The sequence below is a fragment of the Phoenix dactylifera genome, chromosome 15, assembly GCF_009389715.1.
Source record: "Phoenix dactylifera cultivar Barhee BC4 chromosome 15, palm_55x_up_171113_PBpolish2nd_filt_p, whole genome shotgun sequence".
NCBI classification, from domain to species: Eukaryota; Viridiplantae; Streptophyta; class Magnoliopsida; order Arecales; family Arecaceae; genus Phoenix; species Phoenix dactylifera.
This window is the reverse complement of record NC_052406.1, coordinates 1,375,131-1,447,219: the sequence shown is the minus strand read 5'-3', so window position 1 is coordinate 1,447,219 and position 72,089 is coordinate 1,375,131. Positions and strand designations below refer to the sequence as shown.

At 39.1% G+C, this 72,089-nt stretch overlaps 1 protein-coding gene across 2 annotated transcripts; it reads right to left on the bottom strand.

The window, feature by feature from the left end:
- Nucleotides 1–18,649: 18,649 nt before the first annotated feature.
- On the bottom strand, nt 18,650–54,610 carry LOC103696553 (QWRF motif-containing protein 2). Of its 2 annotated transcripts, XM_039134041.1 has the most exons (7): nt 54,435–54,610; nt 36,951–38,479; nt 34,503–34,622; nt 23,613–23,729; nt 23,429–23,518; nt 19,600–19,707; nt 18,650–19,228 (listed from the first exon to the last, which is right to left on the bottom strand). In XM_039134041.1, the coding sequence occupies exons 2-7, from the start codon at nt 38,313–38,315 to the stop codon at nt 19,172–19,174; spliced, it is 1,857 nt and encodes a 618-aa protein (XP_038989969.1). In that variant the 5' UTR covers nt 38,316–38,479; nt 54,435–54,610; the 3' UTR covers nt 18,650–19,171. The 2 variants fall into 2 exon arrangements, with proteins under 2 accessions (XP_038989969.1, XP_038989968.1); XM_039134040.1 differs by lacking the exon at nt 54,435–54,610 and having other exon boundaries at nt 36,951–38,689.
- Between the last annotated feature and the right edge of the window lie 17,479 nt (nt 54,611–72,089).

Below are 72,089 nucleotides of genomic sequence, written 5' to 3'. Positions count from 1 at the left end.
CGTACTAAAATTCAACATTAAATACAAAGATTCTGAAAATACTCTAATATGTTTGAAATATGTATTTTCAATCATAATGATTTAAGATGAGCTACAATGTAGAAGATACACATCTCAAATTACAACTTTGAAAGTCTTCTTGAAAATCTTTATGAAGTTCAGAACTGATTTTGTATAAAAGCTTAAACTCAATATGATTTCTAGATAAAAACTACAGTTTAAGAAAAATAGAATAATTTTGATGCCTTGTTTATTTGCCTCGATACGCATATGAAACATATCATTTCTTATCTTTAAAGTGTACTAATATTGGTCTAAATGATGTGTCTTTCGATGATCTTGATTGCAAACAAATATTTTTAAAAATATGATTTTATTTTAATATTGAAAAGATTTATTGTGCTTCATGTATACATTGCTGAAAAACTATGATTAAGAAATTGAGTTCTATAAATATACATACTTCAATGATCATCTATATGTTTTTTCTCTCCTACATTCTTAAAGACTTCCATCAAAAAATATATATTTTTTAAAAAAAAGTGAATGATCTTAAGTCTCGAAACATTTCAGCTCACTCAAATGATTCTTAAAAGAAAGAAAATATAAATATTTTTTAAAAAAATTGAGCTTCAAATGAATCATTTTCTGATTAATATTTCTATATATTTTTCAAATATTTAGAGGAAGCATAACTTGTTCTTGAAGAATTAAAAAGAGTGATTGCTATAAATTTTGAATAAATCTAGATCACTCTACATTCTTGATATCATAGAATTTCTGTTTTTATTTACGCTTATCATTAAAATCTGAAATTCAACAAAAAGAAAAGAATGATTAAAGAAGAATGCATCTTTTGAGGGGAAGCTTAGACATATCAAGATTTTACATCTTATTCAAAAGCCACCATCATATGATGCATATCTTTTATATTTTATGAATTGATTTTGATGAACCTCCTTATATTGCATAACTTACTTTAGTTATATAACAAGCTTATACCTTGAGATGAGTTCTATAAAGGTTATCTTATCTCAAACCTTGAGTCTTATGAAAATATGCTGAAACTTATAGAACATATACTTTTCAGATTGACGACTTGAATGTTTTATTGAACATTATCTTTAAATTCTAAACTCTTAAGTGGAATGATCAATTAAGGGGAAGAAAGAAAATTTCAGAATGAGAGATCATATGGAACTTAATCGCATAAATCCATAACTAAAGAAGAGAGAAAGAATACTAAATGAGAAGTGATCCTAATATCCTCCAATAGGTATCATCTGAAATTTAAATATAAAAATCTTTATGATATACCTTGAGGCTTGTTATTTGGTTAATATATCTAATGCATAAATCATGAACCAAATTGCAATTCAAACAGTTGATCTTAAGAGCCTCTAGCTTAATGAAAAAGGGGAAGAATAATGTGTTGAATTTTCTTGAGTATCTCTCAGAAAATCTATTTTGGAATTCACTAATGAGTCCTAATTGGCTTGCTCTTTAGAACCTCAATTTTGTGTCAATTCATATTTTTATGTATCAAATTGTACTTATTTTTTAAGGAATAAAAGAAAGTCTTTAAAAGAACTCTAAAAGAACTTTCAAAGCTTTGAATTTTATGTATGCTCTAAGATATATCATAAATTTCATGAATTCATATTTTGATATGTATGCCACAATATTTTTTTTTAATGAAAGAACTTTGAAGCCATTAAAAATTAATGATCCAACATGATGTTATATATATATTTTTAAAAAAAGTTTTGTTCTTATACTCTGAAAATTAGTTCAATTGCTCTCATGTTGCGAAAATACTTAATATATTGGGCAAAAGATCTTAAATGAACAAACTTTCATACTTATTATTAAAGAAGGGTTAGATTTTCATTCGTGCTTTCTTTGAATATCATTCTTGGTACTTCTTGAATTAACTTGAGAAAGATTTCACCTACACTTGATTTGAAAACTATCTTTGGAACCACATTCGATGTGTTCTTATTATAATTGGCTCTGATCTATGCTCATTAATCTTTTTCTAACATTATTGCCTTGAGTTATATGATTCATATTCTTGCAATAATTTGACATGCAAATCAGAGTACAATAAGGAAAAGAAATATTTGAGTACCATTATCTTTGTGCTTAATGTTTCATTATCTTGCAACCTTTTTGATGTTGTCAAAAAGGGGGAGAAATATCTGAGTATATGTTCATGATGCTTTATGTGTTGATTATATTAAGATTAAATCTAAAGCATTATCATGAAGTATATTTTAAAGATATATATTTTTCTACTTCATGCAACTTAGCTATGCATTACTTCCAGGCAATATATTTTATATTGCATATACTCCAAGTTTTGTCATCATCAAAAAGGGGGAGACTGATGACCCAAAGATTGATTTAAAGATTGATTTTGATGATCACAAAATCTTGAAGTATAAATACTAATGTTTGTGTTGCAAGAAGAAAGATAATTTGTTTTGCAAGGAACATAGCAACTTGGAAAAATACAAGAAGGCCTCAAAAGCTCTCAAGAAAAGTTGGAAGAAAGCTACACTTTATTGGCCCAAGTTTCAAGTTCAAAGGATTCAAGTTGGAGGAGCAAATTCAAAGAAAGATTCAAAAGAATAGTCCTCGAGTCGACTCCTGGAAGTTCAGAGTCGACTCTGGCACTCTGGAGTTTCAAGGAACAGTGCTCGAGTCGACTCCGAAACTTTACGAGTCGACTCCGACTGAGAACAGACAAAAAAACAGAGAGTTGATTTTCAGTGCTACAGTGCTCGAGTCGACTCCGAGATCGACTCCGAGACTGCAGGTCGACTCCAGGACTGCAAACAGACAAAAAACAGAGAGTTGATTTTCAGTGCTACAGTGCTCGAGTCGACTCCGAGATCGACTCTGAGACTGCAGGTCGACTCCAGGACTGCAAACAGACAAAAAACAGAGAGTTGATTTTCAGTGCTACAGTGCTCGAGTCGACTCCTACTTCAGCCGAGTCGACTCCAGCACGCTGGGAGGCGTAACAGCTAGTTTTTTTCTTGACTCCAACGGCTCTATTTTTGTCTCTAACGGCTAGATTTTTGTTCCCAAGCCATCCAAAGCTATAAAATCAAGAGGAGAGCTAGGGAAGAAGTTATGGAAGTGGTAGAGAACACTTAGGAAAGAGATCTCAAAGAAAAATCTCCCAAAAGCACAAAAGGGCCATTCAAAGCAAAATAGAGAGAAGAAGAGCATCCGAGTGAATCCCAAAGCTTCCTCTCCAACTGTGTGCTGCCTCAGTGATCCTCTACCTCGTGCCAAATCAGAAGAAGGTCAAGTAAAGAAGAAGCCGAGTTCCTTCATCTTCAAAACTTGTTTGAGGGCTTCTCTTTACTCTACTTGTTTACAGTGCTATATTTGCTTGTTTAAGAAGCTTGTATTTGTTTTAAATTCTTTGTCTAATATCTTGTAACTTGATTCAATCAAGGGATTGAATCAAGGGGTTAAGGTTTGTTGGTGAGCCAAAGAAAAAACCAACGGTGTTAAGGTTTGTTGGTGAGCCAAAAGAAAAACCAACAGTGTTAAGGTTTGTTGGTGAGCCAAAGGGAAAACCAACGGTGTAAGGTTGTGGTTGGTGAACCGGAAAAAACCAACTGGGTTGGATTGTGAGCCTGTGAAAACAATCGGATTGGTTTTAGTCGGTGAGCCTGTGAAAACCGACCGAGTTCGTTGTGATCTCGCGAAAACAACAAGTTGGATTGTGAGCTTGTAAAACAACCGGCTGTAATCTAAGGAATTATAGTGAAATTTCCAAGAGGTCTTGGGGAGTGGATGTAGGTGCTGGGGTGCACCGAACCACTATACATCTTTGTGTTTGTGATGCCTTATTTCTTGCGTTTCATGCCTTACATACATACTAGACTGTGTAATATCTCTAGCGTTATTTCCTAATTGATTATAAGAGATTGTTTAGAACTTGCTTAGCTTTCACTCTATTCTTACCATTCACATAGATTAAATTGATCATACAACTATAAGTTAATTTAGGATCAATTGTGCCCTAAAGCCATAGTATAATTGCTCTAGCTTAATTTATCACTACATAACTTGTAATTGCCTAGAGCTTAAGTAAGTAACATCTTATCATTCCGCTGCATTCAATTTAAAGTAAAAATTTAGGGAACATAATTTTTAGAAAACCCAATTCACCCCCCTCTTGGGTTGTCATCTTGGGCAACAGAATTTAGTTCATCTTACTATGGACTTGCGTAGATCCCATCCAAGGATCTTAGCCCCATCTAATTTACCCAATTTGAAGCCTTAAGGTTCAATTAAAGCCAAATTGGGTCCACATGGATTAGTTGGGCTATTAATAAAAGGGTTGGGCCTGATTTATGATTAAGTCCAGCCTTTTCTAGCTAATTTGGCTTTTTGATTTGGTCAATAGACTTAGTCCCAAGCTTAATTGGGCTTAAATTTTGGTTTAGGGTCAATGTGGCTCATTTGGACCACGGCAAGATCAATTTGGCCTTCTGTCAGTTTAATTGGACTTAAACTGGACCTGATTTAAAATTAATTGGGTCCGCTGAGACCAACGTAACATGAAGAGGATTCAGACCTAGCTCAATTGGATTTAATTGGGTTCGGATTTAACCCAATTTGCTCAATTGGATTCGTTCATACTAAGTTAGGTTCAGACCCGACGTCATTTGGGCTTGAATTTAACCCATTTTATTCAATTGGGTTAGGCTCAATTCTTATTGGGTTTACTAAACCCATTTTCTATTATTTGGGCCTAACGGATTTCGGACCCGAACCCGGATCCAACCCGTTAGGCAGACCCGCTTAAGGGGTCTTTCTCGGGTCTTCCAGAGGCTTTGCCTCTTCATCTCCTACTCCCCTCTCTCTCTTTCGGTCTCTCCCACTCTCTTTGCCACTCTCTTTCTCTCCTTCGTCTCCACCGAAACCCTAGCCACTCCGGCCGAAACCCCCGACCTTCTCCTCCTCCAGCCTCTTTCCCCGTAGCCCTCCGGCTCCTCCCCTTCCTCTTGCTGGCAACCGGGGGAGGGGTGAGACTCCGTCGACCCAACGGCCGAGGCAGTGCTTCCACCCCGGAGCAGCAGCGGACGGAAAGCCGACCCTTCCTCTTCTCCAAAGTGATGCCGGAGAAGAGGAGGGTCGGGAGGTGGGGCCGAAGCCCAGTCTCCTCCGGGAGATCCTCACCTACTCCGACGACGGCGAGGTAAAGTCGCCATCCGAGGATGAAGCCTCAAGCATCCGGTAAGCCCCTTCTCTCTTTTTCTCTCTATTTTTTTATTTACCTTCTTCTGTTTTCTTTTCCCCTTTTTCTTCTCTTTTTTTTTATAGCGGCGCCACCACCTCTTCATCGGAGAAGAGGTGGGGGCTCAGCTGGGGTTGGCGGCCCTATGGCCCTATCTGTTGCTGGCTCAGCCAGACTTGGCGGCCCGTGGCCGCCCCTGTGCCCTGTTCACCAGCCGGCCGAGTCCGGTTGGGCTCGGCCCGGATGAACACCGAGCCTGGGCCTAGGCCGGACCTGGGCCATTCTCAGGCCGGCCTGCGGCCTGTGAGTCCGGCCCGCGGCCTGTAAGTCTGGCCCGTGTTGAAGTCCAGCGGCCTTCCTCCCATCTCCTCCGTGCCGGTCTTCTCCTCTCTGATTCACTGTTGAAACAGAGAGGAGAACACTCCACAGAGGAGTTTTCACCTTTTTTTTTTGTTTAAACCCTATTTACTTAAGTACAGCAGCTCTTACCTTGCTTCGATTGGTTGCAGCCGAGCAGTATAACCCTCTCGAAATCCCTCCTTCCTCTCCTATGGCTTCAGAGCTCCTTTATCCTCCAGCTCCAGGGGTTCAGCTTCTCTGGTGCAGTCCTCTAGAGGGCTAGGAATTAAGAGGATAGAGTAAATCGTGGGTTAGCAAACTAAAGATTTTTATAATATAGCCTAAGAAATGACCCCTTGGAGAGGTGGCATCCTCTCCTTCCCCCTTGCTCCGGGAGCCTCCAACTTCCCCCCTTCCTCAGGCCAGCTAAGTCCTCCATTAACCGAGGATGAGAGGTGGCGGGCTCCTAATTTGCATGGTTAAGTGCCAATAGCTGGCCTTCCCTTTACTGGCCAGCTGGGGTCCTGTCATTTCTACCCTCAAGCGTGAGGTGGCAACCCTCCTTAGGCTGCCATCCATGGGTCCAATACGACCCACAATACCTGGCCCAAATACCCTCAAACTGGGCCTCAAAAGTATTGGGCCCAGTTAGTATTGAGCCCGGACATTACATTCTTTCCTCCTTAAATAAATTTCGTTCTTGAAATTAAACATACCTCAATTCTCGAAGAGCTGGGGGTAACTTTGACGCATCTCTTCTTCCAGTTCCCAGGTAGCTTCTCTTTCAGTGTGATTGGTCCACTGGACTTTAACGTAGGGAACCTCTTCATATGGCAAATCTTCATTTATTTGCAGAGGTTCATATGCACCACATGACTAGGATCCGGAATATACCTTCGTAGTAGAGAGACATGAAGGACATTGTGTATGCCTGATAGCTCTGGAGGCAAGGCCAACTTGTAGGCAACCTTGCCTACTCTAGCAAGAACCTCGAATGGACCGATGTAGCGAAGACTTAACTTGTCGTGTCTCCCAAATCGGGTAACACCCTTCGAAGAAACTTTTAGGAAGATAAAGTTCCTCTCCGAAAATTTCAATGCCCTTCTCCCTCTGTCAGCCCATCTTTTATGTCTGTCCTGGGTAGCCTGAAGCCTTCACTTAATTAGAAGCACTTTATCTCTGGTATGCTGAACTAGTTCAAGGCTCAGTAACTTCCGCTCTCCGACATCATCCCAATGTAGAGGAGATCGACATTTTCTTCCATAGAAAGCTTCATATGAGGTCATCTGAATGCTGGAATGGTAACTATTGTTGTAAGCAAACTCTACCAGAGGTATATGACTAGCCCAGTTCCACCTAGATCCATAGTACAAGCTCTCAACATGTCCTCCAGAGTTTGGATTGTCCGCTCTAACTGATCATTAGTCTGGGGGTGATATGCTGTACTGAGTCTCAATTCGGTACCCATAGTGATGTAGCACAACTGCAGAGAAAGAAGAGGAGGAGGAAATAGAAGGGAGGGAGAAGGAAGAAGAGATTATAGAGACACAGGAAGAAGAGATTATAGAGACACAGGAAGAAGAAGAAGAAGAACAAGAAGGAGGCTAGAATTTTTTCATTCAATCATCAATCGCCTCATACATGAGAGGGGTGGTCTTTATATAGACTTTACACATTGATCCAATTACATAAACCCAATTGACTAGTCTAATAATAAAATAATTGACCAAATTGACTTGACTAAGACAAAAGCAAATAATGCAATAAAAGAAAATAACTTGAACTCAAATGGACCCAATCCAGGTCTGACTCAATCCGGAGACTCAGGATCATCTAAATGAAGGGCTCTGATGTCCCCATCAATTCCTTCCGGATGGAAAAAACTCGATCCCGTCGAGTACAGGTCTGGCTGGCTGTCGTACTGCTTCAGGAGATCAGGGTCAAGGCGCTGCAACTGAGCTCTAGAAATCCACGTCATGTCAGACTTTGGTCAACCTTTCCACCGAACAAGGTAACGTTGGTAACCACCGTTCCTAGTTGAAATAACCTGCTTATCTAATATATGTTCTATTTATTCTCTGCGTGCATGAAATTTGGGAGGTGGTGGCTCAACAGCAGGTAATAGTTCAGGGTGTTCAACATGGGCAGGTATATCAATAAAGAGATCAGAAGGCATGAATATTGTTTTTTTGTATGGGACTAAATCTTTAATATTAAATGTTGCACTAATTCCATAATCGTCAGAAAGATCCACAACATATGTATTCAAACTGATTTTCTTTAAGACTTTGAACGGTTCCGCACTACAAGCTTGCAATTTCTTGAACGTTTCTGAAAAAAGTCGTTCAAGCCTAATTCTTATCATAACGTAACCACTTTCACTTAACTCTTTATAACATCTGTGTAAATCAGCAAGAAATTTATATTTTAAGTTAATAAAATGACTACAATTGCTAATTTCTTGATGCAATGAATGTAGATGTGATACAAATAATTGTGCAGACTCAAAGACTCTATACTGATGAGACATGAAAAATAAATCTATGGGTTGCCTAGGTTTGTAATCATGCACCACTTCGAATGAACTCATGCCTATGGACTTATTAACCAAACTATTATATGCAAACTCAACTGTCGGTAACATTAAATTTTAGGTCCTAGCATATGCATTCGATCTAAGCCTATGATATGGAAGGTTGGACAGAGATGCTCCGAAAACTAGATCAATTGTGCGTTGGATATCACGCATTGGAGAAAGTGCATCCGGAAGATCATCAGGAACTACAACATGAAACTCCTCTATAAGAAAAACTATTATAGGAAAATGTTCAAGGTTGGACTCTGCATGGGTATCTTTAGCTACAAGTGCCAACTCAGATGGCTGGCTCTTAATATCTTTCACTACCTCTTCCACAGTAGTGATGTAAAGTGGCTTGGTTGTACTTAGATCAATAGTCTCCCTTTAGGAATCATTTTGGATAAAGTCTAATTTTCTGGGTTCGTCTTCATAGTCTTCTATATTTAGTTCATAGACTTCTTCGACATATTTGACCTCTTGGCTCCTAACTTCTAGTTTAGTAATCAGGTTGGTCTTAATGGAACATTGGGATGCCATGTGGCCGAATTGTTGACACCTAGAGCATTGGGTTTGGTGCCTAAGAAATGGGGAACGATTATAGGTGGTGCGACCAAACCGATTTTAGGTTGGGCTACAATAGGGGTTGGCGGTTTAGGTGTCCTAGAATTTCGCATGAGCTTACGGATCTCTTGTTTGAATTCCTTATGTACAGCCCGCATGGCATCGAGCTGTTCTATGAGAGATCTATAAACGTCGGAATTCATGGTAGCTACAGAGGTTTTAGATTGATTAAAATAGTACTTCCTATCACTATGGGTTGGCATGCAATGACGACACTAGGTGATGATGTGAAATGCAGTGTCACTATTGAGATCCTAATAAATATGATGTGAAATGCAGGACAACCTACTAATGCAATCCATTATGATTTCAGAGATCAACAAGTTTTCATAAGAATAACTTAAAGTTTAAATGTTGCTAATTTTTACTTCGGTTATTCAGAATTAAGAAATTAGATTGCAATCAAGTAGTACAGTTTTTCTAATCCTAAAGTAATCTGATCGAAGAATGTTAAAAAACGTCCAGTTGCTAGGGTGTGCTAATTTAATATCTAGATTTTAAAAGGCGAATAAGATGGGTTTGAAAGTAGGGGTTCTATATTCTGAATTTTGACAGCAAAAGTAAATTTCAAGAATATAGCTATTATGCAAGAGAACTAAAACATAATTAAATGAACAAGCCTAAGAAAATGGAAACCTATCACCTGTCGTGAAGCAGACGAGCAGAGTACGGCACAGCAAGTAGGCTCGGCAAATGACTTCAACCAGACCTGATTCAACAACTTGGCGGGGAGACAAGCAGCGGCACGAGACATGACTGATCTGTGGGCCTGCAGCTATGGGCCTGTAAAATAATGGGCTAATGGATCTTGAGAGAAGGGCTGGGGAAATTGGACCCGAAGGCCTTGGTGGACTGCGGCTTAGATAGGGGGCTGATGGGACTCGGGTGAGGTTTTTGGTGGGGTGTTGGGCTCGAGTGAGTTGCAGTGGCCGCAGAAAAAAGGGTTGAGGGAAAAGAGGGGAGGCGGAAGGTGATGGGGGTTCGGGATGGAGACGGCCGGCAGCGGAGCAGAGGCAGGGGGGTGGATCTCGGCGCCGAGAAGGAAGCACAGGGGTGGGGAGCTCTATAGTTCGGTGGCAGCGTGCTCAGAGGACACGAAGAAGCACTGCGGGCGGTCTGCTCAGGGAAGGCGGCGTTCGGAGGGAAAGCTCGGTGGAGGGCTCGGAGGAGGCGGTGCCTAGCGGAGGCGGTGCTAAAGCAGTGGAGCGGCGCTGCGGTCGGCCGCGGAGAAGGAGGCGCACGGCTTAGCAGCGCTGCAGCGACGGAGGGGTGGCAGGGATGGCTGACCGGTGCGGCGACGCTGCTCGTCGAGTGGGCAACGATTGGGCAGCTGCGGCGCGGTGATGACGTGGCTCGGCAACGGTGGCAGCGTGGTTCACGGCGCACGCGGAGGTTCAAGATGAATAGTTACAGAGGTAAGGCTTTTTTTTTCTTTTTTTTTTTGTCTTTTTTTTTCCACATGCAAAGCACGTGCTGCTCTTTTCTTTTCTTTTTTTTTTTTTGGTTGGAGCCGGACTCGGGCTAGCGGGTAACAGGCTAATGGGTTTGGCTCTTACCCGTTAACGCCGGTCTTCTTCAACCTCCCGATGGATTCGGGAGGGCATGCCGCTCTCCGCAGCGGTGCTTGCGGGCAGAGCGAAGATCCCGGCCGCGACTCTGCGGCGACGGGGGCGGCCGACCACAGGTAGGCGGTCACGGGCACGAACGACATCCGGTCACAGGCACAGGCGGTGATCTCCTCTGAATATCAGCCATGTTGGAGTTTTCGGCGGTTGTGGCGACGGCTCGGGTGCAGTCAATGGCGGTGTGGCGTGCGGCGGAGGGAGTCGTCGTATGGGAGCCGATTAGCCGAACCTTTTTGGGTTCGTGACAGAGAGGGGAAGCGATAGTAGGATGCGGTGGAGGAGGACCTTGGAGGAGGTGCTCGGAGGTCGAGGGCGTACGGTGGCAGCATGAGGAGGAGGCAGGGGTGGGTGAGAGCACAGCGACAAGGAAAGGCAAACCACGAAGGGGCTATTCCTTTTTCTTTTTTTCTTTTTTTTTTTGTCTTGGCGTTCCTGTGAGGTCTGAAACCCCACAACACAGGGAGTAGGGGTGCAAATGGGTCGGATCGAGTCGGGTCCTGGGTGACCCCGATCCGATCCGGTTTTTTGTTTGGGTCCTAATTTTGGACCCACCCGACCCGATTCAACCGGATCGGGTCCGGGTCGGGTTCGGATCCGAATTGGGTTTAATTTTTTTTATGCTTTTGACTTGAAAGGTGCTGGGTGACCCATGACTTGAAAGACTTGCAATTGACCTCCAGTCAGAACAGATGACCCCTGACTTACTAAGTAAGTCGGTCTACAAGCCAAATTTCATATCACATTATTTTTTGTCCATATGACTGATTGGACGGAACTTGGTGTCTCCTAGCTCCCCTCTCAGAGGACAAAAAAAATCCCAGACCTTCTTCCAAAATCCAATTCCATTGCAGAAAACTGGCACATGACCCATATTCAGTTCAGCGTTCCCTCACTTAAAAAAAATAGAAACAAAAAAACAGAATGAAAAAAAAGGCAGCTACCGAGACACCAGCGGTATCAACAGTGTAATAGATCGAGAGATGATCTTGATGGACCAATAGTGCCACGACCCACACAAAAAAAAAACTCTCTTTTGCTCTCTTTTTTTCCCTCTCTCTTTCTCTCTGCGGGTCCATTCGGATCGGATCGGGTCCGTTCGGTAAACCCAGACCCGACCCAAAAAATGATTCGGATCCAATTTTACGACCCGACCCGGACCCGCGGGTCCTAAAATTCAGGTTGGGTCGGATCTACGCGGGTCGGGTCTCGGGTCGACCCGACCCATTTGCAGCTTAATAGGGAGGGGAAGAAAAGGGTTTCTTTCCGTAGCCTGACTCATGGCAGCCTAGAAAAGAAAAAGATTTTGGCAACAGAGGCAAAACCAGAAGCTCTGATACCAAGCTGATGTAGCACAACTGCAGAGAAAGAAGAGAAGGAGGAAGAAGAAGGGAGGGAGAAGGAAGAAGAGGTTATAGAGACATAGGAAGAAGAAGAAGAACAAGAAGGAGGCTAGGGTTTTTCCATTCAATCATCAATCGCCTCATACATGAGAGGGGTGGTTTTTATATAAACCTTACACATTGACCCAATTACATAAACTCAATTGACTAGTCTAATAACAAAATAATTGACCAAATTGACTTGACTCAGACAAAAACAAATAATGCAATAAAAGTAAATGACTCGGACTCAAATAGACCCAATCCGGGTCTGACTCAATCCAGAGACTTAGGATCATCTGAATGAAGGGCTCTAATGACCCCATCACATAGCCCTCTAAAAACTTCCCCAGAATCTGGATACGAATCGGGGGTCGCGATCAGAAATAATGCTCACTGGCACTCCATGCAGGCAATATATATTTGAGCCAGTTTGTCCAATGGGGTACCAATCCTGAAAGGTAGGAAGTGAGCCGATTTTGTGAGGCGATCAACAATCCCCCATACTGCATCATTCTTTCTCACTGTTCTAGGGAGCCCAGTAACAATGTCCATAGTAATATGCTCCCATTTTCACTCTGGGATTTCTATTGGTTCCAGTAATCCAGCCGGCCTCTGATGTTCTACTTTTACCAGCTGACAGGTTAAACATCGGGCCACAAACTCAGCTATCTCTCTCTTCATACCCTTCCACCAGTAATGTTCTCGAAGATCCCTGTACATCTTGGTACTGCCAGGGTAGATAGAGAAACGAGACTGGTGGGCCTCTTCCAAGATTTCCTTCTTCAGGTCAGCATCAGCTGGAACATACAACCGGTGACCAAATCTTAGGGTGCCATCTAGGTGGATCTGGAGTTCGAGTCGCAACCCTTTCTCTACTTCGTCCTTGAGCTGACAGGTGTGCACATCAGACTGTTGAGCGACTTTTATTCTGTCGATCAGTGTTGGTTGTATTCTCAAAGTGGTCAGCAAACTTCTTGCAGTTTGTGTAACCACCTTAACTTGCAACTTGTCAAGATCCCTCTGAATCTGCGGTTGAGTGGTGAGTAATGTAGCGGAGCCTACTGCCAACTTTATGCTCAGAGCATCAGCCACCATATTGGCCTTTCCTGAATGGTACTTAATGCTCAAATCATAATCCTTCAAGAGCTCCAACCACCTTCTTTGCCTCATATTCAATTCTTTCTGGGAGAATATATATTTTAGACTCTTGTGGTCAGTATATACTTCACAGTGTTCGTCGTATAGATAGTGTCTCCAAAGTTTCAAGGTGAAAACCACTGCAGCTAACTCTAGGTCATGAGTCGGGTAATTCTGCTCATAAGGTTTTAGCTGTCTTAAGGCATAGGCTAATACCTTACCATTTTGCATTAGTATGCAGCCTAACCCATTCTTGGAGGCATCACTATAAATAGTAAATTCTCCAGTTGAGGACGGCAAAATTAAAATTGGAGCAGATACTAACCTCTGTTTAAGCTCCTGAAAGAATTTCTCACAATTGTCGTCCCAGATAAACTTGGCCCGTTTCTTAGTCAAACGGGTCAAGGGAGTGGCTATTTTGGAGAATCCTTCCACAAATTGTCGGTAATACCCGGCCAGTCCCAAGAAATTTTCTTTGACGTTGGTGGGACGAGGCCAATCCACCACCACTTCTATCTTCTTAGGGTCTACCGATATTCCATCCTTGGAGATCACATGACCGATAAATGCCACACTGTTCAACCAAAATTTACATTTGCTCAGCTTGGCATATAACCTTTTCTCTCGAAGAGTCTGTAGCATTGCTCTCAAATGATCTTCGTATTCTTCCCTGCTCCTTGAGTAGATTAGTATAGTCAATGAAGACTATCACGACATGATCCAAATGCTGCCTAAAGACTCTGTTCATTAAGTCCATAAACGTAGCCGGAGCATTGGTCAGTCCAAAAGGCATAACCAGAAATTCATAATGCCTGTACCTGGTTCGAAATGCAGTCTTTGGCACATCATTAGCTTTGATCTTTAACTGATGGTAACCGGATCGCAAATCTATCTTGGAGAAGATTTGGGCACCTTGCAGTTGATCAAACAGATCATCGATCCTGGGCAGAGGATATTTGTTCTTTATTGTTATCTTGTTCAATTTTCGGTAATCGATACATAGCCGCATACTCCCATCTTTCTTTTTCATAAACAAGACAGAAGCTCCTCATGGAGACACACTGGGCTGAATAAACATTTTATTTAAGAGTTCTTGTAATTGTATCTTCAATTCCCTTAGCTCAGCAGGAGCCATCCGATAAGGAGCCTTGGAGACGGTTCCCACTCCTGGTGCGAGATCGATAGTAAATTCGATCTCTCGATCAAGGGGTAATCTCGATAATTCATCCGAAAAAACATCCGGGTATTCCCCGACAACTGAAATATCTTCCAATTTGATCTCTTCTCGGGTATCCGTTACACAGGCCAGATAAGCCGTACACCCCTTTCTTAGCGCCTTTCCGGCTTTCAAAGCGAAAATAAAATGCAGTGTTGAATTACCTTGAAGGGGTGTGTCGCCCTAAAACAAGAACTCTTGTTCTCCAGGCATCCGGAATACTACTCTTTTATTGTAACAATTAATATGGGCGTGGTACTGAGACATCCAGTCCATTCCCAAAATGATGTCGAAATCCTGCATGTCAAGTCGTAGAAGATTTGTTTCTAATTCTTTTTTCCTTATCTGAATTATGCAGTTTTTGTATTTAATGTCAAGAACTACTGTTTTCTGAAGGGGTGTAGCAATATGCCATTGTTCTTCTAATTTCTCAAATGTGCAGTGTAATTGTCTGAAAAAACTAACTGATATGAAAGAATGCATAGAATCAGAATTGAATAGAATAGAGGCATGAACCGAGTTGACTGGTAAAGTACCTGTCACCACTCAATCGCAAGTACTAGCATCCTGACGAGTCAGTACAAAAACTTGAGAGTTACTCCTCGGCCTCTGGTCCTCTGGTGCAGAACGTCTGGGCTTATCCCTCTTCCAGCTCGGGCAGTCGCGCGTAATATGTCATGTCTGCCCGCAAGCAAAACAAGCCCCAATTTTCTTCAAGCAGGTCCCACTGTGGTATTTTCTGCAGCTAGGGTAACCTCGATTTTGTCTCTTTTTAGTCGTAGGCCCCTTGCTGCCTCCGGACCCACTGCTCTGCCCTCCAGTCGACCTGGTCCTCTACAGGTCATTTCTCTCTCTATCAGACCTTATCAAATCAGCCTCAACCTTTAAGGCTCGATCCAACACATCTCTGTAGCTTGTGAATAGGTGGGAGGATATTCGGGACCGAATCTCGTATCTCAATCCTTGCTCAAACCGGTTTACCTTGCTTCTTTCCTCCTCTATGAACTAGGGACAAAATCGTCCCAGCTCATTAAATCTATTGGCATACTGCAGAACATACATCTGATCCCACTGGGTCAGCGCCAAAAATTCATTTTGCTTCATCTTGCTGACTGAGTCCGAAAAATACTGAGTATGGAATAACCTCTTAAAGTCCTCCAGGTTATTCTATTGGCAGTATAAGCCGTCCCCATGACCGTTCACCAATATTCGGCATTCCCTTTTAGCATAGGGATTGCCAGTCTGACCATCACTTCATCGAGAAAATGGAGTGCTCCGAACATTTTCTCCATTTTCCTGATCCATGCTTCTGCTGCCATGGAATCGGGTTCACTATCAAATGTTGGTGGGTTCAGTCTGCGAAATCTCTCGTAGTAGGAATCTGCCAATTGTATAGCAACCAACTGCATCTGCTGCTATTGTTGGAGCAGTTGTGCCATCAACTGATATACCCCGGCTAGATCTGCTTGACCTTCTACAGAACGTGGAGAATCCTGAAAAACCACTGATAGCTAGGCTCGGGGGAGGGTGCTCTCGTATCATCATCCATGTCTCTTAATGGTCACCTAGAAGTCAAAAATTTTAGAGTAAGATTACAATAAACTAACATATTATGACAATTTCTATAAGCTATAATATTCTTAACTACCCATTACTCCAGATTTTTACGGTTATTTTCTTGTTTAACCTAGAGCTCTGATACCACAAGATGTCACGCCCCAGACCTGGATCCGTGACACGGCCGTGCTATTGCCGACTACCGCCAACAATAGCACGAAGTCTCATACAAGGGTAACAGGTAGCCAAAAAAAAATCAAACTTTCATATATTAGAGTATTTACGGTACAACTTGCTAGTTGTTACAAAATACAGAGCTCCTATACAGTTCATGTACATAAAAGTATATATGTTTCACCCCAAAAATAAAGAGGCCCTGTTGCAAAAGAAAAGTGCCTCTGACGGCTATCACTGGTGGTGATCTGAAAGAAAATATAAATGAACGGGTATGAGCTACACGGCTCAGTAAGTAATCCTGCATAATCTTATTGGATTATTTATAATGCTAAACATATTTAAACAGGGTTTGAAAAACTGACATGTACATTATCTAATAATTCATTATGATAAAACATTTATACTGAATAAATAAATCAGTATTTTATGTCAACAAGAATTTTTCATAAAATATATACACATATAACGTAAAAACCATACCTCCGATATGCCGTGGTTCATACTCTCGGATGCTACTGCAAAGTCGTTATCGGCCACTGGCAGGGCCAGCTCAGTTTTTTATCAGCCACTGGCGAGGCCGGCTCAGTCATTCTCGGCCACTGGCAAGGCCGATTAAGTTGCATTCAACTCGTAGCATCAAGAGCCTATAGTACCTCTTGCAAGCAATACACTTAGCTAGATGAAATTGCTATATCAACTTGCATGCATGATACTTTAAAATCAGCATAAACGTGATGCATGCATAGCCATAAATTATGAGATAAGGCATGTTACTTACCTTTCATAGTATGCTATACATAAAGTATGTATATGAACAATACTTAGAAAATCTTAATAAACATGATGCTCACATGATCTTTATTAAGATTAAAGAACAGGCTACTTGCATACAAATAACTTATACATTGATAATTCATGTAACATAACATGATCCATAAAAGATTAGGACATGTTACTTACAGTAGTTCGTTATCCAAATTTCTTAAGTCCAGATGACAGATCTTTAATCACCTAAAACCACATCATAAGAATCACGTTATTCTCTATTTATTTATTTTAGAATTTAGTTCATCTTACTATGGACTTGCTTAGATCCCATCCAAGGATCTTAGCCCAATCCAATTTACCCACTTTGAAGCCTTTAGGGTTCAATTAAAGCCTCTCTCTCTCTCTATCTCTCTCTTTCTCTCCTTCGTCTCCACCGAAACCCTAATCGCTCCGGCCGAAACCCCCGGCCTTCTCCTCCTCCAGCCACTTCTTCTTCCCCTGCAACCCTCCGGCTCCTCCCCTTCCTCTTGCTGGCAATCGGGGAAGGGGTGAGACTCCCTCGACCCACCGGCCGAGGTGGTGCTTCCACCCCGGAGCAGCAGCGGATGGGAGGCCGGCCCTTCCTCTTCTCTGAAGTGATGTCGGAGAAGAGATGGAGGGTCGGGAGGTGGGGCCGAAGCCCGGTCTCCTCCGCGAGGTCCTCACATACTTCGACCACAGCGAGGTAAAGCCGTCGTCCGAGGATGAAGCCTCAAGGGTCCGGTAAGCCCCTTCTCTCTTTTTCTCTTTTTTTTTATTTACCTTCTTTTGTTTCCTTTTCCCCGTTTTCTTCTCTCTTTTTTTATATATATAGCGGTGCCACCACCTCTTCACCAGAGAAAATGTGGGGGCTCAGCTGGAGATGGCGGCCCTGTGGCCGCGTCTGTTGCCGGTTCGGCTAGACCTGGCGGCTCGTGGCCGCCCCTGTGCCCTAAGGCAGCCACAGCTGAGGCTGCGGTGCCCTGTTCATCAGCAGGCCGAGTCCGGTTGGGCTCGGCCCGGATGAACACCGAGCTTGGGCCTGGGTCGGACCTTGGTCATTCTCAGGCCGGCCCGCGGCCTGCGAGTCCAGCCCACTGCCTGTAAGTCCGACCCGTGGTGAAGTCCGGCAGCCTTCCTCCCATCTCCTCAGTACCGGTCTTCTCCTCTCTCATTCATTGTTGAAACCGAAAGGAGAACACTGCACAGAGGAGTTTCCACCCATTTTTCTTTTTTTAAACCTTATTTACTTAAGTACAGCAACTCTTACCTTGCTTCGGTTGGTTGCAGCCGAGCAGTATAACCCTCTCGAAATCCCTCCTTCCTCTCCTAGGGCTTCAGAGCTCCTTTATCCTCCAGCTCCAGGGGTCCGGCTTCTCTGGTGCAGTCCTCCAGAGGGCTAGGAATTAAGAGGATAGAGTAAATCGTGGGTTAGCAAACTAAAGATTTTTATAATATAGCCTAAGAAATGACCCCTTGGAGAGGTGGCATCCTCTCCTTCCCCCTTGCTCCGGGAGCCTCCAGCTTCCCCCCTTTCTCAGGCCAGCTAAGTTCTTCATTAACCGAGGATGAGAGGTGGCGGGCTCCTAATTTGCATGGCCAAGGGCCAATAGCTGGCCTTCCCTTTACTGGCCAGCTAGGGCCCTGTCATTTCTACCCTCAGGCATGAGGTGGCAACCCTCCTTAGGCTGCCATCTATGGGTCCAATACGGCCCACAATACCTGGCCCAAATACCCTCAAACTGGGCCTCAAAAGTATTGACCCAGTTAGTATTGAGCCCAGAAATTACACAGTGATCACTGGAAGATAAAATAAGATACCTCAAAAAGGACATGCATCACATACAAGCTACACAAAAATGTTTACATACACTGCATCATTGAAATAGTGGTGGCCTAATAGGGGTACATATAGGAGAAACAAATACGAAAGTAGGTTCAACGAAAAATGAACTCCTTTGTGAATTTTGATTAATTTTGCCACTCATATCGTGACAGAAAGAGGTATCGTTCTTGACAAGTGCAATGCCCACAGTGGAATACCACCAAAGCAACACAAACAATGTTCGCATTTTTTCTGTCTAGGTCTTCGAACAACCATACTATATACCAACGGAGGGATAAGATACAAAAGACATTTTGATAAAGAAAATGTTGATATTTCTTCTTCCTAAACAAAAAAAGATACAAGAAAGCATTACATACATACAAAAGCTTTCCTTTGATCAGCATAAGAGAAAAGTATTCTGTATACAGCTAATGTATATCCTGCAAGGGAAAAGGCCATTCCTGTGGTAATATGCATACAAGAATACATGAATCAACCACCCTAAGTGAGATCAACAGCAGATTTACAGCACTCGCTTCGCACCCAACAAACCACCATGCCTTATTATTATTGGCACAATCTCCAGTTAGAAAAAGAAGAGGGAGCAGTGATGTTAGTGATCACAAAGGCAGAAACAGAATCGGGCTCTACAATTTCATCTAGTTGGGTTTCCGTTTTAGTTGCAATATGTGTCCTTGCAGGCTGCATTGTCTCACCTGTTTTCCAAGCATTTCATATTAACAAATAATATGTGACAGTTGTCAGTTGTTAAGGAAGTAAGGAACTGTTTTAGCTTGCTCTGATGAGACTGCATCAGGAGGCAGATGGGGTTGCATAGGAACTTGAGTTGGCATCCAACAGAACCCCTACCCACCCACTCACCAAGGGAAAAAACAAGAAAAGGAAAAGAAAACCAACCCGATGAATCGTGCCATTGCCCATAATCACATGCAGGGAGGGGCACAATTCATGGGAATGTTGGATTACACTTCCGTTCCTGTGGCTTCCATTTGCCTCCTAAAGTGATCACATCGAGGAACCAGTTAAACTGTTTCCAGAAAATAATAAATCCGGCAGTGTGACTTACGTGCGTAGCTGCAACCATGGACAAGAAATCTCTGGATTGATCCAGTAATGCTTGCTCTTGAGCTGCCATTTTAGCAAGTTCCGATACCAAGGAACTCATCCCTTCTACCTGTACACAATGCTTTAAATTTACATCATGAGAGAGAGAGAGAGGATCATTCACATACTGCAAGCCTGACCATACTCGAAGAAATATAATCAGATCAAATAAAGATTGAAAATAAAGGAGAGAAGCTTTTACCCTTATTTTTTAAAAAGATGCATTACCAATCAAAATTTTAACTTTTGCAGAATGCTACAATGACCATTAAACTTTCCATATCATATGGAAATCTCATTGGGTGTGGTGTCATTGAATTTTTGATGAAAAGTATGCTTTTGGAGAGTAGCTCCAAATTTTCAATTCAGAATGAATTGATCCACATATGTCAATAAATAGGTAACAATGCAATTCTCATATAGCTTCAAACTCTACAATTCCAAATATTGGTTATTAGTTGTTAGACATATTGAGTACCATAAAAAAATGGCTATATTGCAACTTTGGCTGTGATTGACCAAAAGAAACACAAAAAAGTGATATCAACGACATTTTAAGAGTTAGTGCAGGAATCTACAGAAAGAATCTCACCAACATTAGGTAGTCTAGGTTTGCATCTATATGCAGCCAAAATACTGAAGCATACTTTTCAACCATTTTGTACTTCCTGAAACCATTATCTTTTATTGTATTTTTTTTAATGATAGTCTCATGTTTTCTAGAATTAACTAGATTATCAATTCATCATAAATCTTATTAGATCTGTTAGTAGTTTCTTTGATGACAAGTGTGCCCTGTATCACTATGTCACTTGTTACACAAGGTCACTGAATATATGTGACATTATTTTTATGATACTGCATCATTATATTAATTTAGCAAAGCATAACTTTCCATTGATTACCTATCAGCTCACCTGAACTGCAGGTATAGCCATCTAGAACTTCATGTAAAAGTCATTGTAGGCATCCCTAACTGATCTTTTTTAAGGATTGCATCTTAAAGTTACCCATAAATTACATATCAGCTCAAAGTCCTAGTTAGGCATGTCTGCAATTGCTTACGACAAGAAAGCCTTAGAATTACAACTGTATATTTCGCTTATCACCATTCATTTGCTACTTAACATATTTGACTACCTTAACAAAGGGACTGACCCTCTCTCATTAGACCATTGAGGAGTAATTCTGGACCCATTTCCTAGGTTAGTCCCTTGGATTAGAAATCTTGGTGGCTAACCCTAGTGATTCGGCAGCACTGAGTTGTCTACAGCTATTCATTTCCACATTCACTTACAAATAAATTTCTACTCAAAAAAAAAAAAAATCATCACTAATGCCATTCCACAGGAAAATATGCTTGATATATGCATGCACCAAGTTGTCTATAAATATCAGTTTCGACATATTCTTCCAAATTAATTTCTACTTCTTTGAAAAATTTCCATCCGTGAAGCCATTTGACAGGAAAAATTTTTATCTATGTCTACATATTTGGCAATAAGGATGGATGTTTGTTTAAAAACTAGTTGAGATATTATAAAAACATTTGGCTACCACAAAAGTTTAGATGGAATTCTTAGAGTAAATCTATATTATACATGCAATCAGGCATATTCTGGTTGTGGAAGCATATCTAGGCCTTGGTTCCTTCCAATATCTAATAAGTTCGCAGAATATTACCCAAATACCATACCAATACCCAATTATAAGCATTGGATGTCGGCGTTATGGTTGAACAAGCATTTAGGACAAGGGCATACCACACTTACTGCTAGATGCCAAGCCTATTGAGCTTTACCATTTCCTAAGCATTTTAACTTTTGACTGAGTCATCCATAATCTGCTAATGTATAAAACCAAATAAAGGAATAGAAAAGTCTAAAGCCCTGTTTGGGGAGCTGTTAGTAGTAGAGCTTTTGGAAGTAGAGCTGTTGGAAGTAGAGCTGCCTGAAGCAGAACGTTTATAAAAAGCTGTTTGCTGTTTGGTAACTACATTTCTAAAGTGCTGTGGCACTTTAACATGTGTTTGGTAAACAAACTGAGAAACTACTTTTGTGTGACAAAATGACCATAAAGGATATTACCAGTATTATACAACAAAGCATAATAAAATATAATATGTATTAATATATAAATATATGATATAGTATAATATTATATAATATAATATAATATAGTACTATAACATTATGTATTATAGAATAATAATTTAATATAATATTAAATTATTTAACATAACATATCAATGTATTATGATATAATGTAATATAATACTATATTTGTAGTATAATATAATAATAAATATATAAAATATTATAATTATTAGTATAAATTAATTTTTCATCCTTTTAATGACCATTTATCTCTCTAACAAATTTTCTAGCTAGATGATAAAATTGGTTAACAATTACTAATATTTATTTTTATTTATTTATTTAGATCAGATTATTTGCCACTCACTCATTATTTTTTTTATTTATTTATTTATTTATTTATTTTTATTATTATTTTATTTCATTGAAATATAGAGGGGTCGTCGGCCATGGGTGGTGGCCGGCATGGTGGTTGCCACCGTGGGCAGCCACAAGCTCCCAAAACAAAAAAGAAAAAAGAAAAAAGAAAAAAGAAAAAAAAAAGAAGAAGAAGAAGAAGAAACAGAGGCAGCGGCGTTGAGAGGAAGAAGAAGATAGAGAGGGAAAGGGAGAGGATGGGTGAGAGAGGAAGAGGCAGGATGAGGGTTTTGGGAAAAAAATATAATTTAAATGGAGATATTTTGGTCCAAAAAACAGCTTCCCGACAAAGCTGAAAACAACATTTTCGGAAAACTCCAAATTAGAACTTCTCCCCAAAAGCTGTTTTCAGCTTCCCGCAAAAGCTGAAACAACTTTCCAAAAATTTTACCAAACACCATTTTTTATCTAAAAGTACTTTTGGAGGGCCAGAAAGTGCTTTTTGGCCCTCCAAAAGCTCCCCCAAACAGGGCCTAAATCATAATCTTACATCACTAAACTGCATGTTCATGCACTTCAAAACCTCAAGAAGTTCATTTTAATTTTGAAATAAAACAACCAACGGCTTCTCTAAAATGATAGAAATCACACAAGGTCACCTCATCTTATTTCTTGGGCACCATAAAAACCACAAGATGATAGAGTTAAGGTTGATGGTGAATCAAAACCTTTGATCCTTTCACATTTCCAACATAGATCAACACTGTTGAATTTGTGGTAGCTGGAACTAAATATATCAGGAAATTCAACTGAAAAAAAAAAGCCGTTTTATTTGCATTTGCCTCACATTAGAAACATGTTCTGCTATTATTTTTCTGCCCTGACACATCTGTTTATCATACGTAACACATTAAAAGCGGTGAACACAGATTTATATTGAAACAACATTTACGGCAAACAAAGTTAATGATGAACAACAATCATATGATTTCACATTGGAGTGTCAAAAAATTTATGGGACAACTGAAAGTTCAGAAGGCAATCTGTACATGTCATTACGTGGACATGCTATTTATCTACTAATAAAGAACATCGTTGAACAAAAATTTTCGCCAGTTACAAGACAAAGATTAAGACGCCAATTGCGGTTATCTTGTCCTGCCATCAAACTGTGCAACTCTCTACAACACAAGTTTGACTAGAGAAAGACATTTTAAGGGAGGCACTAGCTCCAATATTACCTTAAAATGATATCTAAACACTCATCAAGCAGAAGCCTAAAAGACATATCTAATAGATAATATATATGTAAAAATGAATATTATGAAGGTAAATCACCTTTGACAATAGAGAACATATTGAGGATCCCATTGCCTGCATCATATCAACTGCTGAATCAACAGCATCTTTCACTTCTTGGATGTCTGCCTGTTAAAAAAATAGAAAATAACTACTTAATTTGCAAAGTTCGGATGAAATAGTTACATTGATTTATTACTACTGGATATCTAAAGGTACAAACCTTTGCTCCTCCAACAATAGGAAGACGGAGCGTGCTAGCCTTCAACGCTTCAATAGCTCCTAATAAAGCATTAGAATGATCTCTATCCAAAAGAGACCACTCCTCCAAATAGGTCATCTGCATCAATTAAATATTACATGTTTAGATCTGCACAAATCAAAACACTTCAAATATTGAGCAAGTCCCGTCATCCTGAGAATTTTTCTAGAAAATTTTTCAAGCTAATTGTATTCAGTATTCACTTTATTGGAAATGTATTTTTATCTCTTTGGTTTCTTTCACAAGTTATGAAGCACACGCAACAGCTTTTGAGATTAAGATTTCACAGGAAATTTTCCCATTACAGAAAATTATTCCTTAAGGATACAAGCTGCCTAGACATTTGCAGCCGATCGACGAAATGTTCCCGATTATACTACCATATATCATGTTTCCATTAAACCAATCCATATTTCTGTACATGATACCAAAAAAATCATTCATAAGAAGCAATTAACAGTTGGTTGAAAAAACAGAGCAAACTAAGGATCACATAAATCACCGGGTAAATAACAATAGAACAGCTGAATATCTCAGACATGCTTGACACCAATGTGGAACTTCTAAAAATGGGTGAACATGCTCCCATCTATAGTCAGAAGCTTCCCATAAAAAAGTGGGGAAACGGACTAAATATTGTGGTTAGCATCTTTTTTTTTTCCTGAAAGAAAAGATGCCTTTACAATACAAGGCCAAAATAATACATAAATCCCTGTATTGTGTCAGAAAGTAGAAACACGGTTTGGGGATATCAATTGAAAGAAGATGACTCTTTGGGTATGGCCTCTGTGGGAGGATATCTAGGTTGGGTTTGGGGGGGGGGGGGGGGGGGTGTGGAAGGAAACCTCATACAATGGCTAGCATGAACAACATGAACAGAAAGAAGGGTGTGGTGTTACGAGTTTGAGCTCATGAATAAGGCATTATTAGAAAGAGGCTTTATAATTGGGCAATTAGTATGGATGAGAAAGATTATGATTTCAATAGAAATGAAAGTAAAAATTTGCAGGGCAATAATGGGGCTAGAAGAAGTAAGACATGAACTTTCTCATTAAATTTACCTTGTGGAATAGGGGTTTTTGCATGCTTCCTTCTTTTCTGAAGTATATTTCCAAGTGGTTAAGAAACCTAACTTTGACTACCTTCAGATGGCAAACTCCAATAAAAGACTTCAACATAGCACTAAAGGAAACAATGAAGTCAAGTAGATAAAATAAATATTCTTAAACATTACCATTCATAATAAAGCTGAAACAACTCATGCCTTAATAAGATTTTTGCCGAACAAGCTGGTTCGAGGTGTATCAAATCTGACTGCTCAAGGGCCGGCACGGTTTCCGACTACTAAATCGGTTTGACCCCTCCCCTCACTATTAAACCCTCCTGGGCTTGCTTACCACTCGACTCCGCACCCTCCCTCTTGTGACTCAATTCTCCCACCCCCCCAACCCTCATTACCTGAATCCACCCACCACCCATGTTCGGGTAAGTTCCTCCCTCTCCCTCCCTCCCTCCCCCATCTCTCTTTTGAGGTCGAGTGAGGGCTAAGGTTCCCCTCACCCACCCTCTTTCTCCCTCCCTCCCCCTCTCTCTTCCTCTCTCCCCCTCACCCACCCTCTTTCTCCCTCCCTCCCCCTCTCTCTTCCTCTCTCCATTTCTCCCTCTCCCCCTCCCTCTCCAACTCTCCTCGTGTCAGTATAACCCAGAATAGCATAGTATGGATCTATACCATGCCAAACTGGTCGCTTGCCAGTACCCCTCCATTACCAATTCAACAAACCCTGGGGCATACCATCATTTACTAGGCTTAAGCATAAACCAAACCCTACTTTTCATAATTGTTGAGAAGGGGGTTTGTGTTGGAGATAGAGCTGGTTTGTACCAAAAAAAAAGAGCTGGTTGTTTTGGGTTTCGAAGGCAAGGGTGAGGATTCCAACCTAGCAATCTTAAGTTGAATTTATAAGCATGGAAGTCAAATTCCTTAGACCGGGATTCAACCCCAGTTTTCAATGTTAGACTTGAAGGAGCTTAGAGCCTAAGATGACTCCAATGTAAGATGTCAAAATCAATTGCACGACCTAAAAAGGTGCATATCCAGATTTCTTATAGAATAAGAAAGCCACACAAATTTGGTTCCTGGGTCCAAATTTCATATTTACTATCTATCTGGACTAGACATACTTTGAATCTGCACTAATTGATGAAGCCACTTGAATTTATTGCTTCACTTTTCAAATCTGCATCCAGGAGAGGGCCCTAGAGTTGGTATAGTCCAAATATCATGCGATTTATAAAGATATTTGATTTTATTATTTGAACATCCAAATTTTTGTGTGTATCAAATACATAAACTTCAAATATCTTAAAATTGATATGATGTAATTGTTGATGAATATTGATGAAATCAGGGCTGATATGTTCAGCACAGTTTTCTATCAAAAACAGGTCATTAGTTAAGCCCGAATCAAATCCAGGTTAACCTAGTCAGAGTTTTATGTAAACCGTCCATTTATTGGCACGTTTTGGTCCAACCATCCTAATTTTAAGTGGTTGGCTCATTTTTATGAATAAAGTATTGTTGCGGGGATCTAAGATTGATGCCGTGCGACACCCTTCTCTCCATCTGCTCCTCCACTTCCACCTTTGCTTTTCTTTTCTTCTTTCTCTTATTCCTTCTCTTCTTATCAATCTGTTACTACGCTCTATCTCTCTTGCGTATTGTTTCCCTTATGATAAATGGTTGATCCTGTTATATGGCATCAGAGCAAATCTAGGGCCTTTTTTGGGTCTTTTTATTGACTTTTTTCGGAAGTAATCGTCACAAATATACAAGGAGGAAGGGCTTGATCTCTGAGTTATTTTTCTTTTTCTGTTTTCACTCTCCTAATATGCAGGTTATTGAATCCTATGTGTTGTTGGTACTTGGAACCCTCATTTTAATAGAAGCACATGATACCATGAAAAGAGGGTGGTTCAAGGCTTCGCAGTACTCTGTCCTATATCAAGTGTGATCGTACACTCAAGATAATAATCCAGGACAACTAGATGCTGATAAGGGCTCTGTTTTTAATCCCTTGAACTTATTCTACCATTTGCTGTCAAGAAAAGGTACAGTCACAGAGATCTGCATGTTTGATCTCCCATGCTGAATATTGAAATCTTTCATGCCATGCACTAGTCCCGAAAATCTTTATGGTTGTGTTAGATCTCATTAATCTGTTATTAATATTTCCTTTGCTGCAATCATTCCCTTTATCTGAGCTTTTCTTTTAGAATGGCTGGTTTACACAATGATACAGAGGCAGTGTCTCTATGTGTCATATGTTTGGTGTACAAATAACATCTGCTAAACTGTGTGTAGCCAAGAATTATCTTCAGTGGGCAAAGGCCGTGGACATTTCCTTGAATGCCAAAACAAGCATGAATACCTTGTTGAAAAATCCACCTTCCAGTGGTGAGAAGATGAAGGAATGGAGAAGGAAAATTTTTGAGTCACAACATTATTGTGAAATAGTATGGAACCTACTTCCAACAGCAACTTAATGTTTTATGATACTGCCAAACAGACTTGGGAAATTACTCCTGCTACTCTTCAGAGGAAAACATCTCTCAAATTTATGAAATATATGAGCAGATTTTTCAATTAGAGCAAGGGAACAAGCCACCAACTGAAGGGATTACAGGAGGAACTAAATGTTTATCAACATCTCATAAAGGATGTCTAGAAACAAAGGCAGCAAAGGGAGGAATTCAGAGTGGTTAAATTCCTATCAGGGCTTAGTTCTGGATATAAACATCTAAAAAGTCAACTTATGACCAGTAATGACCATCCTTCTTTAAATAATGTCTATACTCGCCTTTAACGTGTAGCTATTTCCTCTACTAAGCCTTTCGGAGAAAGATCAGCTTCTGTATCTTCCGGTAGAGATGTTGGAGGTTATGATGATAGTAGACGAGGTCATGGAGGTCGTAGTGGACAAGGCAGAGGATGTGAAAGCAACAATATAAAATGTACTAAACATGGTCGCAAAATTCATATAATAGATTGTTGCTGGGGTTGTTGGGAAACCAGTTTGGGCCAACATTACTAGTAGATATCAAGCCTCTGATGCTTCCCTTAATAAGGTTGGTGTATCTCCCAATCTTGACCCTTCAGTTTTGTCTACCTCGAGTAACATGGTTTCCATTCCCAGAGAAGAATACAATCAGCTTCGCAAGCAAAAGAATGCTTCCAAGGCTACTATAGTCCAGTCAAGTACTTTATTAGCAAATCATGCATCCCATTCTTCTCCTTGTATCATTGATTCAGGAGCTTCGGATCACATGACTGGTACTCTTAGCTTCTTTTCCTCTCTTAGTGCCTCTTCTTCTTCCAAGGAGAAGAAAAGGTACATTATCTCCTGTTTCAGGCCAGGGAGAAGTCCAGGCTTCCCCTTAGCATTATCCTCTGTTTTATATGTGCCTAAATTTCCTTGTAACTTACTTTCCATGAGCCAGTTGACTAAAGCGTTGGACTGCAATGCAACATTTTATCCAACTCACTATGAGTTTCAGGATCTCTATACAAGAAAGATGATTGGCGGACGACACGAAGAAGGAGGCCTATATCTTCTTGATCATGGTGGCAGTTCTTAAGCTATGTTAGGTCATAAAGAATCATTAATTAGATGGCATTGTCACTTACGACATTCATCTGTCTCTATTTTACATCCTTTTTTTCCTAGTTGTCCTAATATGTCCGGAACTTTACGTGAGTTGTGTGAATTTGCTAAACATCATAAAACAGTGCTCCATCCCCGCGTTAGCAAACATAGTGGTTATCCTTTTGCACCTGTGCATGGTGATGTCTAGACTTCTCATTCACCGCTCTTAATGGTTTTCTATATTTTGTCACATTTATTGAAGATTTTCTCATATTACATGGCTTTATCTCATGAAAAGAAAAAATGAAGTTTTCTCCATATTTAAAATATTTTATAAAGAAGTGGTTAATCAGTTAAGCACTAATATTAAAGTCAGGGTCGGTGAAACCTTCCCGAAGCAGGCAATTCCGGCCGTTTCGAGCCATACTGGTGGCTTACCGGTTCGCTTCCGACAATGGAAACAAAACCCGTTGCCGAAGCCGAAGAAGGAGAAGAAAAGAGAGCGAGTGGGGGAGGAAGGGAGGGAGAGGGAGAGGGTGGAGGCTGGCAGAGGCCTCGGGAGCGAGGCCGCGGCCGGTTTTCCTACTTCGAGCGAAATAGGAGTCTAACTGCGGGTTAAAAATTTTGCGATTTTTAAGTGAAGTCGGCAAATTTTAAAAATCGTAAAATTTTTAAGCCGCGGCTGGACCCCTGTTTCGTTGGAAATAGGAGAACCAGCCGCGGCCTCCACTAGCCCTCTGTCGGCGTCCGCCACCCTCCACCGGCCTCTCTCCTTCTCTCCCCCTTCTCTCTTTCTTTTTCTCTCTCCTATGGAATGCATGCCGTCTTCTCCATCGGTACAGGCCTAGCACAACCCGTACCGACTCGTGCTGCCGGAGAACCGGTATGGTGCGCAGTACCGATTCCGCCGACCTTAATCAAAGTTCTTAGAATTGATAATCGAGAGATTATATGTCAAAAGAATTTGTTCCTATCTTCAGTATCAAGGAATCTTATCACAAACATCATATGTTGCCACCCCTCAGTAAAATTAAATTGTAGAATGGAAATACCAGCATTTACTTGAGATATCTGGTGCCCTTATTTTTGAAAGAAATGTTCCCAAACGAAATGTTCTAAAAATTTATCGGAGTGATGTGTTAATTGCTTGCTATTTAAAAAATAGAGTACCATCTATTTAGGAAATAAAAGTCGTAGACAAGGTCGGTCGTGTCCTCACGAATCTCTTTTTCCTGTCATTCCTTATATCTTTAGATGTGTTTGTTTTGTTCACAATCTCAATCCATCTTAAGAAAAGTTGCATCCTGTCTTTCCGATGTATTCTTCTAGGATATTCTCATTCTTAGAAGGGTTATAAATCTCAGGATCTTGTTAGACATAAGAGGTATATACGAATGTTACCTTCCATGAAGAAATTTCATATTCGCTGACCGGTCAATTTCTTGAAGACACTTATCTATCTCAAAGAGACAATGCGACTCCATCTCCTATTCTTCCTCTTCCAATTGATGAACCATATCATGTGCCACAAGTTAAAAGAGACATGTCAACTAATCACGTACACTAAACGGAAGAAGCATATGGCCTTTGAAGATATAACCTTCAATCAATCACTTGACTCAAGGAGAGATCCAAGTACAGTTATACACTCTTCCTCTATACCATTCCTAATAATGATTTACCCCTTGCTCTCAAAAAGCCTAAAAGAGCTTGTACTTCAAATCTTATTAGTCATTTTCTTACATTTGACTCACTTTTTCCTAAGTCCTTAGCTCTTGTTGTTTCCTGTGTCTCTACTCCTAAAAATTTTGAGGACGCCCTCTCAAATCCTGGCTGGAGAAAGGCAATGATAGATGAAATGGAAGCACTTCACGAAGATGGTACATGGGAACCGGTACTACTACCTGTTGGAAAATGCACTATTAGATGTCATCGGGTGTATAATATATAATTAAATTTTCAACCGATGGTTCAATTAAAAGATACAAGGTCAGGCTCGTAGCTAAATGCTACAATCAATCATTTGATGTTGACTATTTCTAGACCTTTTATCCAGTAGCCAAGCTTAACTCTATTAGAGTGATTATTTTGTTGCAACGAATCTTAAATGATCCTTATTTCAACTTGAGGTGATGTGCTCTTGCACGGAGGTTTATCTAGAGAGGTCTATGGCCCTATTTGGGGGAGCTTTTGGAGGGCCAGAAAGCACTTTCTGGTCCTCCAAAAGTACTTTTAGATGAAAAACTGTGTTTGGTAAATTTTTCGAAAAGCTGTTTCAGCTTTTGTGGGAAGCTGAAAACAGCTTTTGAGAGGAAGCTCCAATTTGGAGCTTTTGGAAGAAAGCTGTTTCAGCTTTTTCGGAAAGCTGTATTTTTGACAAAAATGCCCATATTAAAATAACATAATTACATAGTTTGTCCCTTTATAAACCTAAAAATCTGCGGGATCCAAGAACCCTAGCCGTCAGACTCCATTCCGTAAGAAAAGGTATTTTTCTTTTCAATTTTTGTATGCATCTCTTGAACCACATTTTAGAAGAAAAAATTTAATCCTTTTACATACCTTCCAAAATCAATCTATTGTTTTTTTTTTTATCATCAACCTCGTGGCCCACGCTGAGGTCCTCCTCGAGCGTGGACCACGAAGAAGAGCCCCTGGACCGCGGAAAATTATTTTATGAAAAATTATGGAAAATTGTTATGAAAAATTATTTTATACTCATAATTATAATATTTTATATCTTTATTTTTGTATTATACTATAAATATAATATCATATTATATTATATCATAATACATTAATATGTTATGTTAAATAATTTAATATTATGTTATATTATGAAAAATTAATTTATACTAATAATTATAATATTTTATACCTTTATTTTTGTATTATACTATAAATATAATATCATATTATATTATATCATAATACATTAATATGTTATGTTAAATAATTTAATATTATGTTATATTATGAAAAATTAATTTATACTAATAATTATAATATTTTATACTTTTATTATTGTATTATACTATAAATATTATATTATACTACATTACATTATAATACATTAATATGTTATTTTAAATAATTTAATATTATGTTATAATATGAAAAATTAATTTATAATAATAATTATAATATTTTATACCTTTATTATTGTATTATACTATAAATGTTGTATTATATTACATTACATTATAATACATTAATATGTTATTTTAAATAATTTAATATTATGTTATATTATGAGAAATTAATTTATACTAATAATTATAATATTTTATACTTTTATTATTGTATTATACTATAAATATAATATATATTACATTATATCATAATACATTAATATGTTATGTTAAATAATTTAATATTATGTTATATTACCAAATATTAATTTACTCTAATAATTATATTACTATTATGCTATATTAACATAATATTATTTTATATTACAATAATATTATACTATATCGTATATTTATGTATTAATTTATGTTATGTTTTATTATATTCTGTTGTATAATACTATGCAATATCCTTTATGGTAATTTTGTCATACAAAAGTGCTTTCTCAGTTTGTTTACCAAACACAAAACAAAGTACCACAACACTTTACAAATGTAGTTACCAAACAGCAAACAGCTTTTTATAACAGCTCTACTTCAGACAGCTCTACTTCCAACAGCTCTACTGCCAACAGCTCCCCCAAACAGGGCCTATATGGATTCAAAACTTGGATTTCTCCAACCAAAGGTGCTGGTCTAGTTTGCCACTTTATATGGTTAGAAGCAGAAGTGAAGCTAGGGCCCAGATTTCATAAATACCATTAACCTCCATTAATTCAGTTATGCTCCCCACCCCCCGAACAAAAAAACCAAGCTAAATTTACAGCCTCCCATTCCTGCAGAAAAAAACAAGCTACAATTGTTACTTCTTGCCCATCTACAATCACCCCAACTTATATTTTCAATCAAGCTGAAATTTTAAATGGATTCCTCATCAAATATCGAATGCCTAAATTAACTAATTTAAATTTTAATCAACTTTAACCCTTTTTTTTTGATACGAAGGTAACTCCACCATACGCGCATGAGTACACTCATGAAAGTCAAAAAGAAGAAGTCATCTGAGGGGGGAGGGAGCAAACTCAGGACTCTCCCCGCTAGGGGTGCAAATGGATCGGGTCGGGTCGGGTCCTGAGTGATCCCGACCCAATCCGATTTTTTGTTCGGGTCCTAATTTTGGACCCAGACCCAACCCGGTTGAAGATCGGGTCGAGACCGAATTGGATCCGGGTCGGGTCCGGGTCCAAGTCAGGTCGGGTTCGGGTCTGAATCGGGTCCATTTTTTTGTGCTTTTGGAAAAGAATTTGGGCAAATCTAATTTCGTCATATCATAATTATGAGGTGCTGGGTGACCCATGACTTGAAAGACTTGCAATTGACCTCTAGTCAGAACAAATGACCAGTGACGTACTGACTAAGTCGGTCTACAAGCCAACATATCACACTATTTTTTATCTATATGACTGATTGGACGGAACTTGGTGTCTCCCAGCTCCCCTCTCACGAGGGCAAAAAAAATCCAAGACCTTCTTCCAAAATCCAATTCCATTGCAGAAAACTGGCACATGACCCATATTCAGTTCAGCATTCCCTCACTTTCTCCCTTCAAAAGTTAAAAGAAACAAAAACCAAAAAACAGAAGGAAAAAAAAAACAGCTACCGAGACACCAAAGGTATCAACAGTGTAATAGATTGAGAGAGAATCCTGACGCCCCGAGGTTCCATTGGATTCTGTGAACCTATGCCTGTTGCTATCCTTCCTACTCCCCTTAGGGCTTTTCCACTTCTTTTTTTTCTCCCCCTCTTCAGGTCCATTCAGGTCGGGTCGGGTCCGTTCGGTAAACCCAGACTCGACCCAGAAAATGATTCGGATCCAATTTTCGGACCCGACCCGGACCCGCGGGTCCTAAAATTCGGGTCGGGTCGGGTCTACGCAAGTCGGGTCGGGTTGGGTCACGGGTCTACGCAGGTCCATTTGCAGCCTTACTCCCAGCGGAACTCTCCTGAATGATGCCTATGTTAATTGTATCAACACCCTATCCCGTTTCTTGCCCAACGTCAATCATTTACATGGATGTATCTAATCTCTTCTCCAACAGTGAGTGACCACTTGTTGGAAGACTCAATGCCCCCTGCTATATTTCTTAGAGGTTTTTCGTATTTTTTATTTATTATCTCTGCTATTTATAAAACATAAGAGATAAAATCTATAACTCTCTCTCTCTCTCTCTCTCTCTCTCTGTGTTAGTATAATTCATTTGTTCCTACAATTTGCCTACAATGTATCATGCAAACATTGGTTTTACATTATCATTTTTTGCAGGCATGTGACAAATATATAAGTCAACAAATATATAATTAGATCAAATTATCATGTCATGACATAAGATTTTTTATTTAAACAAAATTATCAGTCAGATATAGTGTCTGCATTGTGAAATTCTAAAAGTGAATTGTAGGATTTTTGTTTCTTTTTTCAGATTTATAGTCCTAATTCAACATATTTTTAAGACCTTTTCTTTTGTAGAATCATCTTATAATGTCAACCATGTTTGTCTTCATCTATATATAATACTACTAATGTAAATATAAAATAAAAACATAAATCTGAAATCTCAAGTGCATTGGAGTAAAGAATCACACAATGCATTGGCTAAGTTTTCAATCATCAAGTAGGGCAGTAGCAATTCAATATTTGATGCAACCTAAGTTCCACTGAAGCATTATGGATCAAACAGGCCCCCATTCACAATCCTAAATTTAAAAACATGCCTGGAATCATTAGAGGGAAATAGTGTTTGAAATGACATCTTTAAGACAATAGTTCTGTGAAAGCCAGGTTTCTTTCACGGCCCACAAAGGCACAATCCCCCCTCCATCCCTAGAAAGAAGAAGGCTAGTTGTCTAAGATTTTCAAGGAAATACTCAGTAACCATTATACATTAACTTCTAAAACATCCAAATACATAACAAAGAGTGCAGCAATTTTGAGAAATTATAGAAGTTGAGTATTTTACAGATAAGAAGCATGGAAATAATTCAGAATCAAAATTAAAATTGGAAAAGAAACCTTGCAGTGATATCAAAAAGGAAAAAAAAAAAGATAGAAGAGAGAGAGAAGGGGATAAAAGACTTACTTGCCCCTTAAGAATAGAAGTTAGTTTTAGATTTTGTTTCAGAAGCTGTAGCTTGATCCTTTTAATAGTGACAGAATCACGCAACTCTGTTGTAGTTGTCCATGCATTATACAGATTTTTCTGATACAAAATAAATGAAAGAATTTGATGATAGAGCATCATCTATGTTTCTCTAATAAAGATCAGGGAAAGAATTAGGTTATTAATATTCAAGATCTTACATGTAAGCTAAACCAACACATATAGGATGAAGACAGCTAAAAGAGAAATTAAGATGTTTAACGAACTGGCCAGCAGTTGAAATTAGACTATAAACAGCAGAATTCATGCGTAAGTATTATCGAAGGCCATGTTTGCACTTATCAAATAGAAAAAAGGAAAAAGAAAGAAAGATAACTGCCATTGGATGACCTTTAATATGTGTGCAAGCTCTAATTCCATGAAATTGCATATAAAGCCACACCAAATTGCAATACAGCCTGCACGTTATTCACTTGACATTCTGATAAGCACACTTTTGATGAGCACCCTCGATGTGTAGAATGCTGTGCTTCAATGAAAGGGACAATTGCAAGGACCAGCGAAAATTTGATACACAATAATGAGAGGGAATCCTCCGATTGGCTATAGACGTGCATGCATGGGAGTACCAGTGCATATGCATGCAGACACGTACAGATCAAAGAGACAGGATTGAGCTAGGATTGTAGAGCTTCAATTCTATTAGTACAAAATTGATAATCGCATTATCTAAGCTGACGATCCACATTATTTATCAAGTTGTAACAGCACCTAAATTACCTAGAAACAAAATCATACATTTTGAAGGTCTCCTACGTATACATGAATTGGATATGAAAATTTAACAATTTTAATGGAACTACACAATATTTTGAGTATGTTCATCAATTCAGAAGCATTTAAACTCATCAAATTTTGGTTCATACGTGTATCGTGATGTGATCATGATCAACACTATAGATCGCAAATCCTTTGATTTTTTCATCCCATAGTTTGACTACGTTCTTGATTCCCCTGATATTAAAATTAGGAGTCACACCGCAAAATGTAAGTTGATCCAGGTAGTTTTAGACTGTTATTCTTTATTTTTTCCCGTAATTATATTTAATTTTACCCAGCAAACACTAAGTCGTCTGCGAATAAAATGAACTAGCATTCCTCCTCTCCAATTTGCACAACGAGTTCTTCTATAACATGTATAAAAAAGATAAAGGTTTAAAGGTGATAATCGATAAACACCTATTGCCACTAGAAACCCACTATTTGCTTCAGAAGTAGTTTGCGCATGTGGTATTACTCCCATATACATAACCAAAAGTGGCAAGATACCACCAAAAATCTTTTGAGGAAAATAAACATGGTTGAGAACAAACGATTTGCAAAATAGCTGACACGACCCATATTGGTAAAAACACGTGCACTAACATAAATTCAAATGAATTATAAAAAATAAATCATAGATCCAAAAGAACCATATATAGAACAATAAATAGCTAGCTTCTAAAGTTTGATAGGCCAGCAAAGAGCAACTATAAAAATATACATCATGGTTGGCTGTACCTCTCCAAACTATCCGATTCGGAATGTACCGAACCAAACCGATAGGGAACCAAGACGGTTCGCCCTATCGGCTCGGTAAATAGGCCGAACCCCCACCGTTTGATTAAAAAGCCCCCCTCCCTCAGATTGAGAAAAAATTCCCCCCCCCCCCCCACCTTGATTGTTCAATTAAATAGGCACCCTCCCCCCCACCCTGCTCAATCAACATTGCTCGCCCCCTTGGCTTCTGGTAAGCATCCCCCGCCCCCCTCTCTCTCTCTTTCTCGCTCCACTAGGGTTAGGGTAAAGGTTTAACCCTCACCCCCCCTCTTCCTCCCTCCCTTTGACTTTCCCTCTATCTCCCTCTCTTCCTCTATCCTTTTCTCCCTCCCCCCTCCCTCTCCCTATTTTTGTTATGCTTCCAAACGGCACAATACAGACCTGTACTGTACCAACCAAGTTCCATTTTTGAATAAAGCAAATGAGACCCATTTCTGGAGAACCTGCCACAAATATTTCTATTCTAACAGTATTCAGCCACAGAGGCATTATAACAAGGGTCGTGTGGCAAAGGCTCAGAGAAATTATTGTCAAGGAGCATTTGATGGTAGTTCTTATAATGATCGACAATCAGAAAAATTACTTCCAAAATGGCAGATAGCAGGCTTTTGTCAAATGAAGAATTTGATAATTTACTTTTAGGGTAAGAATTGTCCATATCTTGCCACATTAAAAGCAGACTCCCTCCAAATTGATAGGGCATACAACATTCAAGCTCACATATGTAGAAAACACACAGACCAAGAATTCATAACAAGAAGCAGATAATAATTTCAAATGTCGATATATTAAGAAAGCAGACCTCTAAGATTATAATACTGACATTACCTCTGCAGTCAGTCTCTGTACCAGGAGCGCACCATTGGCCCTTGCATTCACCCAACGCCATTGCAAGTGCTGATTATGGAACAGCCTCAGCATGTGTGCTTCCTCAATCCGGTTCTCCCCTTTCTTTGCCCTCCTCACTTCTGCTGCAAAGCTTATAATTGAAGGTGCATTGCCCGGCTGACCAATTGGAGAGGAGCGCACTGATGCATTGTTCCTCGCTTGCAAAGGGCTGGCCATTCCCCTTGATGGAGAAGCTGCAATCTTACTTGGAGAAGATGGCCTCATGGGTCCACGGAGTGGAGAAGAAACCGACCGAGGAGATGACAAAGGGCTGTCCACCAATGACTTCTTCACCAACCCGGGCTTAGGCAGCGACCTTCCAGTCCTCGAGCCTGATGATGATAGTGGTACGCCTGGCTCCGGCAGCCGGCGTAGCCTGCTGTTGGTCTCCTGCCAGAACCTTGCAGGCACACTAATTCCACGGGGAGTGACCTGTGCCCGTGGGGGCACGCTGAGCTCCTGCGCCCCTGAATTGCTCCCGGAGGACACACTATCAGTGTCCGATGATGCTGAGAAATCGCCCCCATCAAAGGATGCACGGCGCGTGCCATCGTCGAACACCATCGACTGCTGTAGCAGATGGACGGTTGCCAAGATAGAACCTTTTCTTTCCAAATTGCAGTCCAAGCTCCTCATCAAGGGATTCGACTGCCGGGTTCTGGCAGCCGGCCAGCGGTGGTGGTTCTCAAAGGTCCGGGAGTTCTCCGACTGGTTGCCAGCCCTGGCCGGTGTAGCGGCGGCTGGGCTGGCCCTCCGGCGCTCCGGGGTGGGCTTGCGGGCGGGGCTGGGGGAGGTGGCCTTGGCGCGGCTGGTCTGGTAGAAGAAGGACTCCCCCTGGAAGGAGACGGAGAGGCTTCGGGTGGTGGTGCAGAGGGCCCGGGCAGCGGCGGAGGGCTCGGCGGAGGCGGGGCGGGGGGTGGAGGGGCGGCTCCGATCGACGGACTGGGATCTCTTCTGGGCGGGCCCCGACACCAATGCCGGAGGCGTGGAGGGCCGGGAGGCCAGCAGCGGCGATGGGAAGCGCCGGGAGCTGGAAGAAGAGCTCGAAGAAGAATAGGAATTGGAAGAAGAATAGGAGGTAGAGGTAGTAGTAAACGAAGAAGAAGAAGAAGAAGAACAATGGGAGGAGAGGTAGCGAGAAGAGATCCCTTTGGTGCGGGGCCGGCGGGCGGCATTGTCCTTCTCGGAGGGGTTGAGAGGGGGGCGGACGGGGTTGTGGGGATCGTCGGGGTGGGAGGGGCTTTTAGGGATATGGGCAGCGGTGGTCGTCGGAGAGGCGGCGGCGGCGCGGATGGCTGCGACCATGATCCCCGGGGAGAGATCTGGGTCTCCGCCTCGGCCCTATCTCGATCTCCGCCTATCTTCTCGAATTCCGCCTCCAGCTAGCCATTTGGTGGAGAGAAAGTGAGGGTCACATTACCTGGCGCAGCAACGGACTCCAGCTTCTGTAAACCTTCTCTTTTGCCCCCCTGGAGAAGAAGAGAGAAGGGAAGAGTGAAGCATAGAAGAGGGGAGAGAGAGAGAGAGAGAGAGAGAGAAGGATTCGGAGTCACTGTAGTCTTTCTCCGTTTCTATGATTTCGTTAGTTATTATTTTAGTCTGTTGTTGCTGTTAAGCTGAGAAAAGCTTGCCGTTTTGCTAAGGAAGCAGTGTCCGTGTGAGGGGGGGGGGGAGAGGGAGAGATGGGTTTGGGAATTGGGACTTGGATATTAAATTAAGTAGCTTAGATTAGATTAGACCAAGGAAGCACAAGAGGCAAAGAGTGTGTTTTTCTTTGGTTACCTAATAACTTCGTTTTCAGACAAAGAGACAGGTCTCTTTTTTTGTTATTGTTTTTGGTGCTATATGGTCCATGTTCTATGCATACTACTCCATATAACATTAAGCAATTCTATCACAGAGAGAGAGAGAGAGAGAGAGAGAGAGAGAGAGCAGGAGGGGAGTGAAGGGAGGGGAATTAATTACCATCCTTTTAGGTTCTTAAAGAGTATTTAAGAGAATTTAGGAGAATTAATAAAGAATTAGATCTTTAATGAATGATAAAAGATGTTTAGACTTGAGAGTGGCCAGTGAAGAGTTTTTTTATTTCAGATGGGCTGTGGCCTGTGGGTCGGTGGTCACCACCAAGTGGGGAAATCCAGGTTATTTAAAAGGCAGACTTTTTGGTTGGAGTACAATGGACCCATGTTTCCACCGAATTGGCTCCTGATCATATATTTGAGTCGAGTTTAATTTTAGATAGATTAGATATAAAATACTTATTTTAAAAAACTAATTTCTACTTAGAAAAAAAATATAAAGCTGACTTCTAATAATTAGAATAAATATTAACAATTATAACTATAATTAGTTATAATTATAATTATGAGAGTCACGATACAAGTAAAAAAATGCGGGAAAGTAAGAAGATGATGAATAAAAGATTGAAGACGAATGTGGACAAAATGTCAAAATTTGCTTTTAATAGTAAATTAGATAAAAAAATTATTTGATTTTTTTTTTCAGAAACAATTGTTTGGTCTAAGGTCAAGCTTGCACACAAAAAAATTAAGATCGAGCTTTGCTAAGGTCACCTTACTAGGTTGAACTTAGGCTTGGAAGCCATGTCAAACCAATGCTTCTAAATCGGTATGCTTACCGCGAGATAATGAAGAGGTAAGCTGAGTAGGTTGTGATTGTATCTATAAACTTAATTTTCTGTGCTTAAATATAACTAGAGGATGACGTTAGGAGAGTGCAATATTTTATTGTATAATGTAGTTATTAAGTAATCAATATGCTATTGGTAAACTAATTAAGGTATTGCTCTAAGTGAGTTGGGATCCAACTGAAAGCATGCAGGTGGGTCATATCTAACGCCTGGTAGGAGACAAAGAAGCAGTCTCAATGGGTCCATTCGTGTGGTGAACCTTAGCAATCTCTTCCTCAGCCCAATTGGTTTGATACCTCTATTAAAGGTGAAAGAAAAACAAAAAGCCATGAAATTTATTTGGCTTTCCCAAAACCTTGACCCTTGGTCACAAGATGTTAGGGGTGTGAAAGGTGATGGAGCTAAGCAGCTGCCAAATATTAGGCAATGCCTATTCCATCAGTTGGGAATTGTGAGGATGCGCCAAAAAATTAGAAATTGGTGAGGAGCAAAATACACCGCATCGGCTGGAACCGGACGATACCATACCGACACTATACTAGTGTGGCACCGGTACGGAGTCTAGTACTGAGACGGCGACTTTTGGTGAGGAGATTTATACAGTTGTATTGCTGCTAACTCCACCCACCTTTCCATCTTGATGATCTTATGCTTGAAGGTCAATGAAGAAAATCTTAGTTATTGTATTCATTTGGGAATGATCCGCTGGATCCCACGAGATCGGGAGGGAAGGAGAGCACTCAAGAGGGAGAGAAGGAGATTGGCAAGTCGCAGATCCTATCCGATCAAGATTTCTTTATTTTTTTTATAAAAAAAAATCTTTCTAAGTTTATCTTTTAATCTAATAGGGATCAAGATCTTTGACCCTTTGCCTTCTCCCTCTACACTCCTACTGCCTCATGTTGTCCCCTTCGACTCTCTTTTCCCCTCCCAATCTAGCAAGATCTAGTGGATCATTCATAAACAAGCCTTAATATGTTCCTTCTCTTACACCGCTCCCTACTCTATAGTCCGCATGACTAGTTAGTAATTAGGAATTTAATGCTGATATATGTAGTTAACATCAATCTTGTTTGCTCACTAGTTTTTTTAGGTAATGCACATGATTAGTTGCACTTTAATGGTTGTTTCAATAGCACTGACAAACTATTTTTTCGCCTTGCAAAAGCAAACAACCATAATAGTCTTGGTTCCTAATAGTGAGAGACCTTATTTAAGAAACAAAATCAGAACCAGCTTTTCTCAAATTCAAAACTTATAAAATTGCTGTAGAAATTTCGTGTTGTTAAAAAAAGAAAAGAGAATAGGAATCTAGTTTTTCATTAGTTACTTAAAATGTATCTTCATAGGCCTCCTACTTGTCTTTTGCAACCTTTTAAATGCAAACCAAAGGGTATCATTCTAAATGTTTCTACTTCTATATGATTCATTTCTGGTCTTCCTTTTTAATGTTTAACAATCAGTAAAGATGGCGAGAATTTCTTTTTTCTAGAAATATGGTAGGCGCATGACCTCTCTATAGGGGTGCCAATCATTTAACACAAATCCTATTGGTAAAAATTTTCAGCAGTTAGACTAGAAACAAGTATAAACAAAGGGTAAAGGTGGGAAAAGTTCATGAGGAAAAAAATCGTTTCTATGTTAACTAACAACTTAAACCTTCAAATTGTGATAAGAGATGGATGGATCAGTAGCGCATCTCACGTACAGCAAAACAAGCAAGTAATGAATGATCTCGGCAATGTATAAATTGAATTTAATCATGTTAATATTTAAACTACTGCATTCTTTTCCCTTCCTAAGGTCCATATCATGTTCCAAAAAAATCCCCACCAGTTAGCATTTTTTGTGCACTTCGATCCACTTGAGCTCAAATGACAGAGTGCCACTTCCAAAATTTGGGCTAGCTCGTACATGCATCAAGCCAAGAATGATGTGGAATTGATGCAATTTTTTATAGTTCTATCCAATACATACATATTTTTTGTTTAAAGAAACAATATTTTGTACTGCATGCTAAGCTACTAGGCCACTACATGCAACCGAAGATCCTACGAGGCCGTCAAGCTGGTTCCGGCCAACTTTCTAATCCTATCACGGGATGGTAGCGGATACAGGAAGACCTATGCAAGCAGTATAGCGAGAGCTGACAACATCCAACTTGAGGAGGACCAGCGATGATAGTTGGCTGGATTTAGAATCTGGCATGAGCAAGTGACGAGCAGCATCCACTATCGCAGGACATCCACAGGCAGATGATATGTTGTAAGAGGTTTTCAAATTTGATACGTTGCTCCTCATTTTGAACGGTTATGAAACCATCCCTCCAATTAAAGTAATATTTGAAGAGCTGTCCGTTGCAGAACTCAATGGACAACTCAATTAAGGTGGCCTTAAAAAGGGAGACGTTGGGATCCAACGTTCCTCTAGGGGAAGGGAGAGGACAGCCTCTTATTCTCAATTTTTTGGCTTTTCTTGGCCATCCTTTAAAAGAAAAACAGAGAGCTTCTGGGTTTCTTCATGGTTTGAAGATATATATATATATATATATATATATATATATCCTTTAAGTCCTCCTTTCTTTTGTTTTCTCGATCTTCTCTTGATCACCCACCAAACTATTGAGTACGAGCATACAAAAAAGGTCCTGCCGAGTTCAAAAAAATTTGTAGTATTATGCACGTCTACAAATTCAACGGTCCGTTGTATCTTGGGGAGGGATCGCCAGAATCCAGTGCATGTAAGGAGGCGAATCTCTTTCAAAGACAGTGATTACACGCCTCGGACCGATCTACAGGTATTATCTATTTTATTTTGGATCTAAAGAAAACGACATCAAAGATGTACGCATCGGAATCAGTTGTTTCAGTGATATTAAATTATTAGTGTTTTATTTGAGTTCTTGAGTTGATTACTCCAACAATTTTGAAAGAGAATTTCACCTCTGAAATACAAAGATGGACAAAGTTAAGAACTCATTAAACGATATCCTGAAACCTGAGTCGTTTGATGGAAAGAATTTTGTTAGATGGCAAACAAAAATGGAGTCTTTGTTAGACACATTAGATTTATTTTATGTGGTTTCAAACAATCCTTCAACTAAGGACCCAATGGATCATGAACCCGGCAGATCAGCTGCTAAATACAAATTTGATAAAGATGATCGTTTATACAAAAGTTTGATACTTAGTGCACTAAATGATAACTTATACGACATCTACTCTAGAGCTGAAGGTACAGCTAAGACATTGTGGGATGAACTTGAGTCGAAATATGGTAAAGAAACCGAATCAGAAGAAAAGTTCATCATAGGAGAATATTTTTCTTACAAAATGGTAGATCAAAAATCAGTAATTGATCAAGCACATGAAGTCCAGAATATAGTGCGAAGATCGTTGCAATGGGAATTTCTATAGATGAGAGAATTCAGGCGGCAGCCCTTATAGAAAAGCTCCCATCTTTCTGGACGAATTTTAAAGTCTCTTTGAAGCATAAGAGACACACCCTCTCTTTGGATCAAGTACTAGTGTCCCTTCAAATAGAAGAAAAACATAGGAATAACCATAAACAGGACTTGGGTATTGACTCAGAAGTTAGTGCAAAGGCAAACTTAGTAGAAACGAAGAAAACTAACTTCTCGAGAAATAAGCCCAAGAAACACTTTGAGAAGCCAAAACCAAAGATTCAAAAGGAACAGAGCAAGAGAACATGTTATGTCTGTGGAAAATCAGGACACTTTGCCAAACAGTGTAGACATAGAAAGGACAAAGTCAAGGGGCAAGGTGACAAAGTGACTCCTCAGGCAAATATGATAACCAGTTCTGGCTCTACTGGAACCGAGGGCAGGTTAGTAATCTCAAAACTTGAGTTAAATCTGGCCTACAATCCAACCGAATGGTGGATTGATACAGGAGCTATTGTCCATATATGTTCTGATATTTCCTCTTTTTCTTTCTACCAGGAGGTTAAAGGGAGAACTGTGACCACGGGCAACTCCAGTGTTGCACAAGTGATTGAAGAAGGAGAAGTAAAATTGAAGTTTACATCTGGAAAAATTATTACTCTCCACAACGTGCAACATGTGCCAGATGTTCGCAAGAATCTTGTTAGTGGTTTTCTTTTGAGTCAATTAGGCTTTAAATTAGTGTTTGAATCAAATAAGGTTGTAATTACCAAAGGTGGGACATTTGTAGGGAGGGGTTATGTTGCTGATGGGTTAGTTAAATTGAGTGTATTACCATGCAACAATATGAATAAAAATGTTTCTTCTCCACTTGTTATGCATATTGACTCTTTAGAGATGTGGCATAGTAGACTTGGACACGTGAATAACAATACTCTCAAAAGAATAATGAGTTTAGATTTAATTCCTAAATATAATTTAGAGAAGAACAAAAAATGTGAAATTTGTGTTCAAGCTAAACAACCTAGGAAACCATTTAAATCAACAAGTAGAAGTTCTAACCTGCTTGATTTAATACATAGTGATATTTGCGAGATGAGCGGTATTTTGACGAGAGGAGGAAAAAGATATTTTATTACCTTTATAGATGATATGTCAAAATATTGTTATGTATATTTAATAAAAACTAAGGATGAAGCCTTAGAAAAATTTAAAATTTATAAATCAGAGGTTGAAAATCAAACCCAGAAAACAATAAAAAGACTTAGGTCAGATAGAGGAGGAGAATATAGTTCAACAGAATTTGGAAAATTTTGTGAGGAACATGGGATTATACATGAGACTACTGCCCCTTATTCTCCTCAGTCAAATGGAGTTGCTGAAAGAAAAAATAGAACTTTTTTTGGCATGATTAACTCAATGCTTACTAGTTCTGGTCTTTCCAACAATTTGTGGGGTGAAGCTCTAATTTCAGCATGTAAAATACTTAATCGTATACCATTTAAAGATAACCAAAAAACACCATATGAGTTATGGTGGGGTAGAAAACCTAGTCTAAAATATTTTAAAGTTTGGGGTTGCCTTGCAAAAGTTAAAATTAACTCTAGCAAGATGACTAAACTGTCTCTTAAGACTTTTGATGCAGCTTTCATAGGATACGCGGAAAATAATAACGCATACCGATTCTTAGTAGTACGATCAAATGTACCTGACATTACACCGAACACTATTAAAGAATCGAATGATGCAGTATTTTTTGAGAATATGTTTCCTATGAAAGAAAAGAGAAAGTTAGAAATAGGAGAATCCTCTAAATCACAAAATGATAACACTGAAATAGAACCCCAGGTTGAACTTAGAAGGAGCAAGAGGCCTAGAATAGAGAAAAACCTAAGAGATGACTTCTACACATTCCTTGTTGAAGATGAACCCTTGACTTATGCTGAAGCAATGAAATTTAGTGATGCACCTCTATGGGATGAAGCCATTAAAAGTGAGATGGAATCAATCCTTTCACACAATACATGGGTGTTAACTGACTTACCTCCAGGGTCTAGACCACTAGGATGCAAATTGGTCTTCAAAAGGAAACAAAATCCTGATGGATCCACTGAAAAATACAAAGCTAAATTAGTTGCTAAAGGTTTTAGTCAAAGAGAAGGAATGGACTATTTTGACACTTATTCTCCAGTCACTAGGATAAATACAATTCGAGTGCTTATAGCATTGGCGGCATCTTATAAACTTGAAATCCATCAGATGGATGTGAAAACAGCCTTTCTTAATGGCGAGTTAGATGAAGAAATTTATATGGAGCAGCCAGAAGGTTTTGTAGTTTCTAGTCAAGAGAATAAAGTGTGTAAGCTAGTCAAATCCTTATATGGATTAAAACAAGCTCCTAGACAGTGGCATGAAAAGTTTGACCAAGTCATTTTATCATATGTCTTTAATATTTGTGACTTCGATAAATGTGTATATTGGAAAATATTTGATGGGTCTATTATTATCCTATGTTTATACGTAGATGACATTTTAATTTTTGGTAGTGAACATGTCACAATTTTTGAAGTGAAGAAATACTTAAGTGATAATTTTGACATGAAAGATCTAGGATTAGCTAAAGTAATCTTAGGAATCAAAATTAGAAGGACACAAAATGAGATTGTTCTAAGTCAATCTCACTATGTTGAAAAGGTGTTAAAGAAATTTGGGACGAAAATTACAAGCCAGTTAGCACCCCATATGATCCTAGCATAAAATTAAAGAAAAATGGTGGGGATAGTGTTTCCCAATTAAAGTATTCTCAATTAATTGGAAGTCTTATGTATTTATCTACATGTACAAGGCCAGATATCTCTTATGCTGTAGGAAGACTAAGTAGATACACTAGTAATCCCGATAAAACACATTGGAATGCAATAGAAAGGCTTCTTAAATATTTGAAGGGTACTATTAACTATGGGATATACTATTCTGGTTTTCCTACTGTACTAGAAGGGTATAGTGATGCTAACTGGATTTCTGATTCCGTAGACACAAAGGCCACTAGTGGATTTGTCTTTACACTAGGTGGTGGTGCAGTCGCTTGGAAATCTTCCAAGCAGACCTTGATTACTAGATCCACCATGAAAGCTGAGATGGTAGCCTTAGAGTTAGCTGGTGGAGAAGCAGATTGGCTTAGGGGTCTGTTATTAGATATCCCCATGATGGATAAGCCTATTCCTGCTATTTTAATTAACTGTGATAATCAAGCGACTATAGCAAAAGTAAAAAGTAAAAATCACAACTCGAAGTCGTCTAGGCATATTGAGCTTCGATATAAAATTTTAAGGAAGCTCACCTCTACTGGAGTTATAACTTTAAGTTATATTAAATCAGTGGAGAACTTAGCAGATCATCTGACCAAGGGCTTGTCGAGAGGACAAGTTCAATATGCTTCGAGGGGGATGGGTTTAAAGCCTATTTTTGAGTCACCGTCAGCGGCAACCCAACCTATCTGACTGGAGATCCCAAGATGTAGGTTCAATGGGACAAACAAGCTGATTGAGTGGCTGGTAGGAGCACCAAATTTAAAGTGAACTCAGTTCACTACCCATCTCTATGGAGCAGGTGCTCAATTGCACTAAACAGGAGGATGGCGTAATGCCTTAATGATATCAAGGCTATTATAGCAGGGTATAGAGTTGCAGTATACCCTTGGAGATATCACCGATGTGAGTGAGACTGTGGGGTCGCAATCAAATAGAGAATTAGGGCTTGTTCTCTAAGAGACACTCACAAAACAAGATACCTGCGCATGGCCGTAATGCGCTACCCCGATGGAATTCACATGCAGGGTTAACTCTTAGTTGTTTGGTATTTTCAAAATCTATACATAAAGTCCAAGTTCAAGACTTTGTTCACTTCGGACCGGTGTGGATGGCGAAATACCAACTAGATGAAGGTTCAAGTCCGAAAGACACCTTTCATCGAAAACTAAGTGTACTGAATGCTCGTACTTTAAATTTTTCAAAATTTTTGACATTTTTCAAATTATCTCAAAAAAAAATCAAAATTTCAAAATGGTGGGGAATGTAAGAGGTTTTCAAATTTGATATGTTGCTCCTCATTTTGAACGGTCATGAAATCATCCCTCCAATTAAAGTAATATTTGAAGAGCTGTCCGTTGAAGAACTCAACGGACAACTCAATTAAGGTGGCCTTAAAGAGGGAGACGTTGGGATCCAACGTTCCTCTAGGGGAAGGGAGAGGAGAGCCTCTTATTCTCAATTTTTTGGCTTTTCTTGGCCATCCTTTAAAAGAAAAACAGAGAGCTTCTCGGTTTCTTCACGGTTTGAAGAAATATATATATATATATATATATATATATATATATATATATATATATATATATATATATATATATATATATATATATATATATATATATATATATATATATATATATATATATCCATTAAGTCCTCCTTTCTTTTGTTTTCTCGATCTTCTCTTGATCACCCACCAAACTATTGGGTACGAGCATACAAAAAAGGTCCTGCCGAGTTCAAGAAAATTTGTAGTATTGTGCACGTCTACAAATTCAACGGTCCGTTGTATCTTGGGGAGGGATCGCCAGAATCCAGTGCATATAAGGAGGCAAATCTCTTTCAAAGACAGTGATTACACGCCTCGGACCAATCTACAAGTATTATCTATTTTATTTTGGATCTAAAGAAAACGACATCAAGGATGTACGTATCGGAATCAGTTATTTCAGTGATATTAAATTATTAGTGTTTTATTTGAGTTCTTGAGTTGATTACTCCAACATTTGTTGTGCTGCCCTCCAGATCAACTATGTGTATTACAAGGCGAACAGGACAGCCGATTGGGTCGCTTCTTATGTGGCTCAATATTCTGGTGATTGTTTATGAGATAGACTTAAGACTACCCTTTTTTCTTTCCATCTTTTGTATCCTCTGACTTACGTGGATGTACTCATACTGGAGTTATATGATCTATTTGTATTATCAAAAAAAGACAGTCGATTAAGTCATCTCTTATGTAGCTCAGTATTCTGATGATTGTTTATGAGATCGACTTAAGACTACCCTTTTTTCTTTCCGTCTTATTGTATCCTCTGACTTACGTGGATGTACTCATACTAGAGTTATATGATCTATTTGCATTATCAAAAAAATTAAAAATAAAAAAAAAATAAGAGCATGATACGTCAAGCGACCCCAGCTACATGCACATGTATATAATACTACAACAGTATTGGTCAAGTTGGACATTTTCATGGAGTTGAAATCAGGCTCAACTCAATCAGAATTGCAGCTCAACTCAATGAGAGAGAAAGAGTCAAGTTTGAGCTCAACTCAAGCAAATTGGAGCCGTTCATGACTCATTTAAGGAATTAATTAGAGCTCGGGGTCCCCCAATGTCCTGAACCATGGATGATATTTCATTGGGTTGGGTCTCTCTCAATGGGACTTGGACAAGGGAATTAGGCTTAAATTTGACCAAAATCCAATGTATCCAAGAACCTAGATCAACTCTAGGTAGCTACTTATGGCATACAAGGGTCAGATACAGATTCATGAAGACCCATGTCACTCATTAGGTTCGGGCAGGTGTGTTGGATTGTGGAGTCCAGATTCTTATTGGTATTTGCTATATTTCTTTTCAAGCTTTTCAATATTTGATACGATTTCTTAGGTGAGGTTGTCAAATGCTCTCGTAACAAACGATAGAACCCTATCCATAACAAAATATGAAAAAAAAAACTAAATTTACATTAAAATATAATAAAACACAAAAGAAAGAGCAAGAAATGGGCTGATTGGTGATGCAGAGGTCGATGATATGGTGGGGAGAATGAGGGATAGGGTTTGGCTTCTTACATTCGGAACAAGGAAGAGCTAAGAGAATTAGAAATTGTCTAAGTTTATTCTTTTATTTTTCTAAAAATAAATCACTAGTGATATAAAAAGGGTAGTATGATCTCTTGCTACTTAAGGTGATTGAGCACAAGATGCAACCAGCAGGTACTATGATCATACCAAACTTTACATAATCAGCTAGGCCATACCAAACTTTACATAAGCTAGTAGATTTTCAATATCGAAATTTAGTAAATATTTATAGTAGAATAATTCTAACATATTTTTTTATTATCAAATCCTATATTGAGTAAGATTTTATACCAAGATTAATACCTGAAATAGGTCATATCCTATATATACATCTAATACATTATATAAAGCAGCCTTTTGACATATTAATAAAATTTCTTAGAGAGAACATTTCTTACCAATTTGATTCTATTTGTGTATTGATCTTCCAAGCATAAATCTGATAATCAAATCTCTCACACACACATACACACACAAAACTCGTGCGTACACGCATGCGAAAACAGGACAAAAGGGTAGTTTTGAAAATATAGAAAATAAAGAAGCCACTTGAAGAAAGCTTGCAATCAAAGGTGTTCACAATATAAATAGAAGTATCTAAAAGTCATATTAGATATCCTAGTGATTTGCCATGAGTATGCTTTCGCTAGATCTAGATCACAACTAGCTTTTGACTCATGCTAAACCCAATGGGATCTATGGGTTATGATGAGGTTCAAGTAGGTCCAATCATGTACTTCTTGGTGATAACCCTACTTTTGTATATATCTTTTGAGGTATTGTTCATTGCCATATCAGTGGTTGAGATGTTTACTAATTAGTAAACATTGCAAATTCGTTTCAACTAGTCATGATATGCTATCATTTTTATAAAAATATTTTAATATTTAAAATGTAAACATAAAATAGAGCTCAATTAACTCCACAACAAAATTGAATTAGATTAAATTCAAGCTAGGGTCAAATTATATGCTCTATTATGAGGTAAACTTAAAGCTTTGCTCTATTATGCTACGCTCAGATTATATGCTCAGATCAAGCTTGTTTACAGATTGAATGAGCCTCTATCAAGTTGAGAAACGGAAAGAATTCACATGCAGGTAACCTAACCACTTCTTTGACAAATATTTGTACCATTTGTATGCGCATCAAGATTCTAACATGCAAATCTCATCTTGCTGATGGATGGTAGTGGGCAGTTGTATTAGAGATTTGACTTACAACCCCTTTCCCTGCCACAAGAGAGAGAAGAAGATGAATAGGAGATATCTCTTGCACTCTCAAGTTAAGCCCATGCATTTGACATCAGAATGATATTACTGGATGATAGAAGTGAGATGGTTTTAATGGCCAGCAAAATTACAATACTTTGCATATTGTGGATGTAAATTTGCCTTCGATTACATTCTAAGGGAGACATGAGACCAACATTTACCGTTCTTTCCTTGTAGCTAGCAAGCATTTTAAGATATTTTTGTCTGCATCACAGGACAATTTAGATGTGCAATCAATAAAAACTCATTATATTCTTGCAGACCAACAAGAGTAGCATGTTCTTGAACCATGTCTATGCAGTGTGCTAACACCGTTTAGGTGCTCTAATGCATGACAAACATGGCAATCCATTTTCAATGTATGATTAATTGTGTGGGCTCACTACAACTAACATCATCTACTGAACACACATCTCAAAATCTACCATGCATTGCATCACAGATTCACACTTCAATGAGAATTCTTTGTTTTGTAGTCCAAGAGACCTAGAGAGCATTTGTGTGGTAATGATATAGTTTGTTTGTTAGGTTTTTTTACCAAAGAAGAGCTATACACAAACTAAGATATATATGAGATTTGTCAAAATACTCATTCGGTTGCGTTTTTATACAAAATTTATCTATAAAGATGTATGATATTGAAAAATATATATTTGTTTTTAAGTAAAAAAATCTGTGAAAAAAATTACATTATGAGGAGAAGAGAATCAAGAGTCCAATTATGTTTGTTAGCCGGTCGATAGTCGCTAAGCCACCTGAAACCTATTTTATGCCCCACGAAACCAACGTTTTTGACATATGTAATAGAAAGAAAACCTTGCTAACTAAAATGCTCTTTCCATGGAGTATGAAACAAGGGACCAATTGGACCACTGCACGCGCTTCCATGACCCCGATTAGAGGAAGGGGCATCTGTAGTAAGGACCACTTCACCAAGCTCCTCTTTTCTCATGAAGTTTAATTAAAATATCTCTCTCTCTCTCTCTCTCTCTCTCTCTCTCTCTCTCTCTCTCTCGGTTAAAATATATAAATAAAGATACTAATATATGAAAATTAATAACTTGTGGGTAATAGCAAAATCAAATCTAATGCAATATTATTGTAACAACTCAAGATCCTACACAAGTATCCAAGATCTACCCAGCGAATGACCGATGTAGGACTAAACACACGCCCGAACGATTCCTCACATACTCCCCCGTTCAAGCTCTGACGTTCATGTCAGGCTAAGGGTTCAAATCCATTCAAATCTATTCACAAACACTACGATTAGCCCGTTGTCAGCCCTAATGAATCTGTGTTGCAGTGTCCTCTAGTCCACATAAATTATGGCTCAAGTCCGCTCTAATACCATTTGTAACAACCCAGGACCTCACCTAAAATGGTTAGCAGAAAGGTATTATTTGGGTTCCTTAATGTTGTATAAGTACCTAAGATCTATCCAATGAATAATCGATATGGGACTAAACATACGTCCACATAAGTCCTCACAATTATATTACAAGATTTAAGCAATGCTAATTCCTCCTGATAATAAACTTCATTTAGAACAATTATTTTTTATTGCAATGTAAATAATGATCATATCATCTTCCTAATCAAACATTTGACGGAAATCTTAGGGAAAATCTAATGGTTATTAGAAAACAATGAGCAATAATCATGTATAATATCAATATTATCTGATAATGTCACAATGCATAGAATAAGCTCTTAGTTTTAAACAAGTATGGTGATTAAATTGAAAAATATTCTAATTTAGTTATGAATATCAATAAATATCATTGTTTCCATGATATGATACCTGTTATAACAAGATAATATAAATCACGACCATCATTAGTTTAATTATTCGATCATTATGTTGACAATACAAGGCTCGCTCCAAATAGTGGTACAACGGCTGTTGCAAAGCTACAATGATCTTCCCTAAATTATATCATTTATGTCATAATAAGGTTGCCACTATACATTATAACACCGAAAACACGACCAAAAATTATAAACATGCTTAGATCATTGAGGACTAATGCTTCATTTTTCAATTGGTAACAATACATGAAGTAGGACAAAGGAGACATAGCCTTTGTTGCTATGTACTCGGATGAAACTGACTGGTTTAGAGGATCTGAATTATTTGATGTATTTGGAGAGCGAAATCACAACTAGAAGTGTGGAAATAATTAGGAACAAATTCGTCGTCTCTGCTGCATTTATAACACACCTACCTACCAATTAAGCTCCCCAAAGACAATGACCCAAAACAATGGTTCAAGAGCTAAAGTTTTCCATACTATGTATTAAATTGAGAGTTTATTGAAAAGAACTTTTGCAGGAAAAAAATGACGCGAGTGTAAATCTAGAAAAAGATTTGCATGAAATAATGATCATTCTATCGACTGCTCCTAGATGCAGATGGACATGAGAAGCTCATCGTCAAGATTAAAATGACAAGATTTAATATAATTGGATTTGTCTAGCAAAAATTATATTTGGATTTAAAGTTCTCGATAGAACTGTTGCTGCACAAGTATTGGATAACTCAATCATGACTTAACTGATGGGTTTTGAAGGGTTTCTTAGGCAACCAAGAAACACAGAAACATCTTTTTCATTTCAAAAAGCACCTTTTTAGTTACTGTTATGAATGCTCCTAACAGTATGGATTGATCTAGTGATTTTAGTCTGTTGAATCCTCACCATGTAGACCGAAAGGACAGAGCAACCAAGGTCCGATCGACACATTACCATGTTACAAGCACATAATGAATTATTTATTTATTTATTTATTTATTTTCCAGTCAATATGTTAAGCTATGTGTGTGTTACTTTTGTTAGAATGAGATATTTGACATCAAATTAGATATCTAAGGATTATGTTTTCTAGAAATTTTAGTCGATTGCTTGAAGTGTTTTTAAGGATGAGTTAGGATGACTCATCACTGCTTATGGTGATTGTAAGATGATCAGAACCCTTTTCTATTTGTTGGAAAAGTAATTTCACATAAATATAGTGTGTGGCAATCCTTTGGTTGTACATGATTATTGCTAAGAATGTTTGAGATAAATATTTTTGAGATGTCCAAGTAATTCACTTCTTGATAGAAAGAAAATTATTGCTTAAAATATTATGGATTGCAGATCATTGCCATTAGTTTGTCAAAATAATTTTGATAAATCTACTTTATCTAAAATAATCCTATCGTAGAAATATATTTCATTAAATTTTTCTTTTTTGGAGAAAGAACTTTTTAATATTTGAGGTGTACTCTTCTCGGTGGGATTTTTGAACAATGAGACTATGAGAGCACAGTTCCTGCGGGAACATTCTATAGCTACTGTAGAGTAATTGGACTTCACCCTGTGGCCTATTCAATGGACAATTGGAAGGTGTCTCCCTCCCAAGATTGCAAATTTCATAGAGAAGTGATAGCAGTGTTCTTATAAATCTTGTGGGAAATAGATGACTCCAGGGAAGGTCCTTCATGGAGAAGGAGAGGAGCTTTTTATGGTTCCGAATAAAAGAACAAAGAAGGCCTTAAAAAAACCAGCATTCTTAGGAAGAGGAAACAGAACATGAACCAACTATACTGCCATTAAGTTTTCAATGGATCTTATATAGCATTTAGCTAAGATGGTAGACGACGGTGCGAAAGCTCAATGGATCCCAAGGAACACAAGAATTTATGTTCATTCACATTAGCTGTGGAAGTTTTCCACAAAGAGTAGAAAAGAAATTACTACGAGGCTTTGCATTTTAGAAGATGATCACAATACCTGTCAGATGTAGCTACCATTTTATTCATTCCTATGTATCCATCTTCTTCTACTTCTGCATCGATGACTCATTTGAGTCCTTTAAATTTTTTCTTGCAGGCATTACTTACCAAGCATTATGGGAGCTTGAAATCCATCCACAATGCAGTCCAGCTAGCTCCTCTTTTATTTGTGTCTTGGTATTTCATGCCTCTCTTGCATTTTTCCACAAGAATCCAAAGGCTTGCTAGAATTGATAACAATGCACCCAGATTATCCTACTTAAGTTTCCTTTGATTCATAGCAATTCACCACTTAAAGCATTTGGTGCATTTTCCAACAAAAACCACTCGAGATACACTTCCTATTTTAAAGAGAAATAAAGCGAAGGAAGAAGAGGAAAATTAACTCTAATATACTAGTATAGCAATGAGAAAATACCTCAGTGGAGAAACCAGCCACCCAAGAAGAACTTCTTCTAGCTCTGCCTTAGCTTTACTTGTTCTTGTTGTGGCCTTGATTGCTGGAAAGCCAAAGTCTCCAAGCCCAACAACATAGCTATTATCTGCACTCTAAGTTTTGCGAATTGCCCCTTGTATTTAATTTCCCCCCCTCCTTGCTTTCAAGGAGCTTTTGCTCTCCTTTCCAAACATTCGACCTTTTGCCTTTGGGGTCCCGCACCTACCCTTTTACAGATGGTCACAGGCCATCTACTTTTCCGACCACCCCCTCTTTTCACAAACAGATACCAAATGTGGCATTAAAACCCCATGGTGGGCTCTTGTAATACTTTTGTTGAAGCCAGTGGAGTTCTTCCTCCGTGTCTCCATTGATCTCTGTTCTAAGTTCCCACAAAAGCCTCAGGTATCAGGCTTATTGTTTTTAAAATTGGATTGGTTTAATTGACTAGCTTGTTGGACGTGGTTGTCATGATGGTTGCCCTGCTTTCAGGGAAATATTTGGATGATCCATCTGTGACACTCAAATTATTCCATTATGTATCAAATAATATTTTTATTTGCTTCATATGATCAAAATGATTGTGCTACATTAGACGTTACGTCTGCGAGCAGCGTAAACTGATTTCTTGATACTGCCCACACTTTGAATGCATGGCAAAAGGGGAGAACAAGGGAAGCAAAAGGAAAAGAAAGTATTTTGCAATTGGATCCTAATTGCGTTCCAAATCTAAATAATTTTATAGAGTAATTGTAATGGCTTATTTAATAACTCATAAAGGATGCTGTAAGTACTTAATAAGCAATGTGCACAGTGTCTTCTTACATATATTAGCCCAACTTGACATATCTAACAAAAAAAAGAAAGGAGAACCTTCTGACAACATCAATATGAACTATGAAATCAGATTTGAAGCATGTTTGCTGAATAATTAATGAGATAGAGCAGCATCATGAAGGATGCTATCAAGGTTGCTCTCACTGACTACACTTGAGATCTTCAAAACTCATTTACCCCGTGGGCCTCATCAAGAACAAAACATGTAAAAATTCTGAAGTTAAGAAACTTGAACAACTGGAGAGCGAGAATGTAACAACCCAGAATCTCATCCAAAATGGCTAGTCGGAAAGTATTATTTAAATTTTTTGATCCTTTATAAGTACCCAAGATCTACCCAGCGAATAACTAATGTGAGACTAAACATAAGCCTGAACGGGGCCTCGCATACTCTCTCGTTTAAGCTCTGACGTCCTCGTCAAGCTAAGAGTTCAAATCCATATAAATCTAATGACAACCACCACAATCGGCCCGTAGTCAGTCCTAATAAATCCATACTATAGTGTCCTCTAATTCATATAGGTTATGAACCGGTCCACTCTGATACCATTTGTAACAACCTAGGACTTCACCTAAAATGACTAGCCGGAAAATATTATTTGGGTTTTTTGATCCTGTATAAGTACACAAGATTTATCCAGCGAAGAGCTGATGTGAGACGAAACATACGCCCGCACAAAGAGAAAGAGAAAGAGAGGATTTATTTGAGTAAGAAAAAGTTTCATGGCATCTGTTGGTATGTTGGATGCATCAAAACCCACAACATGATCCACTTGGCCACACCAAGAACCACTAAGAAACGAATGCCATGCCTTGGAAAAGTAAAAGCCCAGGGGTTGGTTGATTGAACGCACCAAATGGGAGGGACCCTCGAAACTTTAGGACTTCAATAATTGGAGGAAAATAACTAGCAAAAGCAAGAATAAAAGGAGTAAGAAGTCCAGTCTAGCAGTGGAAGGGTAATCACGAGGTTCACCACCTTTTCCACATTACAATCGATCATGTTTCCTAGTACAGCACATCAAATTAAAAATTATGATCCGAAATGATGTGTATAACTTATTAAGTGATGCAAAATACGGTCCGTGGTCGGGATACTCTCATGTTCATATTTGAATAGGAATAGGATTAAGAAAGAAATCCCATCCATATTATAAATAACTGGGTTGAAATTACCCCTCAAGATCTTTTAAAACAGAGTGCTGTGATAACCTTTACTGCAGCTTTTTTGTTTATTATGAAACCGCTGGTGATTGGATGGGAGCATGATATACATGTCCTAAGCTCACTCATATTAACACCTATTTATTTGCACTAGACCACTTCAGTTCTAATGCAAATTGGAGAGGATTGCAACTCATTGATCATATTCATATCACAATTCCAGATATATTTTTGTGAAAGTTACATGCTATAAGGGAAAAAAATGCATGAAGGTTTCATGGCAATCTCAATCCTATTCACATTACAAACACCTATTTACATTACACTACATTACATTACATTATGTTATATTATATTTGTTGTTGATAAGAAAACCTACGTTTGTAAATATCACATAGAAAGGCGTATATAGATGGATGTCCTAATTAGTTTGTTTAATTTTTTGCATACTTGTTTTTCACCTTAGAAATATGTTTAAGAAGCATGTTTATACCTTCTCTTATTCAATTTAATGGTCATTCTAGACTTGTTTTCTTTACTAAATGACAAAGCAAACAGAAAACACTGCATGATGATGGAGTTTGGCTATGGCAACAAACTCAATGTTATGGCTAACTGTTATTTCTAATACTGTGAGACAGATAATTTTTAAGAAATTCTTCATGCAAAAGCAACTTAATATAAAAGCTTTGAAAATTTGTTAAAGCCTGGCTTCTAGACCAATTTCTTTACCCTCAATTAAGGTTTGATTCTTTGGCTACACTACTTAACCAAAACATATTCATTATGGAGCATATCAAGGACTTATACTTAGTACTCACTCATCATGTAGTCATGGTCCACAGCCCTCATTGAAAGCAATCGGAAGCTTGCAAGAATGATTATGTCTATGCTTCTCCTTATGAGAGACCTTTGTTGCAAATTTTACTATTTTTGAAAGGAATCGCATGGCCGGAGAGGGATGATGAGCTAAGGAACCCACTCTTCCATTGACAGAAAAATGGAGTAACCTAAAAGGTTTCCTCAAATTGAGGTATCTTTACGTGCTTGTGAATTCTTAAAATGGATTTTGATGTAGAAGTAAGCAAAGAGTTTACCATGCTAGGAAAAAAATTATGATGGTGATGAAGCAATAAGGGTTGTCTACGATAGTCATCGATTAGGGTCCAAGTCTCTCTCTCTCTCTCTCTCTCTCTAGTTATTGGACTTTACATCCGCACTATGGCATAATTAAAACTACATATGCACCCATTATTAAGTGATTGGCTTGCTTCACTTTCTTCCTATCTATTTATGTTGCATTAATTTTCTAGAGTTCAGATCTTCTGCACTGCACGGTTTGCACTGTAGAGTACTGTGCTGATTGCTATCAAATAAGTAGACTTTGTGTATCAGGCATGACACCTGTTTGATAGCTATCCATCTTTAGAATCGGACAGCGTGGTGGCCATCCAAAGTTGTACAGTTCTCTATGGTGCAAAACGTGCACTGTGGAGAATTCTAGATCTATTTTAGATTTATTTTCTGTTGTAGCATGCATGTCCAGCCCAGAAAATGATAGGCTACCTATGCATGCTAAAGAGAAGGTTAGTTAACTCAACAAATCAAGGACAAAAATGTTGATGATGCAGATGCAATTAATATCCATGGGAATGTTATCTTCGGTAATTTCATGAATTATATTACTTTGATATCTATCTTAGTGATGCAAAAATAAAACTGCTATCCCAAGTGCAGGAGAATTGCACAAGTAGTAAAACTCGGAAATCCGAGGTCGAATCCTCAGGGAACGGTATAGGTATTATCAGCGTATTTTAGATGTAATTTTTAGTTGATTTTCAGAAATCAAAAGTAAAGAATAATCGGTAATTAAACAAAGTTCAAGAATATAGATAAGGCTAGGGATCTGGATTCCCCCTTGACAATGCTATTTTCAACAATTAAATTTTGCGATTCTTGATTAAGGATTAATTAGATAGAATAGTTCTAAGCATGGGATATATATTTTGAAAACATGAATTCAACATTTAAGTATTTATCGTGCCGGTTACGTCTACGACAAATCAAAAATCGAAACAATCCATGCATCAATAAATATAAACCATACAAAATCTATCTAATAAATAAGAATGCAATAATCAAAAGCATATAATAGATGTAAATCAAAGAGAATAATCGTTCAGAATTTACTTGAAGAAAGCAAATTGTCAAGGGTTCTTCCATCACCCCTGACCAAAGGAATTAGCCCCCCATTACAAAAATCAGCCTCACCATTTTTTTTATTCTTTTCGGAAACAGGGCATCCCCTGTTTCCTTTCTCTTTTTTTTTTTTCTTTCCTTCCCAAATGGCTGGAGAGCCTCCTCTGTTCCTTCCTTCAACCGCAGCAGCTCCCGCCTCCTCTGTTCTTCCTCTTCTTCCCCCCAAAATGAGCCACCATGAACCGATCCCCCCTGTTCCTTTTTATACAATGAAAACCTCCCCAAATTTTGAATAATCTTCCAAGCAAATCAAAACGGACGCTGGAATCTGGGACTCAGATGCTGCGAAAATCGCTGGGACTCGGATGATGCGCTGGTGGGGAGGAAGATCCGGAAGCGCGTGAGAGCTGAAGATGAAGCTTGGACTGCTGGCGCTTGGGATTCGGATGACTGGATCGAACGCATGAGATGGGGCGTGGACGAGTGCTGGGATGAGCAGACGAACGGGATGAATGGGGCTGGGAGGTAATCGCGGCTGGATCCGGGCTGAGAACGGACGCGATGGAGGAGGCGGGCGGACGAGGAGGGCGTTGGTCGCGGGATCGTCCTGGCGAAGATGCAAAGACTCCCAGAAGGCAGAAGCGTGGACGCTGAAATTGTGCATGGGATGATGCTGGGAGGCTGCACGCGGACGGATCCAGGCTGAAAATTAGATCACGGATCCGGGAGGAAGGAGTCCACCACGGACAGCTGGGTGTTGGGCTCGGGATGCTGAGTGGAAGCTCACGAATGGCTGGGGAAGGCTGACGATGCACGTGAGATGCGTGGGATTCTGATTATGTGGCCCGATTGAGAAGGATCCGGATCTCTTCCACGTGGGCGGACGCGGGGGATTGGACGTAGACGGCTATATCGTGATCTTCTTCAAATGGCTGTGCGAGATGAGACGAGAAGGAATCTGGACATGCTGCTGATCTCTTTCTTTATTTTGAATTCCAATGCAGAATTCCAATGCACTCAAGGGACTGTGACAAGTAGACAAGTGTTGCTCGGGTGCAAGTGTGTTTGACCAGGTTCAATTCTGCTCCAGTGTAATCAGACTTGAAGTCATGAATCATCCCAAATTGTACCAAATGCACATTTAAACTCTGATTTACGATAATCTGTGCCAAATAAAAATATAAAATTAATGTAGCACTTTTATCACTATTTGTTAGCAATAATATTAATTTAAGCAGCATGTAGATCGCACTTTTGTGCTCTCATCACACCCCCCAACTGGCTTATTGCTAGTCTCTAGCTATTAACGAGCAAACGATAAAATGAGAGCGCAAAAGGTGTGGTAAAACCTATAATTTTTTATTGAAGCTAAAGATACAAAACAAAGATACATACCCACTTTCGTAGGGAATTACGATTGCACTTAGCACGTGCAACAAGCCGTTAAACCCCTAGGTTATCCTAGTGGACGAGTGTTGTCTCGTGAGGGTTTGCAGTAATGTTACCCACAAACATCATTCATAAAATGATATACAATGAAATCTAAGTCAATACACATGTGATATATATATTTTTCTCAAGCTTGGCAACTATCAAAGCAAGGGGAATACTAAAGTGTAGTATGCATAAACAGAATGACTTTCTTAGAGCACTAATACCTCCACCACAACATGGTACCGCTTGAATTTTAGGTGCACTACTCAAGTTCGCAAGTGTTTACTACAGTTTATTAGAACCTGATCTATCAAATTTTCAGAATATCACATGTTGTCTACATTCGTCAAGAATGGTTCGTATATAAAGAAAGAGCTATCAATCCCAACTAAAAATCCAAAGTACACAAAGGTCCAATACAATGGAGTCAAACCAGCCATTACCACATGTCACTGGGTTCAGCCCGACCAACCCTATTCATGCTTTTTTTTTTTTTTTTAAGACATATGGTGATTACAATAGTCCAACCCCCTTAGGCTCTAGCAAGGTCCATGTAGCGAGTTTTCGGCCAATGACTCTTGATCCAGTTGGCTCAAGGCATTAAGTGAAAACACCCCTCGGGCTTAATTACTCGAACCAAACTACGCCACGAGGTTAGACTTGTCATCTCCTCATTTATTTTTTATTTTAAATTTTTTTTTCAAAATAGAGAAGGTAAACTGAACCATATAATGTGACTGCAACGTGACTATAGGTCAACCAAGATCGGAACATAAGGCACTAAGATGATCTAGCCGGGGTATTCAACCTCTATCTTTATGTGAAAACCAAATCAAGAACCTTATAGTACGGACAAGGATACTCGTACTTCTTTTACAGATATGGCTTAATAAAAATGCATTAAACAAATGTGAACTCCTGAGGCCTTCCTATAATCATTAAATACATGTGCGGGGATCTAATAATAGGTCTCTAATCAGTCATAGTACGTATGTATTCCTTGCCTTAATAGTTGCACAAACTCAATATGAAAATACATGTGCATTTGCTTAGAAAAGAATACAAAAACATTTATTTTTTTTTTTGCAAAATACTTCCCTCCCCCCAATTTAAACATTGCATTGTCCTCAATGTAATAGTTACAAGAAAACTATAATGAAAGACAGTAGAGAAAATAATATTGGAGAGAAGAGGAATACCTTGAGCTGTTGATATCCAGAAAATAAAACCTACAAAACTAGAAAAATAATCCTAACTAATATACACATACCTTTGCCTTCATGTTCAGTCATAAGAAGGCTCCCCCAAGAAAAAGGAGTCCTCTTCATCTGCAAAATTCTCAAGAAAAGGTTTTAACCTGTGTCCATTTACCTTAAAAATTCTACCATCCCGTGGATTCTCAATCTCAACCGCCCTATGTGGAAAAACAGTTTTTATAATGTAAGGACCTATCCATCTCGATCGCAACTTACCAGAAAACAGATGTAAGCGGGAATCATATAAAAGAACTTTTTGCAAAGGTTCAAAAGATTTTTTTAAAATTGATTTATCATGTAAGATCTTCATTCGTTCTTTGCAAAGTTTAGCATTGTCATAAGCATCTATGCGAATCTCATTAAGTTCGTTCAATTGCAATTTTCTAGCTAGACCGGCATCTTGTAAATCAAAATTTAATTTTCTAATTGCCCAATACGATTTATGTTCTATTTCTACAGGCAGATGACACGCTTTTCCGTAGACTAGCCGGTAGGGAGACATGCCAAGAATGGTTTTGTATGCAGTCCGATAGGCCCATAATGCATCTTATAGTTTTAAGGACCAATCTTTTCGTGATGGATTTACCGTTTTTTCTAAAATACGCTTGATTTCCCTATTGGCTAATTCTACTTGGCCACTAGTTTGCGGGTGATATGGGGTAGCAACTCTGTGGGTGACACCATACTTTTTTAATAATGTCTCAAAAGGCTTATTACAAAAGTGTTTTTCACCGTCACTAATTATAACCTTAGGCATCCCAAATCGTGAAAAAATATTTTCTTTTAAAAACTTCAGGATAGGTTTGTGATCATTGGTCCTACAAGCGTCAGCTTCTACCCATTTGGACACATATTCGACACCGACTAAAATGTACTCATATCTAAAAGATGGTGGGAATGGGCCCATAAAATCGATGCCCCAACAATCGAAAATTTCGATAATAGTAATGGGTTGAAGAGGCATCATTTGCCTATGAGTTAGACTTCCAATACGTTGACATGGATCACATGTCCTACAGAACTCGTGGGCATCTTTGAACATAGTGGGCCAATAGAAACCACATTGCAAAACTTTTGCAATAGTTTTCTTAGAGGCAAAGTGTCCACCGCAAGCATCAGTGTGGCAAAAAGAAAGTACGCTTTGTATATCATGATCTGGTATGCATCGTCTAAAGATTTGATCATTGCAATATTTAAACAAATAGGGTTCGTCATAGTAATAATTCTTTACTTCGCGCAAGAAAATTTTTCTATCTGTCGACCCCCAATGCTCCGGCATCTGGCTTGTAACAAGAAAATTTACAATATCTACATACCATGGTATACTAGAAAGTGCAAACAACTCTCTTCAGGGAATGAGTCCTTGATGGAAAACTGTGGCACTGAATCATGAAAAACTAATCGTGATAAATGGTCAGCAACCACATTTTCTACTCCTTTTTTATCTTTGATAGTGATGTCAAATTCTTGAAGTAGAAGTATCCATCGTATTAAGCGTGGTTTGGCTTCTTTCTTATCCAACAAATATTTTAGTGCCACATGGTCTGTGAAGATAACAATAGGAGCACCAAGGATATAAGAGCGAAATTTATCTAAGGCAAATACTACTGCAAGTAATTCCTTCTCGGTGGTAGTATAATTCATTTGAGCATCGTTTAAGGTTTTGCTTGCATAGTAAATGACATATGGCTTATTATCCTTGCGTTGTCTTAGGACAGCTCCTATTGCATAGTCGCTAGCATCGCACATAATCTCAAAAGGTAATGACCAATCGGGTGGTCGCACGATGGGTGCAGTGCTAAGCATAGACTTCAACTTTTCGAATGCCTCCTGACAGGTTTCAGTCCATTTGAACGGTGTATCAAGGGATAGGAGATTACATAATGGTCGAGATATGACACTAAAGTCCTTGATGAACCTCCTATAAAATCCGGCGTGACCCAAAAATGATCTAACATCTCTAACCGTCTTGGGTGCAGGTAGCTTAGCAATTAAATCAGTCTTAGCTCTATCTACTTCCATGCCCTTCGATGAAACAATATGTCCTAAGACAATTCCCTTTGGCACCATGAAGTGGCATTTCTCCCAATTCAGTATCAAATTCTTTTCCATACATCGAGCTAAGACAGCTTGTAAATGTGACAGGCAATCATCAAATGTGCCGCCAAAAACGGAGAAGTCGTCCATGAACACTTCCAAAAATTTCTCGTTCATGTCTTCAAAGATGCTGAGCATGCATCTTTGGAATGTTGCAGGTGCATTACACAACCCGAATGGCATTCGTCGGAAAGCAAATGTGCCAAAAGGACAAGTGAAGGTAGTCTTCTCTTGATCTTCCGGTGAAATTTCAATTTGATAATATCCCGAATAGCCATCGAGAAAACAATAGAAATCATGCCCTGCAACCCTCTCCAATACTTGGTCTAGGAAGGGTAGAGGAAAGTGATCCTTTCGTGTGACCAAATTCAGCTTTCGGTAGTCAACACACATGCGCCAACTCGTCGGGATACGAGTTGGAACTAGTTCACCTTGTTCATTTTCTACTACCGTCAAACCCGATTTCTTAGGAATGACTTGAGTAGGGCTTACCCACTTACTGTCGGAAATTGGGTAAATAATACCCACGTCAAGCAACTTGAGGACTTCTGCCTTAACCACATCTCTCATTGTAGGATTTAACCTTCGTTGTATTTGCCTTGTGGTTTTGGCATTGTCCTCCAAATATATCCGGTGCGTGCAAATTAAAGGGCTAATTCCCTTCAAATCGGCAATAGACCACCCTAAGGCTCCTTTATGATTCTTTAAAACATCAATTAATTTTCTTTCTTGGGTATGATCAAGTTCAGACGAGATGATTACAGGAAAAGTATCTTCGGGTCCAAGAAAAGCATACTTAAGTTCCTTTGGTAAGGGTTTCAATTCGAGCTTGGGTGCTTGCTCATGGGATGGTTCTATTTTCACCTCTCAAGGCGACAATCTCTCAAATTCTCCTTCTTTTGGTCTCCACCCATTGACCATCTTGATATCTAGATTATCCACAATAGGTGTGACTGACAAATCATCATCATTGGTTCCATTAGGACACCAATCAATTAAGCTATCACTGAATGGGTCGTTAATTGCTTTAGCTAACAAATAATCTTCTGCGATGGTTTCAACCCAATCAACCTCCTTACTCTCTTCGGGATCATTGGGTTGTTTGCACACATTAAAAATGTTCAATTCTAAGGTCATGTTACCAAAAGAAAGCTTCATGACGCCATTCCTACAATTAATCAATGCATTAGAAGTTGCAAGGAATGGACGTCCTAAAATGACCGGAATCTGAGACTGTGAGTTCGAAGCCGGATGTGTGTCTAATATAATAAAATCGACAGGAAAGTAGAACTTGTCTACCTGGACTAATACATCCTCGATAATCCCCCTTGGAATTTTAACTGACCTGTCAGCTAATTGCAAAGTGACGGAGGTTGGCTTCAACTCACCTAAACCAAGTTGCTCATATACAGAATATGGCAACAAATTTACACTCGCCCCTAAATCTAACAATGCTCGCTCTATCCTAAAGTTGCCTATGATGCATGAGATGGTTGGGCAACCTGGATCTTTATATTTAGGGAGAATGTTGTGCTGCAAAATAGCACTCACATTTTCAGTTAAAAATGCCTTCTTCTTAACATTTAATCGGCGCTTAACAGTACACAAGTCCTTCAAAAATTTGGCATATGAGGGTACTTGTTTGATTGCATCAAGAAGAGGTATGTTGATCTTTACTTGTTTAAAAAGCTCAAGAATTTCAGAATTAGGTTCGAGCTTTTGCAACGGCTTTAACCGTTGTGGAAAAGGTGGAGGAAAAGGACATTCAACTTTCTCAGTAGAAGTTGGGACCTCAACTTTTTCTTTGTCCTTTTCATCAGCTTTGGGAGCATCAGAATTAGAAGTGACTCGCAGTCTCAATGGGACGGTCTGATCGATAACTTTCCCATTACGCAAAGTCATGATGCTCTTTGCATGTTCTGTATGCGAACTAGAAGAAGCCGTATTATTACTACCGTGCACTTGTGGATTAGGTTGGGGTTGAGCTGGAAGCTTACCCTTCTCTTGGGTACTTAGGACGGTTGTCAACATTGACAATTGGTTCCTTATATCTTCAAAATTTCGAGTATTTTGAGCATTGATATTAGCTTGACCTTGTAGAAAAGTTTGTATAGATTGCAAGGTATCCTCGATATTTGGCTTTTGAGAAGGTGATGGTGCATAAGTAGGATGTGCAGGTGGAGGAGCTGAATGGTGTGACTATTGAGGATGATCGTTTCTCCACCTAAAGTTTGGATGATTCTTCCAACCAGGGTTATAGGTATTCGAGTATGGATCATTATAAGGCTTTTGGTAGGAGTTCATAGCATTTGCTTGATCGTGCAAGACTTCCTTGAATGCCGGTATGGTGGGGCAATCTGTAGTGGTATGACCCGATATATCGCAGATACCACAACACTCGTTTCTAAGCTCTATAGTCTTGACAGGCTCAACCTTCCTAAGCTCAATTTCTTCTACCTTCCTAGTGAGGGCTGCCATTTTAGTGTGAAGATCATCCTCAGTTCTGAGGTTGTAAAGGCCTCCCTGTACAGAGCTAGTAGGCTTAGGCAAAGACTTGTTGTTTCTATCTCCGTTATCCCAAAGTTGGGCAGTCTCAGCAAGGGAATCCAAATACTCCCATGCCTCATCAGGTTGTTTTTCTAAAAATCTACCATTGCACATGGTCTCTACAAACTGTTTCAACTGTGGCGATAAACCTTCATAAAAGAAGCTAATGGTTCTCCAAGTTTCGAACCCGTGATGAGGGCATGAGAGAAGAAGGTCTTTAAATCTTTTCCAACATTCATAAAATGTTTCATTATCTTTTTGTTGGAAATTGCTAATATGTCTTTTTAAAAAGTTGGTCCTTTGTGTGGGAAAGAACTTCTTCAAAAATTCTCTCTGCATATCTTGCCAATTTCTTATTGATCTAGGTCGCAAAGAGTTTAGCCATGTTTTGGCCTTATCCTTTAGAGAGAAAGGAAACAATGTCAACTTGAGGACATCCTCGGTGACATTTGGCACTCTAAATGTAATGCTCAATTCTTCAAAATCCTTTAAATGAAGATACGGACTTTCGGACTCTAACCCATGAAACTTGGGCAGCAATTGGATTACCCCTGGTTTGATGTCAAAATGTCCTACATTATCAGGAAAAATTATGCATGAAGGCTGACTAGTCTTAGCCGGTTGTAGGTATTGTCTTAGAGTCATAACATGGGGTTCTCGTTCTCGATTGTGGTGACTCCCCGCATCTTCATTTAAATCAGCCATCTCATAAGGTGTGAGATACTGCGAAGGAATTTCAGGGGTATGTCCTAAGGGATGATCTAAAGTTGTACGACTTAATCGACCAGTGTCGTCCCTATTCCACTTTAGCATGCAAAATATTTCCCTCTCTTTTTTTTTTTAAATTATAAGTACCAACTAAAGAAAAACTAAAACGACACCCTAAAATAAAAATCTATTCACAATCAAACATGCAACAAAACATTACACCTCAATTTCTAATATTTTTCTTAAATTTCTAGACAGCTCCTAACTGGTTTTAAGAGGGCACCTAAGCCTCCAATCCGGTCTAATGAACCGAGTTGACCAGGTAAGCTCCCAGGTAAGTGGAGGGGTCACGATGCGTTCGCAAAGGTCCCACTTAAAACCCACTTGCCTCGAACAGATGAACTGTCTTCCTTATAGGGACAAAGCTTGCCTAGACATCAACTAAGCCACAGAGCGAAATTGGTGTAAGTTTCGGTGGTCTTCGTCCTATTGAGCTCGAATGTCCTTAGGGGCCAACATCTAGTTGATTTTAGTTAAGCTTAGGATATTTATGCACTGGGGTGATTTTTGGGCTAAGGACGAGTGATGAAATCCCGACCTTATCTTTTTAAATGGGTTCTGCCCTTAAAATATTTTATGCTGATGCCTTATACTATATGCAACAATCAAAAGATTTTTTTTTTTAATGTTTTATGACATGACATTAAATTTCATTGAATAGGTGATCAAGGAAATTATTTATTTATTTTTTTTTAAAATTTTATGAGTTGAAGTCTGAAATTTGAAATTTGAAATTTGAAATTTAAAATTTAAAATTTTAGGTTTTCCCTCTTTTTAAAATTTTGAATGATCACACTTGATCTTTTCTTAAAGTTATTTTTTTTCAATTTTCAATTATCAACAAGGGTTAATAAGATATGATAACAATAAATTTCTTATTCTAAAAAAATTAAATGCAGAAAATTTAAAATAGAAAGCAGCAAGGTTTCGTATTAATCTGATGGTCTTAAAAATGTCAGAATGTCAATCAGACCGTTCAGATTATCGAACAATGTGTCTTACACTAGCTGACCAAATGTGAGTCCAATCAGACGGCTAATTTCTATGATATCAGAGTTTGATGTAGACTATGTAGGGAATGAAAATAGTAGTAAAGATTTATTTTTTTTATTTTTCTTTCCTTCCCAAATGGCTGGAGAGCCTCCTCTGTTCCTTCCTTCAACCGCAGCAGCTCCCGCCTCCTCTGTTCTTCCTCTTCTTCCCCCCAAAATGAGCCACCATGAACCGATCCCCCCTGTTCCTTTTTATACAATGAAAACCTCCCCAAATTTTGAATAATCTTCCAAGCAAATCAAAACGGACGCTGGAATCTGGGACTCAGATGCTGCGAAAATCGCTGGGACTCGGATGATGCGCTGGTGGGGAGGAAGATCCGGAAGCGCGTGAGAGCTGAAGATGAAGCTTGGACTGCTGGCGCTTGGGATTCGGATGACTGGATCGAACGCATGAGATGGGGCGTGGACGAGTGCTGGGATGAGCGGACGAACGGGATGAATGGGGCTGGGAGGTAATCGCGGCTGGATCCGGGCTGAGAACGAACACGATGGAGGAGGCGGGCGGACGAGGAGGGCATTGGTCGCGGGATCGTCCTGGCGAAGATGGAAAGACTCCCGGAAGGCAGAAGCGTGGACGCTGAAATTGTGCATGGGATGATGCTGGGAGGCTACACGCGGACGGATCCAGGCTGAAAATTAGATCACGGATCCGGGAGGAAGGAGACCACCACGGACAGCTGGGTGTTGGGCTCGGGATGCTGAGTGGAAGCTCACGAATGGCTGGGGAAGGCTGACGATGCACGTGAGATGCGTGGGATTCTGATTATGTGGCCCGATTAAGAAGGATCCGGATCTCTTCCACGCGGGCGGACGCGGGGGATTGGACGTAGACGGCTATATCATAATCTTCTTCAAATGGCTGTGCGAGATGAGAAGAGAAGGAATCTGGACATGCTGCTGATCTCTTTCTTTATTTTGAATTCTAATGCAGAATTTCAATGCACTCAAGGGACTGTGACAAGTAGACAAGCGTTGCTCGGGTGCAAGTGTGTTTGACCAGGTTCAATTCTGCTCCAGTGTAATCAGACTTGAAGTCATGAATCATCCCAAATTGTACCAAATGCACATTTAAACTCTGATTTACGATAATCTGTGCCAAATAAAAATATAAAATTAATGTAGCACTTTTATCACTATTTGTTAGCAATAATATTAATTTAAGCAGCGTGTAGATCGCACTTTTGTGCTCTCATCACATAGGATTTTTTGAAAATTATTTTCTAGCATAGAATTTTTAGCACAGAATTGGCACTTGATATGGCTAAACCACGTGATAACACAATAAAAAGTAATAATTGCCACCACACTAAGATATTTATAAAACGTAACATAGTTTAGGCCTAATTGGTAATGCCCCGGAGTACAATCCTTCTTATAGTCAGGTCCAAACCTTCGGTCCCAACTTCAGTAGCTGAATATAGGATTCACAATGCCAGCTCTAGACTGTAATGTTAAAGCCAAAAACCAAAAACCAAAAAATAGAAAAAAAAAGGTACGAATTCCAGACTTTTTATCTTTCTTTTGTCCATGATAACCTTAGCTGCTGTAAAAAACTGGCCTAGTCATGGTATACCATACCATACCAAATCATAAAGTATAGAACATACCTATCATACTGGTTCAGTACCAGTATACAGTATAAGAGACGTACAAATACTTGGCACACCGAACCAGCCTATAACCGGGCATATCGTTGGCACACCGAACCAGCCTATATATCGGACATATCGACATAATGACAGGTTGGCATCAGTATAGGATCCGGTATCAAGACAGTATATCTTAACTCCAGCAGTCCCTCGTCACAAAATCAGACAAGAATGCAAGGGTACTCAGAAAAGATAAGAAATAAAGTGGGCTGTGAACCAAAGGGAGAGTTCTCCAATGCAGAGGCAAAGGTTAGAAACTCCTTAGCCAAGTGCACGCGGAGACCACACCACCTGACTGGGGCGGAAGATGGCATTCTGAAATAAGTCTAGGTCATAGTCACCATTTCAGCGCTCCAAGGCTGGAGATAAAAGGTTCACAATTTGAAACATTTTCAACCTTTTCTTTGAGCAAATGCTGTTAAAAAAATTCTGACAAATTCATTGAATTTCGGAAGGGAATCGGATAATCAAAAAACTTAGAAATAGAATTGTAAAGCTAAAACGCATAATTTTTTGAAATATTTTGCATACTTATTGATTCAAAGACAAGTATAGGAGAGACAAGAAATACAGAAAATAACAAAAAATATCACCTCATTAATTTCTAACAATAAAGATTTATTAATTTGGTCATAAATAATTTATGATAAATTATAAAAACTATGTATAAGTTGAGCATAATTACACATAACTTTAGGAGAATAATTTAAGAATCATTAACCCAGGAGGATAATCAAGAATAATTTATGATTTTTTTTCAATAATCCCGTGAATATTGTCACTATGCTCTAGGTTGCAAGCTTTCTAAACTTGCCAAGCCAAGCATACAACCTAGGTTTTCGGCTGGAGGTTCGATCATAAATACGATGAGAAAAGTCTTGTAGGATATCTCACCCTACTATTAGTGGACAAACTGCTATGCGGTGACGAAGGCTGCCACATTGGCTGAGCCGGAGCTAGGTTGATGTCTTTATCGTCAAGACCACCCGTTGGACAAAGAAGTTGGCCTAAACCTCTGGCTAGAACTGATCATGGGCTGGGCCTTAGGCCTAAATTATATTTATATTTAATTGGATTTTAGATTGTGCTTATTTAAATAGGAGACATTCTGTGCCCAAGCCTTGGACACAGAGGAGCTAGCCTATGTTGGGCTGCGTTGCAGAAGAAAGACTAGAGACTAGGATGGGCCTCCACCTTTCAAACCCACCTCAATTGGGTAATCAGTGGTTTAGGTGTTAGCTTTGTAGACAACTAGCAATATCAACTTGAGCATCTTAGGGCCATTTGGTATTACTTTTGTTGTCTGTTTTTATTTTCAAAATTCAATAAAAAATAACTGGACGAAACAAATAAGTAACATGAGCCCTTTTGCTTTTTTTTTTTTTTGAATTATTTGAAAAGACCTTGAGAGCTTGTTGCAGCAAAGATTTACTGTTTTGAGATCATCGATGCCTCCATGTTCTCTTATCGGTGATTTACTGCTTTCAAAACCAAGTGAAAATAGAAGCAAAAAATGGCGGAAGTTCAAGGCAAATGTTGTCTCCTCTTCAACCCAGCACCATCTCGAAAAAGAGAAAAAAGATTTCAGATTTTATTGGGTATATCCGTACTAGTATAGTATGATGCGCCCGCTCTAGCAAAAAAAAAAAAAAAAAAAAAGATGTTGAGTTCCATGCTTGGGGTGGCTAGGGGGTGTTGGCGGTGGAACATATGGCATGAGAGGAGTTCCATGCTCAATTGGCCCAGCTTTCATGGCAGCCTTTGAGCTTGGAGTCCATTGTGCTCTTGGTGGTGTTCATGCCGCAGCTTCTTTCCTGAAAAAAGAAGCAATCTTGCTTTCTTGTTGGTATGTTGAAGTTATATTGAGACGGGAGCTTTTAAAATACCATGCAACTCTCGTGCAGTATCAGAAAACAAGCATGTTTATGGAATCCCCCCAAAAAGAAATGACTCAAATCAGGACAGACTCTTCCAATATCATCTAGGAGAAGCACACAATGACAATGCCAAAAGAGTTCAAAGGATATATTTGACCTGGAAATAATATTTCCAATGATAACCCAGCTGATTCCTATGAACAACGGCAACAAAACTACAAGTATTATCAGAAGGCTCGGTTTTAGAAACGAAGGGCGACCCTAACACTATGTAAACAAGAAGTCATATGCCAAGGCGTAGCTTCGGTGGCTTGGACTGAAAGAAGTACCTTCAGTTTTCTGTTCATAATTATTATGGTTATTACACCTTCAGCAGGCACAGAATTTTCAACTCCATGGCTTGTATAGGATGAATCTGCATTTCATTATAAATACACATTGAGTATATTGATCTCCGATAATCAGGTACCGAATATATACTAAATTAAAGCAAATTTATGACACATCTGATATTTTCCTTGCTCGATGTACATGCAATGACCAAGTAACAAAGTATCTGCAACGAGTAATGTCTTAGATTATTTAGTTTAAAGGCTTTCAAAAAATTAAAGAGTTAGATGGAAGATTGCTGTTATAATCTGTGACAACTGGGGTACTATATTTACCATATATTGAAGCAAATTGATGACACATCTGAGATTTGTTGGAATATAGGAAGAGAGATTTCTCTAGAAAAGAAAGGATGAAGAGGCGA

Bases quoted from the DNA above. Each gene is read 5' to 3' on its own strand.
- LOC103696553 (XM_039134041.1), bottom strand. From the start codon at position 38,315: ATGGTCGCAGCCATCCGCGCCGCCGCCGCCTCTCCGACGACCACCGCT. The intron at 34,623-36,950 runs GTAATGTCAGTA...ATTTTGTATCAG, and splicing joins TACAGAGACTGACTGCAGAG to AAAAATCTGTATAATGCATG. The intron at 23,519-23,612 runs GTTTGTACCTTT...TTTTTTTAACAG, and splicing joins CTATTGTTGGAGGAGCAAAG to GCAGACATCCAAGAAGTGAA.